This window comes from Antechinus flavipes, chromosome 6 (assembly GCF_016432865.1).
Source record: "Antechinus flavipes isolate AdamAnt ecotype Samford, QLD, Australia chromosome 6, AdamAnt_v2, whole genome shotgun sequence".
NCBI classification, from domain to species: Eukaryota; Metazoa; Chordata; class Mammalia; order Dasyuromorphia; family Dasyuridae; genus Antechinus; species Antechinus flavipes.
Genome location: NC_067403.1, coordinates 69,876,588 through 69,948,676, shown reverse-complemented (window position 1 = coordinate 69,948,676; position 72,089 = coordinate 69,876,588). Strand labels below are relative to the sequence as shown.

Below are 72,089 nucleotides of genomic sequence, written 5' to 3'. Positions count from 1 at the left end.
ATTTGTCAATATGTGGCTTGGAAGCCACCCAAAGGGGAAATCATTGTGGAGATGCTGTTTTCCAGCAATGGCACTACTGCACATTCTGGAGGAGTGAGATAAAAGCCACACTAACTCACAGCCTAAAAAATAGTCATCTTCTTAGTTACTGCAGAACTGAGCCTGGGTGGTGCTGTACTTTGAGAGGATCACCAGTATTTCCCCAGGAAATAAAAACAAACTTAAAGGATAATGTGACTTACTGGATACGATACCCAGTACGATACATAAAATACTTTGCAAATTCCAAAGGTGGTGAGGCAGAATGGAGCAGCAGAAAAGCACATAGGGAATACTGAGCCAAAGGACCTTCAATCAAATCCTCTGGCTCCTCCATTCTATCCCTGTGAGGTGTTGAGCAAATCACCTCATCTTTCTCATTCTCGTGAAAGCATTGAACTATACCTCTTTCAGGACCTTTTCTAGTTCTAAATCTATAATTCTAAACACTATCCATGAGATAGATTTCATACTGTTATGGATGAATGAATATAGCATTTCTTGGGCACTTATTGAACACATTTATTGCTCTTTGAGGACAGGGAGATCTCATTCATGGGAAATAGAAAGGTTTCATGGTGCTTAAGGATACAGTGGGAAAGCAGTTAGGATATCTTGAGTGCCATATCCACTGATGAAATCATAAGAGTTCCTGATGTTGAATCATTTGACAGAGCTAAAGCCTTTGGAGATAAGAACTTTCTTTCCAGGGTCTTCAGTCCGTGGCGGTAGTCCCTGCAGGAGTAGTTGCTCCATCCTCCATGAAAGGTGATGGCTGAAGGCACATAAGGTTCTTGGATTTAAAGTTCTGGTTGTCTCCATCATGGTCTCATATAAATGAGATAGTGGCCAAGATGGTGGGAGTGCTTTGGCTTGCCTGACATATGTCACCTTCTGTCTCTCCCTCAGTGCTCTGCTTGCTTTTTCAGCTGCATTGGCCTGCCTTCTCTATGTGGGGTATTTGGTGGGGATGGCTGATTCCTTCTAAACAGGGTTGGGTTGGAAGGGTGGATAGGTTGGCTGGAGAGTATCATTGGATCATACAGTATACAGATGAGAGTAAGGGGTAAAAGGAAGGGATAGGTGATGAAGAAATTCAAAAGCCAAATAGAGGATTTCTAAAGAGAGCTAACCTATTTCCCACTGAATAGTATAAAATAGAGGGAATTTGCTTCAAAGGTAAATCATCCTGGACATTCACATTAAGTGAACAGTTATATTCTTAATGATTTCAAAGCATTTATATAAGAAAGCAAAATGTACTATGACAATTATTTTCTTCAAATTGACATAGTGTTATTCAGATGGCTTTCCCATTGTCAATAGTCAAAGAGAGTTTTCAGTTATTTTTTCTCAAGAGAAAAAAACCCATTTATTTTCACAGTCAACAACTGTAACTTTCACTATTTATGATAAGCCTTCTCTATCTTGAATTTAGTTTGAATTTACTGGGTTATTTATTGGGATTTCAAAATAATCTGGCAGATTAAAAATTGTTGGATATGTGGGGATTCTTTCCCCACTATTGTAATAGAAAAGGGTAGTTGGTATCTTTATCCTTTTATTATTGATAAAGCTATATGTGGCAAGTTTAGGGAAAACTCACTGGATTTGGGGGTGAGTTTTGTGTTCTTAAAACTGGAAAAGAGGGCTTCTTTTTTTTTACTGTTTTTCAAATACTTTTTTTTTTAATTTAAATTTAAAATTTTTTTATTTTTATTTTTAAATGTATTTTTTATTTTTTAAAACATATGCATAATTGCACCCCTGCAAAACCTTGTGTTTCAAATTTTTTCCCTCTCTTCCCCCCAACCTCTTCACTAGATGGCAAGTAATTCAATACATGTTATATATGTGTAATTTTTCTATATACATGTGCACAATTATCATGCTGCACAAGAAAAATCAGATCAAAAGGGAAAAAATGAGAAAGAAAACAAAATGCAAACAAACAATATCAAAAAAAAAGTGAAATATTAGGTTGTGATCCACACTCAGTCCTCACAGTCTTCTCTCTGGATGGCTCTCCTTATCACAAGACCATTGGAACTGGCCCGAATCATCTCCTTGTTGAAAAGACCCACATTTATCAGAATTGATCATCACATAATCTTGCTGTTGCTGTGTACAATGATCTCCCGGTCCTGCTCACTTCACTTAGCATCAGTTCATGTAAGTCTCTAGGGCTCTCTGAAACCATCCTGTTGATCGTTTCTTATAGAACAATAATATTCTATAATATTCATATATCACAATTTATTCAGCCATTCTCCAATTGATGGGCATCCACTCAGTTTGCAGTTTCTTGCCACTACAAAAAGGGCTGCCACATTTTTCTGTTTCCCTACTTTAAGATCGCTTTGGGATATAAGCCCAGTAGAAACACTGCTGGATCAAAAGGTATACACAGATTGATGGCCCTTTGGGCATAGTAAGGAGGGCTTCTTAATCCACATTAGGAAGTCAGAGGTTTACTCATATATTTGAAATTCTAAATCTGCTATATCCATTCACAAAAAGTTAATTGTGTGGGATGGTAACGTCTAACTCAAAATGACTACTCAGAGATTTCTCAAAGTGAAAAACAGAAGGTTCATTAGAATTTCTGGAGAAGTGGGCAGTCTGCTCAGTGACGTCTCAGAGAGAGGGGAACAGACTCTACAAAGGCCAAGAGATGATTTAAATAGTCAAAAACTACAGGAACCTGTGACCTCCTCGCCTCATCTGGTTAATTTTCACTGCCTGCTTAGATGGAAGTAGCCAAGGTTTGCTAAATTCTAGTCAAGCCAATATTACAGGTGTATTTGCCTAAATTTATGGTGGTCAGTTTTGCAAATGTCTGCAGGTGAGTTTGAGCTGGTATTAAAGTGTCTATTGTAAGGTTTGTACAAACTTCCCAAACTCATCAGACCTTCATAAATTAAAATTTAGATGATAGGTTCAGTCTACCTTACTTAATGATTTTATGAGAAACCATAATCCCTCCCAATAAGGAGATTTAGAGGTAAGTAATTGATTAAGCCAGAGGGGTTAAAGGTTTCTTAAAATAACTAAGGAGACTTAGTTTACCTCAGGCTTTCTCAATGAACAAATAGAGATAGCTAGTTTGAAGGCTTCTTGAATATCTCCAGGCCATTAATTATTAGTTAGGTTCTTCACTAAGCAGTTAAGTAAAAATCCAGGGGGTTATCTCAGGTATTTCTGCTAGAAGAGCAAGTCTTTTGCTCTCTTCCCAGAGCCTTAATGATTAATAGATCCTTAGTGTGAATTATTATTCTTCGAAGTCCTCAGTTTCCCATCTCACAGTCAATAATCATTTATTAAGCATATATAATATACTAAAAATTTAAATACAAAGTAAAAAAATTAAACAAAAAGATACAAAGTAAAAAAATTAAACAAAAAACAAAGAAATCTAATATTTGTGATCAAGGAACTAACATTCTAATGGTTAAAATAACACATAAATAAATAACTACATAAACATAAATCTACACTGAAAATGGAAAGTAATCTCAGAGGGAAAAGACTGAAGGTGGGAAGGGCAGATGACCCAGATTGAAAAGGGTCTTCTGGAGAAAATGGGATCTGAAGGAGGTCAGTGAAAATAGGAGGTGGAGGTGAGGAAGAAAAGTATGCCAGGGGAATGGGGGACCCCCCAGTACAGAAGAGCAGAAGGGAAATACCTTGTTCTGTGGAGGGAACAGCTAGACCAGGGTTATTGGATCACAGACAACATGGAGCAGGGAAGATTTTAGATGACCTTGGATAAAAAGGGGCCAGATTGTGAATGGCTTTAAATGACAAACAAAGGATTTGACATTTAATGCCAGAGGTAACAGGCAGCTGGGGGAATTTATGAGCAGTCCTTTGGGCAACTGGCTTTGACAGCCTAGTCAAATGGATTGAGGAGAGAATTGGGACAAGGAGACCAGTTAGAAAACTTCAGCAATAGTTCAGATGTGAGGTGAATGCCCTGAATCTAGGGAGACAGAAGTGTGGGCAGAGAGAAAGAAATGCATTTTAGAGTTGTAAAGTTGGAAATGACATAATTTGACAATATTCATAGTGGAATCAGGCTAATTGCTCACCAAAAATTTCCAAAAGACTGAGAGGCAGTCTGTTATCTTTGAATAATCACAACCAGATTCTGATGGCAGGAGGGCTTGGATGTGAAATGAATCGAAAACCAGACACTGGCTTGACAGAGTTTGTTATTTATTTATAAGACAGTTGATGGATCCCACAGAATAATGTTTACAATGGCTTGGTTCCAATTTGGGGAGATATGTTCTCATATACTTATTATTTCCTTAAGTTTCAGGTGTCTTTAAATGTTCGCATCCCATATTGTCCGTTTTTCAAAGAAAGCAGTTCCAAGCTTTAGCCTTTGCTGTAAGGTGATGGAGAGGGAAGGGATAAGGGTATATATTTCAGTAGGAAAGTTGGAGAGCTGCCATCACAAACAGACAGAAAACATTCCACTGGAGAAGCTCTGAACAGTATTAAATATAAGAACTTTGTGATTTTATTCAAGGCACCCATTTACAAATATACCATTGAAAAGGATAATAATTGATCCTTTATACACGTTAAGATTTGCATAGCATTTTATATATATACTCTCTTGATCCTCACACCACTGTGAGGTAGGTCCTAGTATAATCATCACCATTTTACAGATAAGGAAATGGAGGCGGAGAAAGATTAAGGATTTTTATTTGTAGTTTTCTACTAAATCATGTTAATCTTCATTAATGTTTTAGATTTTCTTTTTAACTTATTGAAGAATATTCCAAGTGACAGATTTTTTGGTCTGTTCTCCAAGGACTAGGTTGCCTATAACTGAGTCAGAGGGATTCTTCACCAAGTTTGAATGCAGTTTGATGAGTTTGGGGACCACAGAAACACTCAAACTACTACTCAATCTACTGATAGATGGGTTGACAAAATCACAGCAACTTCAAGAAGTGAAGTATTTTTTAGAAAGCTTACCAAGAGATACTCAGAAATCATTGTTAATTTGCATAGAAATCTCAACATTTCTTCAGTGATTTTTCCAAGGCTAGAGTATGAAGTTTTAAGTAAGTTTTGTATGGGTTTAAAAAGACAGGAAGAGGAAGACATTGTTTACATTTAGCATAGCTCTTTTCTCCCCCCCCCCCCAAGTTTCAGTTTTGAGCACATTTGTATTTTTAGTTTTCATTGAGAGCATCTCGCAATACCAGGGCTGATTTTCCCTTTAAAACCCTAGGCAATGAGATCCTTCTCTAACCTTCCACTGAATCCTTTGAAATAAGCTTTCCTCAAATTGAGGCTATATGTCAGATAACCACCCCTTATAATAAAAAAGAAAAAAGAGGGGGGAAAACACTTCGGCAAAATTAACCAATATATTTTTTAAAAGCCTGATGTATTTTCATTGTTCCAAACTTATAGTCCTCCACTTCTGCAAAGAAATGGAGGAAAAAAAGTAAATTATATCATTAACAATTTTAGCAAAATTTTTGGATCTAAAAGAAACCCTCATAAATCATTAGTATTCTCTTATATAAGCAACAAAACTCACCAAGAAGAACTGGAAAGTGAAATTCCATTCAAAATTATTAAAGAAGCTATAAAATATTTGGAACTGTATTTTTCTGAGATTCAACCAAGGAGTATATGAATCTAATTGTAAAATATTCTTTAAGAAATAAAGACTAACTCAAATAACTAGAAAAGCATTAATTTGTTCATGAATAGACTGAAATATAATAGAAAGGCAATCATTTAAATTAATTTATTCAATGCTGCGTCAATCAAGATCCTAAGAAACTATCAAAGAGCTAGAAAAAATATGAAATTCTTATGAAAGAATAAATAAAATCTCAAGTATAATAATTTAAAAGTGGGAAAGGAGATGGGAAGACTATCAATACTGATCTCAAACTGTACTACAAAGCAATAATCATTAAATTGGTACTGGTTAAAAAAAGAAAGAAGTTGTTCAGTGGACCAAATTAGGTATACACAAGTAGAAACAAACACCTTAGCACAGAGTTTGAAAAACCCAATGGCTAGGGGAAGGATTCATTATTTAACAAAGATTGCTGGGAAAACTGGACAGAAGGTTTAGGCTAGTACCTCACATCATGTACCAAGATAAGTTTCAAATATGTGGTTTAGATATAAAAGGTAGTATCATGAACAAATTAAAAGAGGAATAAATGATTTTTCTGAAATATGAGTAGGGGAAGGGAAAATGATAAAAACTCACAGAAGATAAAATGAATAATTTCTATTATATACAGCCTAAAACGTTTTGCACAAATAAATCTAAGGTAGTAAAAATTAGAAGGGAAGTAATTGGGGAAAAATCTTGCAACAAGTTTCTGTATTGAAAGTCTTTTTTCTAAGTTACATGTATTTATTTTACCAGATTATATAGATATGTAATGAAAAAATTTAAAAACTTATCAATGGGGCTAGAAGTGTAGTAGAAGAGATATATTGATTTTAAACTACTTATCTCCCCCTCCCCTCCCGAAAAAAACCTTAAAAATCAAAACTATACAAACCAGAACAAGATTATATATATATAATTTTTTTTTTGCATCCATGAATGATCTTGAAGGTCATTATCATTTTAAAAACATTTTTTAAGAATGATGAAAGTCACTAAAAGAAAATTATTCTAAAAATTAAATTGATTTCTCTGCCTTTTGAGGCAATTGGGTTTAAATGACTTGCCTAGTGTCACATGGCTAGGAAGTATCTGAGATTGGATTTGAACTCAGGTCCTCCTGACTCCAGTGCTGATGCTCTATCTTTTGCACCCATCTAACTGCCCCCAAAATAATTTTTTTAAAATTGAAAGCCAATATTCACATAACATAGCCACAGGATCTGTGACATTCCAACTTCTCTGAAAAGAAGAGATACAAGGAAGGATTCCCATATTGCTAAGTGCCAATTTATTAGTCAGTTTAGTCCAGAGGTTCTTCACTTTTTTTGTGTCATAGATTCCTTTGGAAGCTCAAGGAAGCCAATGGACTCCTTGTCAGAATCATGTTTTTAAATGCATAAAATATAAAGAATTTCAAGGAAAACAATTGTAAATTGAAATACAGTTATCAAAATATTTTTAAAAAGCTAAGTTCATAGACCCCAGGTTAAGGCTCTCTGGTTTGGTCTCTCTAAATCAACAGAATTCTATTCTCTTGCAACAAAGATTCATCCACTTCCCAGCTTCTGCCAGTTTCCTCTAGGAACCGAATAGACCGGATGTATCAAGATTATGATCTGTTTGCAACAGCTGTTTTCCACTTAATTTTTTTCCCTTGCATCTTTTTTTTTTTTTTTTTTTTGCTTTAATTTCCAGGAGCTCCCTCTGCATGAAACTTAGCCTTCCAATTTCAGAAATTTTAATTGTTCCAGGAATGCCACTGAAAGAATGTTTCTCTGCTTCTTTTTTTTCTCTTTCTTCCCCTCTTCTACTTTTCATTTGATCTATAATTTCATTAGTGTTTTTTTTTAACAGCTGAAAGTTTAACTTTAATCATTTTACAACATCTCAGGCATCATCTTCTAGTTTTAGTGGGAGTTTTAGTGGGAGAACATTTTAGAACAAAGATTTCATCCGGGTACCTTTTTTCCATAAGAAAACTGAAGATGGCTTTTATTTTTGTTCCATCAGATATCACAATAATGGTGACATTGATTTAATTTTCTAAAGATACTATGAAGGAAACTTGGTAGATGGTCTTCATGTTGCTTCTTGCAGTAATCTGTCATTATGGCCTGAATGGCTGGTGCACAGAATATTCTAGAGAGCTCTCACTTCTAGAATCATTGTTATCTTGGACTTCAATAATGTGATTGTTGTTGAAAGCCACTGGAAAGGTTTAGTTGATGCACTAATGATCCCCAAGATGAAATCATCTCTTCTTGGTTTCTCTTTTCAGTCTAAATAGATTTTTATCCAAAGTTCAACAATTGATGGCTCTTCCCTCATTTTAGAAATGTGTAAGCTCCTGCCATCTATAAAATAGCTTATTTAGGGCAATTGCATTTGCTTCCTCAGCACTCCAACCCATGGCTTCTCCTTCCATGTTTTAAAAATAGAGATTTTCTTCTCTTTAACTGATATAACTAAATTGCTGTGAAGGGAGGATCATTGGGAGAGGAACTGCCTCTTTCACAAGAATGTTATCACTAAATCATTAGGCCTCCAGATTTGATAAGATGTAAATGTTGTAAAGAAAAGCTTGATAAGTTGCTGTGGAAATTATTTATACCGGGAAAAAGAAACTTTTTTTTCTTTTAAGCAGAAGCTAATTGTATTTTTAAAGCCTAAAAAGGGAGTGGAGGAATGGGAACGGGGAGGACTTTATCCAGGACTTCCCTTCACAATACCTTTAACATCCCCTTTGCCATGTTAATATTATTTTACTCATGCATTTCTTCTGCATTTCCTATATATTTCTTTTTAATAGCTATCTGGGCATGCAAATCCAGGCCAAATAAAAAACCAATTAATGATGATAGTTCCTTTTTGCAAAAACATATATTGGACTACTTGCAGTCTAGAGTCAGGGGTGGGAGGAAGGGAAGGAAAAAATCTGGAATGCAAGATTTTGCAAGGGTGAATGTTTAAAATTATCTGTGCCTATATTTTGAAAATAAAATGCTTTAGTAAAAAATAATTTAACATAAGATTCTTTCAAATTGCAAGGTCCTTTAGGCAGTGGACTATTAAGTTTGCATTTGGATTATTTTCAGGAACTTAAACCTAAACTAAATCTAGAACTAAAACTTTGTTTATATAGCCAAACACTGAAGCTCAATCTTAGGACAGGTATTAAATTTCAGTGGCACCCATCCCAAGGAATTAAAAACTTGGAAAAGATGGAAATAGAAAAAAAAAAGATTTATTTATGTTGATTCCCCCCACCCCACCCCCACCACACACAAATCAGGGGGAAAATTTTTTAACTAACCAAGTAAATTGTTTCATCCCAAGATCAAATTCAAATAATGTTCAGAGATGCAGTTGATCAATACAAACGGAGCTAGTTTCAAAGCTGGAATAATCAAGATGCCTGGATTATTGCTATAGCTGATTCATTCTCCACTCAGCTGGCAAAAGGATTTTCCTAACATGCAAAGTCTGACCATTTGATTGACTATTAACTCCAGTGGTTCCTTATCACCTCCAAGATCAAATATAAAATCCTGTTTGGCTTGAAAAATTGTGAGTCACTAGTTGGGTGCTTTAAGACTACCCTCAAAAAAAATAAAAAATAAAAAGGCTGGACTGTCACAAGCTTCACTTATAAGTTGCTTGCTTTCCCACAATCCCTCTAACATTTGCAATTGTCCTTGTCTCCATTGCTGCTGACAGGTGTGAGGTAGAACACTGAGCTACTTTTCTAAATGGTTTGAAGCATTTTTTTTTTTCAAATGGGTATTGATAGCTTGGATTTCTTAGAGATTCGCTTGCTCATATCCATTGGGCCTTTATTCTGAGTTGCCTTAACAAACCCAATTAAAGAAATGCCTACTCCCCTCCCCCTGCCCCAGCCAGAGCTGCTCAGGATGTGACTAGGTGGTGGGTTTCTCCCCCTCTCCATCCTAGCTTGTACCTTTTCAATGACAAATACTGAGATGTGAGAGGGGCTTTTCTGTTCTCTCCTAAGAACATCAGCTTGAAGGCTCTAAAACAAGGTCCTGATGGCCTGCAGACTACCCAAGGGAGGCAGCAAGAGACAGTGATAGAGGTAGACTAGGGAAAATCCAAGTTCAAATTTGGCCTCAAACACTTACTAGCTGTGGGTAAGTCTGCCTGCTCTTCTAGTGTAAAATGGGGCTGACAACAGGTAATACAGGGCAGGGCATGTAGCAGGTATTATAAAAGTTATTCCCTTCCTTCCCCAAATGATGCTCAGAGACATTAGAACTCATTGAGCTTCAAGAACAGTAGAAGGTGTCTAAGGGCACTGTCCAAGTGATTCCTCACTTTGTGACCACAATCCCTGAATCCCTCTTTCTGGCTAGATGGATGAGGAGCTCAAGATTGGCTGTGGGGTAGCAAGAGGGGGATTCCTCCCAAGGGTCCTGGCAAGCAACCTTTGAGGCAGTTTGGTCATTTATTATTGTGCTCAAATTCTGTTAAGGCATTTTCTTCATTCACCTTTACCTCACAACCCAAGAGGGACAGATTTTTGAGAATAGAATTTATTTCCCCCCCCTCCAGGTGACAATCAAATTCAGAAGGCTGGGACTGGTTGTTTTGCATCATTAATGGTCAGACTAGGCTTTTCTAAATGTCTTTGTGCATTTCCATTTATAACTAAAAAAAACTTTTAAAGTTGATGATGGGGCTTGATCCTCCAAATAGTTGTTCTACTTTACTGGGGGATTGGTGTGGAGAGGGAAAAGAACAGATTTTTGAGAATGAAAATCCAGGAAAAATTTCCCATTCCTGTTCTATGGAAATAAAAGTATATTATCAACTTTATTCTTTTCTTGCTGGAAGAATATGGGCAGTGTTCACTACCTGGAAGACTGGTTTTTCAATATCATTTTCCTCTCAGTTTCATATTTCGTTTTTAACATTTGCTCATATTAGTGTGCTAAATCAGCTCCTACTCCTGATCTCCCTTCCCCCCACTCCCCGATTGCCAGCAAGGATTTTACAGGAGGAAGGAAAAGAGGAAAAGGGGAGGAATATTTGAATACTAACCTGCTCTCTGGTATATCAGCAAGGAGCAACAGACACTGGATAAGCAACCCCCATGAAGAATATAGCAGGTAGACTTTTAGGATTGGACCCTATTTTACCTACCCTTTGAAAAGGAGCAAACCAGCTTTAATTATAAACAGGATCATAATTATTTATTACCTAGGCTCTAAGAGAAGACCCTGATCATAAACAGACTTCAACTGAGAATGCTGTTGAGAGACTACAAATGAAAACATGTACACATTCAGCGGCAGGTAAGCAGTTTTAGTGACTTTGCTTTTTCCAAGAAAGATATTGGGATGGAGGGAGGAGAGAAACTAAAAAATCCAATTCAATCCTGTCTCTTTTCATGTTTTACAAACTCTTAAGTGTATTAAGTCTCAGGTATCATACTTTTATGACTTACAATTAATTTAAACCTAACCAGCTCTGTTGCTCAAGAGTTGTCCAGTAGCTGCATACAGCCAGCCAGTTCACAGGTGTGTACGGACACAGGTGTCTGTTCTTTTTATCCAGCACACTATTCCTTAGACCCACTTAAATACCAGACCTTTTTCACTGTACTCTTCCTGTCCCAATGAGTGGTTCCTTCTTCTGGCCCCGAGCAGCAGCCACCCCTTCTCCATAAAATACCCATACTGCAGATGACTGAAGAGATCCCTGAACCTTGATGCCTTGAAACACCAACCAAAAAGTTGTAGAAAACCATCCTAGGCGCCTTCCTGCAACTGAGAATCTCTTCTTAACCTAATGATTCTTCATCTCTACTCCACATGGTTTACCTTGAAAAAGCCCTAACAATTTAGTCCTAGTGAGGTTTCCAGTAATGGGCAACTTTCACTTAATCCCAAGATGCTTTTTCCTCTCACTCCTTTTGAGTCCTCTTAAAAATTTCACATAAAAGAGGCTATTGCTTTCAAAACTGACTGGCTTTAATTTTCTTAATTCTACCACAGGGTCAAAAGATTGCTACAAAGCCATTTGGTGAATTCCAAACGTCTAGATACCAGATTCAAATGAGACTCCTGCATTACATCTCCGGTATATTTTGGCTCTAAAATTACAATTCAGAAGGGCTAGAGTAGGGTTAGGCCATGCTCACAAGGATTCCAAGGAGACCCGAAGTTTAGTGGCTGATTTCCTCTGGAAAGCCTTTTGAAAAAAACAGACTAATTAAGGCAGGGTGCCCAATTCCACCAAAATTAGCTTGTTCGGTGGTTGAACTCTTCCCAAGTGTCTTGTTTAACTTTCCTCATTGACTCAAAGTCATTTGAACAGCATTTTTTCCAAGGGCTTTAAAACCCCATCATTTTTTTGAGTGCCGAAGGAGAAATGTGACCAATAGGGAGGCAGGGAGAGCGAGGACTACAAGGTGACAAGGCCTCCGGGAACGTCAAGGCTGTAGGCACTGTACGGTCATCAGTGTGGTCGGGCTGGGAGAGAAAAGGAAATCCGAGACGCAGATCAAAAGCCACCCCCGCCTACTACACCCCAAAAAAGTACGGTCTGAATTGGGCGGGGAGGGGGGCTCCTCGGGCGTGCTCGTTCCGACTTCCGGGGTGTCCCGGCAGGCTCGGTCAGGGGCGCCGTTACGACCCGGCCCCGCAGGAGCCATTCCTAGGGCTACCAGGCCATCTCCCCCTTGGTATCCTCTTCCCTACTCCAACCCATGCACCACGTGGTGGTCCAAGTCATTTTCTTAAGGGCAAACCTCACCAAGGAGACTCCAGTTAACTTCCCCGACTTCCGGTTTCTGCCGGGCTGTGGGCCTGAGACCCGGGAGGCTTCCGGGGTCCCTGCAAGGTCAGGTTAGCTCCTGACCAAACTAGGGTGCACTTAACTAAGAGCTCGCCTCCTCCACTGGAAGCCCAACGTTCCGCAGGGAGCTCCACTTGGGCTACCTCCGCGTTAGCACAGGAGAGGCCCATAAACACATGATAGAATAAATGGCTTTTACTTTGGATGTAATAGTAAGGCAGACTCGATAGATCTACAAATGGCTTGCCGTACCATCTGATCCTTACAACAACCCAGCGAGATACTCACTGGACTGGAGAATCTAATTCAACTCTATCATTTTATAAATGACCAAACTGAGGTTCTGTAAGGAGTCCCGAGTTTTGCAGACAGCACTGAGTGGCAGATTTCCCCCCAGAGATCCGTTCCCCGGCGTGGCACCTTCCCCTCTCCCCAGCTGTATAAAGTGATTTATCGATATGAAAAATACTGCTCACCTCAAACATCTTGTATTTTAAAATCTTTCTGTATTGTGCTTTAAAGTTAGCAATCAAAGTCACAGAAAGGTAAGACATTAATAAAAAAACAATTAAAATTATAGTTTGCAGAAAGATTCATAGGTGTCCACTCCAATAAATAAGTCTTGAGTTGTTTTAATCTTTTTTTCTTTTTAAAGAAATATCATGGGGTGGCTTGGCTGCTAGGTAATGAATGTTTAAAACAGGGTTAAGAACGTCTTTATTGGAGTGGAGGGAGCACCCTTACTGTGGAATACAGAGATTCTTTAATTGTAAAAGTAAAAACCTGCAAAAAGCATTCGATTGAATTTCAACTTATCACAGTACACATTCACTTCTATTTTGGCTTAACGAATATTATGCCAGTCAGAAAAATGACAAGAATAAAAATACAGAAAAAAAAGAGGATATGATATGAAAATCATTTCATGATCAAAACAGATTTAGTTCTTCAATGTTTGTGACAGTTGTAAGCCTAGAAAAAACACAAGATATCTCACTAAGTCGCTTTAACCAAGTTGTGATTGGGGCCCACACTCATGTGGTGTGAGCCTCAGTAACTTAAAGTAATGAGAGCTATTAACTTCATACACTGGAATTTATGGGGATTCCAAGGCCTTTTTTGGAAAGGGAGGGAGAAGGGAAGACTAGGGGTATCAAATGCAGGTCCAGATTGTAGCTCTAACAATTGGGTGTAGGGGAAACAGAGGGGAGTTTGGAAGGTGGGGTGGGGTCTGGGTTTAAAGCCTAGGCAGGAACATGCTAAAATACCGTCCTCTCACAAAGGATTTACAAGTCGAATAGCAAGGACAATTTAGGGACCAAACTCCAGCCCTTACACCTTATGTCAAATAATCTTTTCTTCCTTCTCAGAGAAGGAACAAATGAAGCTTTGCTTTTATTATTTTCTGTCAGCTGCTTTTGAAAAAGACAAAGCCTAAATTTCTATCTCTTGGTAAGTAAGCACTGACAACAAAAATTTCCATATGGGAGAAATCGGCCTCATTTGTTCAAAAAAAATATCTTTGGGCTAAACTAAAGAGAAATGTTAACTTGCTATCTTTATCAAGTCAACTCTACATGAGGATTCCTATTAGGAAGAAAGCCTGTGGAATAAGGGAAGGAAAGTACAATGGTTAGGAGAAATGACACTGTGTTCTCTTGTTTATAAACTTATATGGAAATCATTGAAGGGGGCAGTAAATTAGCCAGCATGCATGTCTTTTATCCTCTGCTAACCAATGCCTCATTTATGAACTATGCGTCCAATAATTCTGGATCCAATTCTTGCCCTAGACAAAGATTTGTAGTAACTGATGTTAATTTCTGTAAAATTTCAAAGTTAAGTTTATGCTGTATTATTTATTCTAAATGGTTTTAGTAACATAGGACCCAAAGTTTATATCAGAGCTGACAACCAAACTAATGCATTTACAATTTTTGTAAACTTTAAAGTAAATTTCTTTACCAACAAGATTAATGATGAGGAAATGCTTCTTAAAGTTCACTTCAAGTCTTTGATATAATAACTGACATTTATATAATGCTTTAAGGTTTATATACATTATATCTCACTAGTAATACATTTTTATTTCCATGTCAAAAATTACTTGTAAAAACAGGATTCAAAGTTGGCTGCAACAGAATTATAAACAAAATAAAAATTAAAAAAAAAAAAAAAAAAAGGAAAAAAAAAAAGCCTGACTTTAAATTACCTTCCCAACCCTCTCCAAAATCAACCAACCACCCCACCACAATAACAATCTTCACCTAATTAGAAACATCCTGTAGACAGTGCCATCTTGTCACCTGCAGACAATATATAAAGTGTAGGAAATCTCCAGAGTAAAGTTCATACTCTTCTATTCAAATGTTATGCTTTTCTATCATACCTGGTCTATGAAATAATTCTCTTTGAAGAAGGCTCTATTCACAATTCATTCTCTTACTGCCACAAATCACAAATATGAATACATGTACAATATTGCTGTAGTTGTCTTTATAGGCCCAAACCTACAGCAAAGGTGAATAATAAAACCTTAGGAAACTCATTCAACCTTAAAATAAAAAGTAATGCAAAATTTTGACAGAACTGCTGTTTGACAGAACTGTTTTGTGGGGGAAAATTCCCAGGGAAAGTCTCCCTTTTAATCCATAGCAACACATGCTGTGTAACTTAAAGTCTTAAGAGTTGTTTGGGAGCCCTGAGAAATTACATGACTTAGCTAGGGTCATACAATCAAGTATGTTTCAGAGGATGGACCTGAACCCAGACTCCTTCATTCAGAAGCCAATCTCAATCTACTACATGTCATGCTGTCTCAACACTGGTTCCACCAAAAAAATATTTTCAGCTTTTAACTCAAACCAATTTTCTTGGGCACCTTTCCTTTCTCTGGAAACTTGGACTTTTTACTTATTGTCATAAAACATTGAGGAAAAAAAGACAAAGCCAAATTCTCTAACTCCAATTCTTGCTTAAACTGTTTTTAAAGCAAATGTAGGTGAAACAATCAAATCCTAAGAACACAGTAGGAGGATTAATTTAAAAAATAATTATTTTTGAATTCTGTGTAGAGTAAGAAAGCACAAGTACTGATTGGAGTTCAGTCATTTAAAAGAAGTACAAATATAAAATACAGAGATGATATCTGAACCAAAAAATAAAACAAATTTACAGCTACAAAAATTTGGGATCAATGTTTAATGCTTAGGATTTTGTTTGGTTAATAATGCAATCCAAAAAAATTATGCTTTCCTAGAATAATTTCTTCTGAATTCTTTCAGGAGTTTAAAGTCAACTACCAAACATTTTTTTTCTTTTTTTCTTTTTTTTTTTTTTTTTTTTTTTTTAGAACCACCAGATTTTATTTCTGGAAAATCTAATACCTTTCAAAAAGTTATAATTCTAATACCATCAACACAAAAGAAGTTAATTTCTAAGGTTTCATGTTCTTTAAATTTTCTGCAGCCAAAAACTCACATTTTAAATTACAGTACTGCAAGGCACATACAGAACCCACCTCCTTCAAAACACGAAGCAGATATACTCCCTGAAATAGAATTTAAAAATCCTTAAACAATTAGAAATACTACAAAGTTAGCAATTTCTAGTTAAAAATTTTGCTCCTAGAGGACCATGCACCTTTTTTTTCTGAAATCAATTTAGCAAATATCTATAAATGTTTTTCCTTAAACATTTGTACTTGAAATGTAAATAAAATGTCTCTGAAGAGCACTAACCTGGAAAGTACTGTAGCAAGACAAAGGTTAAGTTATTGCCTTCATTATAGATTGCATCACCTCTGATATTTTCAAGGACATACAAATTTAATGATGGGATAACTATGGATAATACATTGAATGTTTCGAATCTCTTCCCACCCTCCTCATTTCTTGGTTCAATGCAGATTTCTTTTCAAAAAGACAATAAACTGCCCTTTTGCTCAGTATGAATAGGAGCAGGACAATTTAATTGCCTCTACTAAATTTAATGCAGCTTAATTAGGGACCATGTATATATTTTCTTTGAAAGTTTTATGTTTTGTTTTGGTCAAGCATGTCTAACCATAAAAGTAAATGGACTTTTAAGAGGTAGATTTTTTTCCATGATGCACTTTGTTAATAAATAAATGTATTGTCAAGAAAATAAAAACAAGTAATGGGTAGGTTCTTAGTATAGGGATCAAATGCAGAAGAAAATAAAACTAGATATGTTTGATACAATCTGACATTTTAACAGTCATAAGTATTGGATGCCGTTTTATAATCAGTGCATTCAGGATTGGACTATTCCTTTTTAGGATCAAAAAACTAGCCTGCCAACTGTACTGAATCCTCCCCCACCCCCTCCACCCGTTGGTCCACAGCTTCCTGGAGGGTCATTGTCATCAAATCCATTGGGTCTAAAGGAACAGGAAGCAGAAGCAGCCTGTAGTGCACGTGTTCGAGCATTCAGCTCTTGTTCCTGAAATCAAAACAAATAGAATATATAATGGAAGTTATATAAAAAGTTACTATTTTAACAGAATATCTCAAAACTCCACAGTCAAGAACAAATGGACTTAATTTTAAATAACTAATTTTTAAAATATCTTTGTAAATAATCTTAATTTAACTGCTGGAAAAACTAGGTATTTGTATTATTAAAATTCACAGGCTCGGTGGCCCAGGAAGGGGACAATGGCTCCAACCTTCTTTGTCACTCACATTTATATACTCTACGATCCAACTAAATTTTTTTTTTCCTAATCTCCCACCTCTCCATGTCTTTGACCAGCTGTTCCCAATATCTAAGAAAGTGCTCCTCTACCTTTAAAATATAATTTCCTTAAAACTCTGCTCAATCAATACCTAACTCTCTAGTTATGTTTCTTTTCTGCTCTCCACTTTATTTTTTTAAATTCTTATTTACATATACATTGTCACCAGAAGAATATAAACTTGCTGATGGTAGTTTTGTCTTTATGTTCCCAGGGCCTAACCCATAATAGGTGTATAATAATGAATCTTAAACCTTTTAAGATTAGAGTTCCAATACTAGCTCAACTGTTTAAACTCCTGTTACTTTAGACAAAATCATTTCATCTTGACTTCAGTTTTCTTCATCTGTAAAATGGAGTAGGGGGTGTATGAATTAATGACCTTTAAAGGTCTTTTTCTGGCTAAAAATCCCATGATCCTACATCAGAAGGACAGGCTGTTAAGTTGTCTCAAAGAAAATATAGTTAATATTCTTCAACATTTAGGAAAAGATTTCTCTCTTTGAATACTCAGGGTACGTATCACAGACATACACTTGTGAACACATAAAAGCTAGCTTGCAAGCACAAAGCATTATTCCAGATCCATGGGCATTTTGAAAACTGTTGGATCAAGGTAATAAATTGAATTAATGGAAAAAAAAAAGTATTATCTAAGTGGAAAGCCAAGTTTCCTCCATATTTCCCCAATTCTACAATGGTATTGGGAGATATCAGTCTCTGAGTAACACACACGTTTGAAACAACCATGAAAAATCCAGATAGCAAAGCTAAACTCTTGTATATTAAGTTTAACGGTATGTGCCTTCACTTACTAGGCATGGACACTTGTAAGCTATTTGAAAAACAGCTGGATATTATATTCAATCACAGAATTTTTAAGTTGGACAGGATCTTAAAGATTACCTAGCTCAACTGTTATTTTATAGATGAGGAAAACTGAAGTCCAGACACATAAAATGACCCAAGGCAACACAGCTAATTAAATGTTGGAGCCAGAATTAAAATGCAACTTCAACAGAAACTGCTCATGGGATTCATTTTCAAACTCGAGAGTTCAAGGTGTCATGAACAATCAAGCCCACAACATGCTATTTTTAAAGAGGAGCATCCCAATTTCAGGACTGTCTTCAACCTATAGTTTAGTGTCTGATTCTTTCTATTACATTAATAAAAAGAATGGCAGGATGTTTGAGACCCTTTCTCCTTACCCAATTTTTTGAGCTAGGAACAGAACTTATGTTAACCAATCCAGTATCCTTTAGTTTGGATAAATTTTGTTCCTAAGAAATAAAGTTGTTCTTTACATCATCTCCTGTGCCCTCACAACTTGTGAAATATGCTAAATTAAAAAATATACGTATATGTGCAATTTATTCTCTGCTACCAGCTAAAAAACAATGAATTTTGTTAAAATTAGTATATGATTGAGAATTTGTTCCAATTAAAATTTCAAAGACAATTTAGAGTCAAAACACACAATGACTACTAGCAACAATTTAGGTGGTAACCCAAATTTTTTTTACCATGTAAAAAAACTGTCAAGGTAGGGAAGAGGTGATAATGATCAATAAAAACCTATTGCTTAGTCGGACTGACAGAGAAACCATTTTTATCTCCTTTCCACCTATCATTGCTGCAGAAATCTTAGCAGTACACTAAAGAAAAAGAAAAATACTATTTGCTATGACTGACTTACGCATGGAAAATGAAACCCACTGTTTTCAACAAAGGAAGCTTAGATTTGGATGTGATAGACTATTGGTAAACCATCAGTTTTACTCCTTTAATGAATGGGTTTTCAAACTATTATGGACTATTTTAACTCATTTAAGAAACAGCTAAAAATAAATGCCCATTTTAAAAAGGATGTCTTGCAACAGGTTACTTTATTCGATTACTATTACCTACTATACTAGTGACAAGTCTAGGTTTATCAACCTGTCAACCTTGGTCTGGCCAGTAGATTTTCAAGAGCATATCTTTTTTATTATTATTATTATTGTTATTATTATTATTATTAATCAAACTTAAAATTTCAGTTTAATCCCCTTGGTCCAAGCAGATTCAAGACTCAATTTTCCATTATACAATAATAATAATAAAAATAAATCTAGTGCATTGATGATCCCTTTAGGAGCAGCTTTAGCTTGCTTCAGGTTGCTCTGTGACTGACGTGGGACTGTCAAAATGAAATGCTGCTAATGACATGGTAATGCATAATGGTTTAATGCAATTAGTAGACTAGCCTTCGATTCTCTAACAGGCTAAAGGAGACTTTTATACTAGCTGTGAATTTGAGGAACATTTTTGGATAAGCCTCTTGTATTTTACTGAGTAGCTTGTTCTCTCTCCCAAGAGCATAGAAATACTTTTTTTTTTCTCCAAATGCCAATCACAACCCCTCCACTGGAATAGAAAACCTTTTTAGGTGTATTCAATATTAATACTGAATTCAACTAAGTAAATCTTTTATTTCTTCATTTGAAAAATGAGTTAAACAGGTGTAAAAGGCATGCCACATGTGTTAATTTATATTGTTCTAATCCTATAACTAATTTAATGATAACAGTTGGCATTCATATGCACACTTCAAGGTTTGTAAAATGCTTTAAATATACTAACTCACAATAACCCTATGAAGCATGTCTTTCTCTCTCTCTCTCTCTCTCTCTCTCTCTCTCTCTCTCTCTCTCTCACACACACACACACACACACACACACACACACACACACACTTCTCATTTACAGATGAAGAAACTGAGGTATCAGACTGTTAATCTTACCCATAGTTCACAACTAGCTTCTGGAATGGGCTTGAAGGTGTCTGTTATTCTTTATATTGCTTTTATTAAATTACTCTCTCAAATAGAAGATGTGATGAGATACGAGAATAATTAATTCTAACTGTACTCATAACGTGCGTGTTGGGAAATCTAATAGAGAATTTTATCTGAATTTCAAGCAACTTTCTGACAGTTAAGCCATGTCATTTCCCAAGGCTTGATGAAAGATACAGAATAAGCAATTAAGCTAATTGTCCCACTGCTTTTGGGATCATAAAAACTGTACCTTAATTCATGAGGCTTCCAAATAAAGTAGCAGAATGAAACTGACATTTTATCAGTTGTCATTCGATTGTACAGATATTAGGGCTGACAAAGTTCTAGAGGCAATTAGTTTTTGTGGAAAGATTCCCAAATGAGCAAATTAAAGAGGGAAAAACCACTTTTTCATTTGGTTTTTCCTCAATAAGGGAAAAGAATAACTTTGGGATATAATTTTAAAGAGTCAAATCTTGGTTCCCATAGCAACCAATTTACATTTACAAATTTATGTCAGGGTGTTTGTTAATCCGAAGATTAATAGAACTGTTGGTGTGGGGGCTAAGAATTTTAGATTTCTTGCTCTAAGAAAAATGATAAAAATCAAACTCCATCAAAGACTCAGCACAGATCGACCTTCAGAATCATGTGCCTAACACTAATATTGACTTTCTGACATTTAACTGTGTGACTATGGGCAAGTGAGTTTACTGAACCTCAGTATACTCTTAAGTACTCTGTGCTCTATAAATGCCATCTAACCCACACCCGTATATATGTGTGTGTTAGATGGCACACAGCTAAGGTCTGGGGCCACACAGCTAAAAAGTGTTAAGTGTCTGAGGCTGCATTTGAACTCAGGACCTTCTGACTATGGCTGGTGCTATCTAGCTGCCCCATATCTATTATTCCTAACTTATTCTTGGATCTCCACTGTAGGAATAATTCACTATGATAAACACTATCAGAATCTCCTGGACTCTTCCTCTGAATAATATGTCCTTGTCTCCCATTTCTCCGCTCTGAAAAAGATGAAGAGCTCTGAAAGTTTTACTTGGGTATGCAGAGTTTAAATCTGTAGAAGTTGAGTGAATTTCATGTTTATGTACCAGGCTACAGTTATGAAAAGATTGGATAAGGACTGTTCTCTTGAAGAACATTTGCCTAGGCAATGAAAACTTCATCTTATCGCTTAATTTATCTAACAACATATTTCTCTTGTTGCTACTCAGGAATTGAAAATCAGATCACAACCTATCACTAATAAACTGAGTTTGTATTAAGTAAAATTTAAAATTCATTAAATGCCAACTTATGAAGACATTTCTTTTAATAAAAAAATCTAGTTAAGTATAGTACACATATAAGTAACCTTAAAATGGTTTCTCCAATCTTTCTTTTTTTACTAAATTAATTTTAGAATAATCTTTTTGGCAAACAATACACTATGTTAAAGTAAAAAATATTCTACATAAAGTAATCTATTACAAAACTATAAAATGAATAAGGCACAAAACTACTATTAAATAAAAATCTAAGGATTTTAAGGATACAGCTATTTTTAAAAACCTCCCAATTATCAACATTAAAAAAAAAAAAAAACTAAATATAACAGCTGAAAATAAGTTCCATCACAACATTTTCCAGTTGCTTGGCAATTATTAAAACATGCTTAATTTTTTAAGAGAAGAACCAAAACAGTTTCTTGGCATAAAATTAAAAGGATCAAAATGGCTTGGTATGATAAAGCAAGCAATTTAGGTTTTAGATTCTAATTGCTATAACTGCTTTGCTAGTTATTTAGAGAGATGGTACAGTAGATGGAGTAGCGCCAGCAAGTTGTGCCGCAGATATTTACTAGTTGTTTGACCTTTGGGCAAATAACTTAGCTGTTTACCCTCAATGTCTTCATCTGTAAAATGAAGATAATAGAATGTACCTTCAAGGGTTAATTTAAGTAAGATTAAAAATTGTGAAGCATTTAGTAAACACTTTAAAAATGCAAGCTGCCATTATTGTTTTTTTAATACATAAGGCTGACGACAATAGAAAATCCTGAAATCAGACATATTATCAGACCTAGAGATTAAAAAAAAAAAAAAGCACCACTTTGGATTTGCTACATTAACCAGATAAGACGATTCCCAATTTCATAATGAGTTGTTCCAAATATTTACTTTTAAGTCAGTTACTTGAAAGTAGAGAAACACCTTTCCATTAAATAATGTCTAGAGTAATCCACACAATTGTATTTAATCCATAACTTCCCTAGTATGTAATTTAAAAAAAAAATTTTTTTGGGGGGAAATAGAGAGAATTAACTTCATAATTTCTTAACATGACTTGCATCAAATCTCTTGAGGGCACACTCCCTCCCTCCCCACAACCGTCTGTGATCTTCGGGAACTTTGCCAGCTGCAGTTAATTAGTTGGGTAATCTGAATGCCACTAAAGCACTATCCCAGCTCTAGAGGTACACAATATGAATTCCGTCCCCTACATCGCACAGGCACAGTGCTGTGGAAGTCATCCCTATAATAAATGAGACAAACAAGATAGCCAGGTAGGGAGCAGTAAAGTCAATTGTCCTTGCTTGTTCAAGGACAAGTGACCCATGTGTGGCATGGTAGAACACAACAGAATAGATTTGTCTTGGTTGTATCACAGATCATTTAACTAGTGATTAATAACAAGATTATAACAATTGGCTTGACATGTTAGATTTCTAATAATGGATAGGTAGAGAGCTTCTTGAACTGGGAATAGAAAGATCTGGGTTCAAATTTATAATGGAGACTGCCTAGTTATGTGGTAGCAAGTCATCTAATTCTTCCAGGTCTCAGTTTTTTCATCTCTGAAATAGGAACACAATACTTGCAAGACCTTCCTATTATGTAACTTTTTTTTATAAACCTTAAAACAATAAATGTTAATTATTAAAAAAAATTTGTTTTAAAGCCAGGTCACTCTTCATTGGTGCTATGGATCTGGTATAAGGAAAAGAGTGCTAGATTTGGAGTCAGGAGAACCTAGATTCAAATCCTAGCACTGCTACTCACTATCTGTGGGATCTTAGGCCCCCTCTTTCTTTCATAATGAAGGGCTCGATTTTACAATTTAAGAGTCTATTCCATCTTTAAATCTCTAATTTTCCTTATAGTGTAGAGTATAATACATACAGTAAAATTTAGCTCAAGATTTCTTATTTCAAGAAACTAGCAAAGGGAATAGGAATATCTTCAGTGGAATATGGCAGCTCCTTTAAGGAAGGACTAATTTTTTGTTAACTTCAGTGTCTCCTAATGAAATCACCTATTAGTAGGATAATAAAGACTGTGGAATAGGCCAAGTCCCTCCTTTTTACAGACAGAGCTCAATAGGTTCAGTGATTTGCCTAAAGTCACAAGGGTAATGTCAGAAACAGAATTTGAACAAAAGTTTTCCTCTGGCTTCTAAAATCTTTGTACTCCCTGCTGCCTCTCAATACAGATAAGACATGGCAGACTTCTTAAATTTGTATATCTGTACATTTTTTGCTAAATTACCTCCACACAAATTTTGACATAAAATTGAATCAAATCATATAACTACTGTACTGTGAATGCAAAATGCACTCAAATAGTTACATAGGAAACTGCAAAATTTACTCAGTAATGTACAGGTAACAAAGAAAAAAAAGTATTTATCACAGTAAGTTACTTGGATAAAAGAAGTGAAACTAAGTATGTTTTAGAAGGAAACAATCTTGTATGGTCAAATTACCAATATATGTCAATACAAATGTTACTTTTCTAAAAATTACATTTTTTTTTGTTATCCATTATTTTTTTTTCAGATCTGCTTTTAGAAGGTAAGAGAAAATTAGTCAGTCTTGCCCTCAAAAAGCCCAATGACTACTACAAATCATAATTTTTTTCTTGTTTTTCTAAAATTACTTATTTTGTGGCAAAGGGTAAGTGTGCTCAGAAACTCAATTCAGGTATGACTTCTGCTATTTTTCAGAAAATAATCTTACAAAGCAGTCATTAAAAGAATGATTTAAAAAAATGTTTATATAGTGCTTTAATTAATTTAAACTCTATTTCCTTATTAATCAGGCCAACCCTTTCGGAAATTTGTTGGGAGATGTGTGCATGTGAAGACTTGTATGGGACTGCATTCAATTATTTAGCTTAGTTTTGTACCATATATTTTCCCAGGGACAAATCCATGGCATTTATACTACTCTATCCTCCCTTCTCCTAAATATTTCTAAACAAACATTACAGATAGTCTTCTGATCACATGGATACATTTCACTTGCATTATTAAACCAGAGACTTGGTTGTCATGACATCAGACGAAACCCAGTGGCACAGTCAGAAGAATTCTTTCTACCACGTTAAGGAAGGACTGCTAATTTTTTGTTAACTCCAGTGTCTCCTAATGAAATTATCTATTAATAGGATAACAGAGACTGTCCCTCTTTTACAGACAAGAGCTCAATAGGTTCGGTGATTTGATTCTGGATTTTCCATTCACAATACTGGCTTGGCTTGGGACCATGGGCCATCCTTACTCCTCACCTCATTGTCCAAGCTAAGCCAGGATGAAGTTAGAGAAGAAAAAAAAAGATAAATACTCATACTTTCTAGGATTCTCAGTAGTGCTATTTTAGTGGTATTCCCATCTTAACTGAGAACCAGCTTCTTATTCCTTCCCCCCACCCCCCACCCCCCGCCCCGTCTGATTATTTTCTTGAAATACTCAAGAGACAATCAAAGTCTGGGATTCCTCTAAAATGTAAAAAAGGTTATACCTAAAGACCCCACTGTTTCCCAAAGGTTCTGATAAAGGCGCCTCATTTCCAAAATATATAGAGAATTGATTCCTAATTTATAAGAAATCAAGCCATTCCCTAATTGATAAATGGTCAAGGGATATGAACTATTTTTGAAGAAATGGAAACTACTTATAACCATATAAAAATATGCTCCAAATCATTATTAATCAGAGAAATGCAAATTAAGACAATTCTGAGATACCACTACACACCTGTCAGATTGACTAAGATGACAGGAAAAGATAATGCTGAATGGTGGAGAGGATGTGGAGAAAATTGGGACACTGATGCATTGTTGGTGGATTTGTGAACAAAATCCAACCATTCTGGAGAGCAATTTGGAACTATGCTCAAAAAGTTACCAAACTGGGCATACCCTTTGATCCAGCTGTGTTTCTACCGGGGCTTATATCCCAAAGAGATTTTAAATAAGGGAAAGGGACCCACATGTGCAAAAAATGTTTGTGGCAGCCCTTTTTTGTAGTGTCTAGAAACTGGAAATTGAAGGGATGCCCATCAATTGGATAATGGCTGAATATGTTGTGGAATATGAATGTTATGGAATATTATTGTTCTGTAAGAAATGATCAGCAGGATGATTTCAGAGAGACCTGGAGAAGACTTATATGAATTGATGCTGAGTGAAATGAGAAGACCAGGAGATCTTTATATATTTCAACAACAATACTATATGAGAATCTATTCTGATGGAACATGGCTCTCTTCGACAATGAGATGAACCAAATCAGTTCCATTTGTTCAACGAAAAGAATCAGCTACACCCAGTGAAAGAACTATGGGAAATGAACATGAACCACAACATAGCATTTCCACTCCCTATTTTTGTCCGCTTGCATTTTTGATTTCCTTCTAAGGTTATTTTTACCTTATGTCTAAGTTCAATTTTTCTTATGCAGCAAAATAACTGTATGGATATATACACATATGTTGTATTTAACATATACTTTGGCATATTTAACATGTATTGGTCTACCTGCCATCTAGGGGAGGGGATGGGGAGGAGAGGAAAAGCTGAAAAAGAGGGTTTTGCAAGGGTCAATGATGAAATATTACCCATGCATATATCTTGTAAATAAAAAGCTATTAAAAAAAAAAAAAAGACCCACTGTTTCTTACTGGTAGTGAGATTAAAGAGTTGAAATATTTATTAAGAGAAAAATCAGCTAATAAGCATTCAAAATCTATTCTATGGCCAGTCACACTGAGATAAATCTTGGGAATCTCAAATAGTACCAGCTCTCAAGGATCTTATATTTTATTGGAGACAATATGTAACCATAAATATATATAGAATAAACTCTAATTGTTGGGAAAATCAAGAAAGGCTTTGTTGCGGGTAAAGGTTGAGGATGGAAAACATTTCATACATGTGATGAGATACAAAGACATGAGGTTAGATCATCAAAAAGTCATCAAAGGATGTTAAGGCATATTAGTGTGCCTTGAATTTTGCTAGGCAAATCACAAAGTTCTGGACATTTTGTTACTGTAGATAAAAGAAAAATTCATAATAATTTTATGTACTTTAAGCTTTACTTACTCAGCATACATAGCATTTGCAAAAGAAAGCAGACTTGCCACCACTACCTCCACATAGCAGGGAGGCGTGAGGACCAGAGCTGGGTGGGAGCTGCTTCAGTACTAGAAGAGACTGGGGGCGAGAAACAAAGCCAGGAGAGATTCAGATCTATCAATGCTTAGATATGAGGGGTAGAAAGCAAGGAGTCAAACATGAGAATGTCTAATCCTGAGACTAGTAGGGCAGTGACGCTCTCCACAGAAATAGGGAAATTTAGAAGAGTGAGCTTGAGGAGGGAAATGAGGTCTGATCCACGTTGAATTTGAAATGTTTTTCAGGAATTGCATATATTTAACTGCTTGGATTACATGCTGTCTAAGGGAAGGAGTGCAGGGGGGAAGGAATGGAGAAAAATTTGGAACAACAAGTATGAATGTTGAAAACTATCTTTGCATGTAGTTCAAAAATTTAAAAAAAGCTATTAAATAAAACCAAAGGTTTTTCAGAGCATCATTTTAAAATGTCTAAAGCAGGAAGCTGGAGATATGATGCTAAAGCTCAGAGCAAAGACTAATGCTGGATATGTAGATTTGGGAGCTAGGTGCCTAGAGATGATAATTAAATCCACAAGAGCCACCGAGATCACCAAGGGACAGAAAACAGAGAAGAGGGTACAAGACACAAGTCTTGGGGCATAGCTAAGGAGAACTAGAGAGATCTTTATGAAAACACAGGAGAGAGAATTTAAGGATAGTTAAGAAAGTTGAATATTCAGCAGCAGAGAAAGTGAGAAAGATAAAAAAAGAGAAATGCCCATTAGATTTGGTAAAGAGATTTTTGTTCACTAAGGAGAAGTTTCAGTTGAAATCAAAAGTCTAAATGACAAGAGCTAAGAAGTGACAGAAGAGGAATAGAAGTAGTGTGTGTAGAAAATAGTTTTTTCTAGGAATTTAACCAAATATAATTATATTCAGAAGACAGCTCAAGGAGATGGTGAGAATTACAACTATTATAATGTAATTTACAGGTTTAACCAATGAAGCATATGTTCTCTTTAGACATAATTTAGATGAAAAGTTAATTTCTACTTTGGTTGCCACATCGGTATACTGTATTTTTATGTACAGTGAATGTCAGTCAATCTAGCAAAAAAGAAATCTCAGAGCACAGTCACACAACTTATTAAATCCCAATATGGGGATTTTCCTATTATGACAACTATCAAGTAGGATGTTTCTAAGTCCTCATCTTTACTATGTATATTTTCTGCACTACTCAGCCCATTCTTTTGCCAAACTGTAAATCTGATGCCAAACATTCCTGGGATTTCTTCTCTCAAAGATTAGCACCTGTAGCTCTTTTCCTCTTCCATCCTCTACCAGTCTCTTCAAAAGTTCTTTAGGTGACTGTCAGAAACAAAGCTCCAAAGCAGGCCAATTCTGTAAGGCTAGAAAGTCCCCTGTACTACATGTAGGGTTGAACCACTTCAACAGCCATTTGGTGGAGAACTGCTGTTGAGACATTTTCCAAACAAGGATTCTGGCGAGAACCTCATGTCTTTCTCAAAAAACAAAGCACTTTTGAAGGCTGATTTAACAAATTTACTCACCTCAATTGTGTGAGACAACTTTCAAATAACTGAAATAACATAACTATAAGCTATGAATTTCATAATGAACTGTTGATATTATATACTAGTACTAATTACTCGTTACATGGCATATAATGGTTTACAAAGAGAAGTCTTAAATGCAATTTATATTCACAACCCCAAACTCCCATTTTTAAAACAAATCTTAAGAATTTAAGAGATTAGATTTTAAAATTAACCAAGATTTGCAAAACACTGAGGACATGTGACAATTACTTTTAGAGTGTGCTACAAATAGGAAAAGTTGTATAAGTCACAAACTAGATCATTTCCAACTTACCTGCAAGTATAGTTTGTTATCTTTTGTTATAGCATCCATGAGTTCCTTTTGCAGAGGCGGGTCTCCATTCACCCAGAGTCCATTAGTTGCATTATTAGCGCTGAAACCACTAGTACTATTCTGTTTTTTGTACAATAGAACATAAGCAGTATCCTTTGGAAACCTACTGGTAATTTTCTGGACTGATTGAAATGAGGTAAACGTCACTCTGCTGTCATTAAATAAAAACCACTCCTTTGACATTTCATTATTTTCCAGATCCTGCTCAATAACTGCGGAAGGAATTTCTCCCCCCAACAAATGACCCTGAGGGGAAGCTAGAGCCAGAGTTTCAGACTGATGGCACAGCTGAAAGGAAGAGTCAGAACCTGTGATATTTCTGGCATATGAATAGTAATGTCCACTTTCAGAGGAGATGCCTGAATGAACAACAACAGAGCTTAACAGATAGGGCACCCGTTTTGGGCAGCATGCTTCATCAGTCCCCGAGGACTTGAGCTTTTTAGCCAGGTTTTCACCAGTATCAGTGAAATCAACATCTACCGACCAACTTTCTGATAATGAAGTTAGAGAGGAATTAGTTCTTTTGACTGGTAACTCTAAAACCAATGGCAGTGACACATTGTCTAGGATTTTGCGTCGTATGTGACACTTCTGATCATATGAAAATCTCAGGAGAGTGAGAATAAGGTATTCAGGTTCCTCCATGATTTGCATAGTTTTCTCTGCATTCTGAAGAGAGGCACAGTTTTCACAATAATAGCGATTATCGCCATTAAGGATCTCTGGTGCCAGAAAATAATTTAGTAAGTCTGTAACTGAAGGTGTGTTTTCACCTCCTGGTTTCTGAGATACTCCTCTGTTAATCTGAATCTTGCATGGTTCATTAGAAACCAAAGTGTTTTCTGTACAGGGAAGCTCAGAAGGAAGATTGTCTAAAGCTGCTTCATCCATGACTGTTTCTGAGCCAAAGCCAGGGGGGACAGGATGACAAAATGCTGACTCTTCAGGAGAGCCAGCTGTTACCAAGCTAGCCTGTACCACAAAGTCATCCTGCACCTTAGGAGAACATGATGGACCTTGGAAAGATAGGTTTTCCATAGAAGAGGAAGGACAAAATGCAAGTGAAAGATCTGTAAAGGCTTCCTCTTTCTGTGAGGTACTCCTGCAGTTCAAACAGTGTATATTAGTTTGAAGTTTTCCCCCAAACATTTTTTCTATTAAGGTTTTCTCACTATCATTTGTGTAAGGGATCTCTGTATATGGTGCTGCCTTGTTGGTTACTTCCTGTAATGAGGCTTCATCGGATCCCATACTTTCAGAAGGCTTCAGTGAAGACAGGGCTTTCAGAGTTCTTTCTTCTTCATGGAGTCTACAAAGAAAACAATCACATTTATCTTTTCTTAACCAGTTTTAGAATTACAAGTGACCAAGCTTTCAGAAAAATCAATAATATAGAAGGTCATTTTTTTGCCTCAAATTTAAGAAATGTTATGAGGTTAATATCTGTTGTTTACATCATTTTGGTTTTTGCAAGAAAACCAACTGACTCTGTGAAGCAGAAGTGGTACTCCCCAAAGTCTGAAAAGAGTTCTTGTTTTCATGTTACTTGACTATGAGATCAAAGTACTTAAACACAGAAAAGAAAGGCTAGGTGAAGAAACAAACTGAAACCAGGCTTGTCTCAATGTCTTATGTGACAAGCAGCTGGCTGCATGAGCCCAGACTTAGAAATCTGAAAACTCTTAGGCTCTTCAAACTAAGAGAAAGGAAGGCAAAGGATGAACTGGACCTAGAATCTACCTACTTTATTAAAATTTTTAGAATTTTTCACTGGGATCAAAGGATAGAACTTTCTTAGTTAAACTTAGCATCTTTAATAAAGGGAATTTTAGATTACAAAAGAACAGGTTTAAAAAAAGTTTTAGAGGAAAAATGACAGTAAAATATACTCAAATGCACAGAATTTAAAAATTAACTTTCCTCATGGAAAATAAATAGAGGAAAAATGACAGTAAAATATACTCAAATGCACAGAATTTAAAAATTAACTTTCCTCATGGAAAATAAATACCTTATTACAAATAGTGTAATATATTTAAAATAATATCAAATATAAAGTATCAAAATAAAATCCCATTCTATCTTCAATTTGTAAAGTTTAAAAATACTTTACCTGTCTAGCAGAAACCTGAGGTATTCAGAGCAGTCTTGTTGTGATCTAGGAGTAAACCAGGGAGGTCTGGATGCCTCAAAAAAAATTCGTGGTGCATATGCTTCCCTCTATTGACAAAAGATAGATGACAACGCAAGTAAACAATATATCCAAAGTGAACAAAACAGCCTTTTGACCAAGTCAGCATCCTCTGAATTTATGAATTATTGTAAAAATTTGACCCCATAGGCCATATTACTATAAAACCCAAACAAAAATTAACAAAAATAACGTTCCCTTTGCCTTCTACAGATTAAGTTATTAAGTGGCATGATTTTGAGTTGTTTTACCATTCTGTTTATTATTCTCTGGATTTTTTTTACTTTGTGAATTTTCTTCCTAGAGACTAAACACAGTACTCTAGATATAGGGTCAGATTAAGAGTATACAAAGAGATACTCATTTTTTTTGTCCTAGATATATGGCCTAGAGACAGTTAATATGGTAGCTGAATAGTATCTGGGTTGCTATTCTACATTAATGACTCACTGAGATCCTCCTCAGTTTTCAGAATCATTTCTGAAAATTACTCATTTTCGGAGCTGGTTACCCTAAAGGATCCTATCTACTTTTTTCCCGGAAGCCTTTGAAAACTGCTTTCTCTGAATTTATATTGTATAGACTGTAACTAGTCATTCTTTCCTTCTTCAACATTAATATACAATCAGTTCTTTCTAAGGCTCCAATTACTTCCACTGTAGAAATCAGTTTTCTTGTTGATAAGATAATTTTTTGGGAGGTAAGTGCTAATTGAGGAACCAGGCAATCAGAGGTGAAGGGGCTGGCTGTGTATTTATTAAGTGTCTGAGGTCACATCTGGACTCAGGTCTTCTATCTAACCTCAGGGCCTAGGCTCTAGCCACTGCGCCACCTAGAGGTGAAGTAGCATAGTACATCCTCACTCATGTGATATGAAACATGTAGAAATAGATGAATTTGGGGAATTGATCAATTGATCAAACATGTATCACAAAACTGACAGAGATCATGTGGGAGTCACTGGAATATTCTCCAAAAGATGCAAATTCTTGGCTCATCTTTATCACACTTTCATACTAGAAGCACTAAGTAAAACCAACAAAGGAGAACTGCTTTTTGGTCCAAGGTTCTTATTCACAAGAACTATCAGGAAAAGCCAGTTAGCAAAGTTATGGTTATATGATGAGTTAACAAAACAAAACAAACCATCCCTATTTACAGGGGGTAACAGTATTAGATATTGCCATCTGAATTGGTAGGAATCCACAGGGCCAAAATATAGAATAGTGAATATCAATGGCCCATCTTCATCAATTAGGGTCTATTTTTAAAATACAGGGTAAAAAAATCATTAAATTATCAAGTCTTTTATTTTGAAATCAAGGATCTTTTTTCACTGTTTTATTCCCTTACTGTTACCATGTCTGCAATGTTGGCAAAATTAAAACCCAGTGAAAAAAATGGTATTTTCATCTATATGCTGAATAATAAGAAAGAAATTTAAATGTCATAATTTACCATACTCAAAAGTAGCTGGCAAAGAATTCTTTATTACCTGTATGAGAAAGCAAGATACCTATCCCTAATTAGGTGTCTTCCAGGAAATGTATAAAAGGTCATTTAAACTATGCTGATGAATTATTTTCACATGATATCTTGTTTTCCAATATAAATCAGGACTGACACAATGTATATATTGTTAAAATTAACACAGGCAAATTTAAACTTACTTGTGTATGAGCCAAAAAGGCAAAAAGATGCTGTAATTTTTTCATTAATGAATTGCACCCATTTAGATTCAAAGATAATACATGCCTCCTGAAACTGAAAGAGAACAAAAGAGAATTATTAGTATTATTTCACAAGGAGGATTTCTTTAAATTTAAGTAAACATGGATCTCCAGAGGAGTTACTATATTGTATGATCTTTAAAATCATAAGACCATTACTAATTCACACACAATACACCACAGTTTATAAGAGGGAGAACCCCTCTAAGATCGCAAAAATAGCCATTTATCTTTAGCCCCAAATAAGATTTATCTCAAGCACCTAAAAGGTATGAATGTTAAAACTATATACATAATGATTTTAAATCACAACAAAAAGGTAAAAGTATACATTATATCCTCTGGTTAAGTAAATTACACAATTATTTTAATTTTTTAAAAAAGATTAAAATGTTTTCTATTCCTAAAGAGATAAACTTGGAATTATATAGAAACTGAAGTTATGAAAACCTCATTATATGATCCTGAATAAGTGTCACTCACTATGTGTTTATTTCAAATGTCTGGAAAGGAAAACTATTAAAATGTTTTGAGATAATATAGTTTAAATAGACAATAATCAGCCATAGAAGTTCCAAGTGCCATGATACTCAGAATGTTTCTTTCCCAACTACAATTTTGTAGAATGCAAAAAGGACCAGAATTGTTGCAAGCCTCAAGGAGCAAGGGCACAGCCACACAATGTACTCAACCCATCTTTGAATTCTGGCTTTGCCATTTACTAGATGTCGGAAGTTGACTATATCACAGTTACAATTCTCATTTTTAAATGAGGCAACTAAAATTCAAAAGATATTTGTAGCCTTCCCATCTTAAGATTAGCAGGATCAAATGAAAGAAGAGGTGTGAAAGTACTTGTAAGTCATAAAAACCAGTAAGAGCCATGAGCTTTCATGGAGTGACACCTGATGATAGATGCAATTGCCTAGTTTCTTCTACTAACATTTTTGAAAAGTGAAATGAATATTTAAAGAGGGGCTAAAAAGAAGCTACTTGCTTTGCCCAAATCATTGGAAGTTTTTCTGGAAAAATGCTCTTCAATCATTATCAATCATGAACATTAATCTACATTTTTCTCCACTCAAGCTTTTCCCCCTCATTTCCAATTGTAGAAGTAAAACAACTGTTTTAAAAGGACTAGAGATAGAGAATTGGTAATCTTAACACCTCAAGATCCATGGTACTCTGAAGTTTTTTAATGGATTTTTCTGCTCATTTCATATTATACTCATGGAATGTAAATTCGTTGTGAGTAGGAACTTCTTATATCCCAATCACTTAACAGATAACAATTTTAAAAAACCCTTAACAGCTGTTGGTAAGTACTGGTTCTTCACTAGGTTCTAAGCTCCTTAAGGAGTCCCAAAACTTCCTTTGACTTTGTGTATTTTCCCTAAGACATGACAGTAATTTTCACACCAGAAGAGCTTAACAAATATTTGCTCAACATATAAGACATTCTTCAGTTTAAACTTACTCTGTGGCCATGAACAGTGCTTGTATCACACTATTCATATAGCAAGTATTTCCTAGGTTAATGAGACCAGTTTTCCCAGTTTCAGATTTTCCAGAAAGTCTAGACAAACAAGATGCCAAGGAATTAGACTGAGAAGTCCAGGCACTTTGATTGAGGATCAATTTGATCTTCTCTTCACTGGGTTTAGGAAAATCCTGTAGATAATTAGAAGAAAAAAGACAAGGGAAAAAAGTTTAATATACTATGTTTTGCTTTTGAAATAACCACTACTGCAGCAGCAACATGTTTCTGGATTATTGAGTTTGCTTTACTTGTCAGGCTACAATTTTCCACTTTCACAATACAGAGTTATATCTTAGATGGCTTTGAAATCAGATAGAAAAACTGTCTGGTTAGTCAAAGACTCAAACTACAATTCAAGAGCCAAAATAAATCTTTCTAGAGTCAGATTATCAAATTTAATAAGGATCACAAAATAAATACTAGCATGGTCACTTCTGAACTGTCAAAATTGGCTACGAATATAAAATTTTGATGTCAGAAAATATGCTGTAAAGGATGAACTAAATCAAAATATGATCCAAATAAATTAAGCAAAAAACCCTCCAAATTAATATATAGCCCCCCTTTAATGCAATATGTCTATCACTCAACATTGTTTTTTCAATATTCATGCCAAAATTACATGTGTGCAAAATTATTTGGGGCAATGGGTTTAAAACATTTAAACACATAGCTGTATGTATATTTAACAAATCAAACTTTTTATTTTACTTAAAACAACTCCATTTGATTTTTTTGTTGTTGTTCTGTAGAAATGTCACTGTTATTTGAAGTTAATTCCCATCCAGATTCTAAGATGTAATTGAAAAAAATTTCAAGTAAAGACCTGAAATGAACTGATGAGAAGTATGGAAAGTAATCAAAGGGAAAATGAATGAGGAAAGTAGGTTGTTAACAGAAGACTTTCCAAAACGCAATTTGATTTCATGAAAGCCTTTCTCAGGTTATCATTTACAACTAATTTCCATAGAAACTATTTTACTCCGAAGCATACTAACCACATGAGGTTTCTAAGAAAGTTTTAAACTGGATTTAAGAAAAGCAGCAAAATTTCTTGTAAATGATAATCTGCTCTAAATTAATAGCCTAACATTTATTATTAAGAGCAAAGTCCCAATTTTAGAATAGAGACTGCTATCAGAGATCAAAGAAAACGGTCTTCAAGAAGCCAAGTTATATATTTCTATAAATTTCCATTTATGAATTTTTTTAATCCATAAGATATAGATATTTAAACAAAGTAGTGATAGTTATTCTTTTAATTTCCATAATTCTGGATGAAATTTTTTGTGTACTTAATATAGTTCTACTTAGTTCTTTGTATTGCTTTGTGTAGATTTTTCAGAAAAAATTTATAAAAACTGCATAGGTCCTATGTCTTATAAACAATAGGAAATACAGTACCTTGTACTTAATGTAACTATGATATCATTGGTTTAAGAGAACTTCTGGTGAGAATTCCTTCTTGCCAGTGCAGATTTGTAATTGATTCTCTAAATTATATTCTTAAAGAGTTATGGTATTTGGTTCAGAGGTAGGATTTTAATCCTTTTATATTTGCTGAATCAATGATAAAACTTCTGCTGAAAAATAGAAACCTAAAAGAGTCACCAAGAGGTTTTAAAGATCATATCAACTTAAAGCACAACATAGTTGGCTTTGGAAAATACCTACCCAGATCTACAACTACCCCGTTTAATTAGCTTAACTTATTTTCTGATGGTTTTGTTTTTGTCAATGCTGCCAAACCTGATTCATTCTACTTCACTAAAGGGGTTTATTCTATCTTGAGAAACCATAGTTGAATGTGGGGGAGAAAAAAGGAAAAGAAAAATAGAAGCTGTTAGCAAGTTTTCCAGCCCTTTGGATATTTCTCAACTTGACTGGTTAAAAACATTTAAAAAACAGATTCACAGGAATTTCTATCTTCTTAAGTAGGTAAAAGGCAATCGTGTAATTTATAAACAAATACAATACATGAAGAGCTACTCTGCTGAATAAGTGCTACATACTGAAAATAATATGGAATATAATTACTGCACACAAGATAAAATTTTATTGGTCAATCAGAACTGAAAATTGCTAATGAATTTACTACGTGAAAACTAATCAAAAAAAATTTAAGGATGGCATAAAGGCCAGATAATCAGGTGTGGTCCCATGATGACAAAGTCTACCCCAAGTTAAATGTTTACTGAGGAATAATTATATTACTCAAGCTCCTATATGGGTCTACATGATAATTATGTGGCACAGATGCCCAGGCTAGGAGAATTCAAGTGATTTTCTTGACAGCATTTTTCATTTTCAAAATGATTAAAAAAAAAAAAAAAAAAGAACTTTAAATTACCTCATTGGAGCTTAAGAAATCACCCTGGGAAGGAGACAATTCAACTATTGTCCACCTTCATTTTTAACAAATGAGCCTCAGAGAAGTTTAATGTCTCAGTTTAAAGTTTAGCATTTCAAATGACGTGTTCTTTACATGATACCATACTACCTTTTCCCTTTAGGAAATCAGTGTATTGACTGGAATTGCCATGTGCTATAAACTCATTGAGTCATATATTTTAAAGTTTGGTAGCTAACTGAATTACCTTCTAGGACAGAACCCACTGTCCATACTAATTTTTAATACTTCTATAACCAGTTCAGATAATGTATAAGGAACAAATATATAAAATAATTCCTAACATGGTGGGTATAAAAAAAGAGAGCTAACTCACCACTCTCATTTCATTAACACTGCAGATTACTACTCTTAACTTATTTATAATTAACATATCCATAGTTATGAAGTCCATAAAAAATGTATTAATGATCATGTAGAATGCTAACCTTTACTATTTCCTTTCAAGACATACTTCATAGTTGTCACCATGTCAGTTGTTTACATGTCAATGTTAGTGCACATTCATGTCACACTGTACCTTGATGGCTTCCAAAATAGGTTCATAAAGATCTGGAAATCCTGAATAATGATACATCATACAGTGTATCAGCTCTGTTAACTGAACTAGGAAGGCTGTACTGGAAGGCAGGCCATCAGTTCTAAAAGAGTGAACCAAGTTAACCACATGTGGAACAATCTAAAAGGAAAAAAAAAAAAATCATTTGAAATGTACTTATATGATACATCTAATAATAGCCTAGCTAATAAACCGCATTTTAATGCTCCATAACAAGATATTTTTCTGAATATTTTATATCACAAAAATTTAAAAGCCTGGTATTCTCTAAATTTGGACAATATTTTTGATTTTAAGAATTACTCAGAATTTCATTCAGAAATAAATTAAAAATTAAGAAATTTAAGTTCTAAAATAGCTAGGTCAAGATTACAATTCTGAAAATATTGTAAGAGGAATATTAATCAGCTATCTCAATGAGAATTAGATTATCTTAAAAAAAAAAAAAAACATCAAATTTAGTTTGGAGCTCCATCTAGTGTGGATTTAAGTTTTCCATTTGTGGAAATTTATTATGTAGTAAACCACAAAACTATTCAAAATGTTGGAGAAAAAAAAGGGCACATAGGATACACACAATTATGGCATAGGTGACAAATGTACTTGGGCAAAACACCACAAGGGTACTGATACATAGGGCTTGGGGCAACTAGCTCTATACAAGACAGAGATGATTCAATAGCTACTCTAAAATTAGAGAATTTTCTTTATTAATTTAGTAATTAATCAGAGCAATAAAATCAAATAATTGGTTTTCTTCTTTTCCCCCTCCAGTGAATTTCCCCCCATTTTAATGTTTCTATTAATTTTGGGTTAGAATATGTTGATAATACTAATCATTTGCAATATTAGCTGTTAAAATTTTAGAAATTTAAATATGACACTTATTTTTAAAAATCAGCACAGGGACTGGAGGGCAAGATTAAAACAATTGAGAATTATTGAGCCTGAGAAATGAAGTATGAAATAAGTCTCAAGTGCATGAAGAAAGAGTACTCTGAATATGAGAATGGATTGTGTAACCAAAGGAGCCAGAGTTTTAGTAGGGAGGAGAGTTAAAAGATTTTTTTATGTATAAGGAACAAATATATAAAATAATTCCTAACTTGGTGGGTATAAAAAAAGAGAGCTAACTCACCACTCTCATTTCATTAACACTGAAGATTACTGTTCTTAACTTATTTATAAGTAACATATCCATAGTTATGAAGTCCATATTTTTTTCTTTGTAACCTGTTATACACTCACTTTAGTAAGGGAATGGACTAGAATTTTGCCGTTTAAAATAACAATTGCATACTTCAAGAAGAATATATATAAAGAAAAACTGTTGGTACTTATATAACTGATGAGAGTATAGTGTACAGAGAGGATCCACTAAAGTCAACACAGACTAAAGATTTAAGTAGCACAATCCCAATGATAACTATTATGAGAACTTTTGTATAATGAAACAATTTCTATTTTGTAGCAAGTGGTTTGTTGCATTCAGCAGGTACAGATAATATTTTGTTGAGTGGGATAAAACTAATTATTTACAAAAATCCAACATAATTGTTTTCTCAATTGTTGCATAGTTACTATGGGAAGTCAGGCACCTTCTGCTTGTAGTTTTTTTCCCCTGCAATTAAAGCTCTTCAATTATTATGCACCCTTCTTGCCCTCCCCTAAAAAAATCTAACCTTTACAAAACACTTCATACTAACAGATATGATATAGGTGGTTCAAGTATCATAATATTTATTTTTTAAAAATTCCAGACTTTCAATTCCACAAGTGCTGGAAATTTCTGGGTAGAAACTCCTCTACCAAACACAGAAGGATAATTTATCTCTACTTTTTAAGTTCCAGAGAGAGTTGTCTTAGGGGACACCAAGAGAAGGTCATGAGAGGCTCTTCTGTATTAGAGGTAGAACTACAACTTAAACTACCTAGACTATTTGAGCTTAATATGGTGCAAAGATCTCATTAAAAAATATAAAATGACATACTATTAAATTTTTTTAAAGCAACTTAGCATAAATAAAATGGATAAGTAACTTACCAAATGGAAAGCCTCTGGAGAATGCTGAAAACTAAGTAACATGTGAGAAAGAACTGCAAGAGCACCAGGTCTCACAAGAGGAAACCAAAGTCGATTAAAAACCTTAAAAAAAAAAAAAAAAAGAAAAAGAAAAAGAAAAAAGAATATCATTTTTTATTTTTTCAAAAATTCATGAACATATATGTTAGTTAAAAACTGCCTAGCCTAAGATATTTTAAATTATCAAAATTTCTCCTCAAAGTTCTGAAATAACCTTTTTGATTTTTGCATTTGGCAATTTAGAAAAATTAGATATAGGCTAATCTATTTAGAAAAATGCTCCCCTAACTTGGCAATGGTCCAAGTGCCCCAAATAGCACTGCCTGATATCTAAAAATAAGTTAAGGCAACTTTGCAAGTAAGATACATACTACATAATTTTATTAAGAGAATTTTTTTTTACATTTATATATATATAATATATATATATGTGTGTGTGTATAATATGTAAGTACATGTATGTTATGTATATATGTAAAGCATTTTTCAAAACCTTCAAGAGCTATAAGGAAGGTAACCTATTACTACATAAGACATACAAAAAGACTTCATGTTTTAAAATGGCCTTTAATTTTATTTTAATTATATACAAATAATTTTTTTTAAAGTACATCTTTAAAACTAAAACTGGTTTACATACCTTGGTGAGGACTCCCTCTCCTGGCTTCCAAAAGATCAAAAGCATTTATTTGTTCATTACATCCCCAAATTTAAAGATTTTCATCCCACTTACCAATTCAATCTTGAGCAAAGTAACATCTATCAAAATAGTAAACTTCTGGACTGCTGCCAGTCCTTTCAGCAGTGCAATCACCCACGTCTCCACATGCTGTGCCAAAGGCCAAGACAGCCAATCAATCATTCTAAAAGACAAAAGAAAATGAGAAAAAACCTATAAGCAGATTTTCAGAATATTTTCCTCAGGAGCAGCAAGGGTTTCAGCACAGGGCACTAATAACAAAAAGGTAGATTCTTAAATGAATAACAGCTAATCCCCTCTGCACCCAGATGCACATTCAAAATCTGAATTATGGACTTGGACTTTTCCACCAAGCCTCCAGGAAACTCATCATTTTATAAGATCCAATCAGCCTCGTCACGCACAAGGCATGCCCCTCCAATTACAGGAGAGAGTCAAACTCTTATATTTAAGGAGAAGGGTTAGCATTGAATGGAAGAATCAAACAAGCTAAAAATGAATTGTGAAAACACAAGATTATAGAAAACATAGCAAGAAAAATTTAAGGAAAAGGGATAGGGTTACAAATAGTGTTAAAAGTTAAAAAAGTTAAAATTTCCAGAAATGACAAGAAAAATTAGGGCAGGGAAAAGTAATCAAAAATATAATTTTGGTAGAGTATTCATTCAGTCAATAAGTCAGGCATTATATATATATATATATATAAAAATAAAAGGTATTGGGCATTAAAAGCCAAGAACGAAATAAGCCCTGACTCCAAGAAGCTTATGTTGTACTGATGGGAAGAAGGATGGGAGGGGAAGTATAATGATGAAAGCTATAAAAGGCAGAATCAGATAAGTCTTATAAACAAAGACCAAAATGTTTGGGGACCAAAAAGTTTGGCGTAATTTAGACTCTGGAGAGGGAATGATTAGCTTTCGGAGTCAAGTTTGGGAGAGAAGGGAGGGTCTGTGGAGTAGAGGGAAAGATTAGGTTAGATAAGAATTCTTGGTATACAGCACTTTTCATTACCATGACCATAATCAATATTGTACTGTTATCACAATTTTAAAGTACAAAAAACAAAACAAAACAAAACACATTCTTGGTGAAAAAAAATTTAAGTGGATTTGGTAGTGAAATCTACTCTAGTTATCAATTATGAGACTATTCACTGAAGTGATTTCTGTAATTTTTGTATTTTAATCAAAAATGTCTCTTGCTTTCAAATCTACAATTATTGTCAAGAAATCGATATGAAATACCTGCACAAAGCTTGTGTCATACTTGCATCTTTTACATTTGGATCCGTGGTAAGGCTCCTGATGAGAACTGTAATCATCTGTAATGGAATATGCTGCACAAGACTTGCCAAGGCAACAGAGGGTTCAAATGAAGCATCTATTTTAAAAAACCAATATAAAACAAAAAAGTCTGAATAAAGCATTGAAGAATATAGCACATTAATAGAAACACATAATTAAGAGAATATAAATTACAACATAAAACGTTATATCTACAAAATACCCTTTTTAACAGTAAAAGTGGTGGCTTCTAATATGTTCTTATGTTCATCTATGCACTTTGAAAGCATTAAAAATAACATGGTTACCTTTTTGTTTATCATTACATTTTATATAGTTATTTTTGTTAGTTATTTTTTTATTTTGTTATATAGTTATTTTTTGATACTATAATATCTACTTAATCATCATAAACAGCTGGCAATACAATGGATAGAGGGCTTATAGTCAAGAAGATGATTCCTCACTTGTGTTACTCTAGCTTAGGTTTGGCACAGTTTTTTCAATGTAAAATCTGGATTTTACCATTGAACAATTAGTACCTACTTCCCATGGTTGTTGTGAAGATCAAACAAGATAGCTTTTTTTTTTTTTTTAAAAAAAAACAATCCCTTCTCAGTCCAGTGCCTGACAGTCGGAATTTACAATGCTTATTTCCCAGGAGTTTGTGTATGTGGCTTATAATAGAAAAACGATATGCAGCTACATCACCTGACATTTTATTTCAAAGTAACTTACAAGTATTAAACAAACCCACTAAATACTGCCAACGAGTTCCGACTGCCACTCAGTACTCAGGAGGAGTCATTCTCTCAGTGTGAGTTTTCTTATTATAAAGATTAAAGAAATACTACTTGAGATAATTTCCACAGGATACTTGTGAGGATCATATGAAAACTTCATAAACTATAAATGCCAGGTAGCAAATTGATATTAATTACATTAAGTGGTGAAAAATCACTTTCATCACATACATTTAAGGGAAGTTAAAAGAAAAGATGTAAACATTAATGTAGTGAATTGTTCAGTTTATAAAATAATACTAATAGTTGCACAGATTAAAATAATTTAAAAAGACTGAAAAAAACTTGATAATCAATAATATTCATGCTATATGTGAAAAAGAGAGAGAGAGCACGCCCTGGACTGGAAGTCCAGGAAGATCTGAGTTCAAATTTGCCCTCGACATGTAGTAAGTAGCCTGGACAAATCAACTACATTTGCAGTTTCCACCACTACTGTAAAAATGAGTTGGAGGAGGAAAGGACAAAACCATTCCCCTATCTTTTCCAAGAAAACCCAAATGAGAAAAAGGAGAGTCTGACATGACTAACGATGATTGAACAAGAAAACCTGCAGCAGATTACAGTTCTCATCAAGCACTATGATTTGAGGGAAGTCAAGCCTAAAAGCAGTCCCCATTTTTAGAAGTCAATGAAAGCTGATTTAGGATTAAGGTTAAACCAGAGTCAATTCTTCTCACCAATTTCATTCCACAACCACCCAAGAAATTTATAAATAAATTTATTGATTTGTTCAAACCACTATGTTTAGGATACAAAAATGAATAAAATAGTTTTTTGCTTTCAAGGAACTAACAACTTAACAGGAAGATAAAAAGTATAGGAATAGTCACTTTATTGGAAGAAGTAATTAATTTACCAAAAGCAAAAATATTTAGGGCTAGAAAGAGGCAATGAATGACAGGTTTTGGAAGGTCTGTGTCAAGAGATCTGCAAGATAAATCAGCAAAGGAAAGTTAAGAATGGCAAGGTGGGAAGGAATGCCGAAATTTCACAAAATGCCTTTTTTTTTCATGTCAGTCATATCTGGAAACACTCAAAATTGATTCCTTCTTTAACACAATGAAAAAATACTGAAGAAGGGGTAAGATTTCATTGGAAGGCACTCCAGAGGACTGAAGAGCACAAATCAAATAAAGTCATTGTTAGAAAATTTCGGAATAATCTGGGAATGAGTTTAGTTGAAGGCTAGGGGACCCAAAGAATGAGGTCACAGAAAGCATAGCCTTAAACACCAGGTTACAAATTATATAATTACAATTAAGTGACATCAAATGGGAGGCAGAGACTGGGTGTGGAAGACAGGTAATTTAGTGCTGGCACTAACCTCCAGATCAGGAAATACCAGATCAGAATAAAAATGAAGAGTCATAGGTATGATTTCCTGATGACATAAATCTAGGATTCCAATAAAGCCTACGTTCTCTTGCAAAGTACCTGTGAATGGTGTTCTTAAATATTCACCTCAAAGAACATTTCTATTTCTAAATAGCCACCATTACACAATACTAATCTTATCCACTCCTGTATATCAAAGAACAAATTGCAACAGACAGGAACAAAATATTAGTAATGGGTTGGGTTAAGGACATACATACTTTCTGGAAAGTCTAGGACACTCAAAGAAACAGAAGACGTACCGCACTAAGGTAATAGAGTTAACTATAAATATAATGTTTACCCTGTGATTATAATGAGTCAATAATGATCTGGTAAAAGCTTCATCTTCAAAGCAGTCTACAAATGAGTTGAGCAATGGCAAAGTAGTAAAGCTCGATCTCTTGTTACTGGTTTTCTTGAATGAGGGGAGAGTGCAGGCGGACCATCATGGGATTTGGGTTGAGAACCCAAACACGACTTGTATGGTATAGGATGTTATCTATCTATTTGAGGGGCTGTGCGCTGACTCAGGCATCAGCTTATTTTATAACCGGGGAGTTTAAATTCATCTTCTGCTAACCAGCTTCAGCTTCCGATTACCCTATTTTTATTCACACCACCCAGCACTCTGCCTTAAGATTTAAAAATTGTTCCCAGAAGGTTAACAAGAATTCGCTAAGTGCTTACTATGTGCCAAACACTGTGCTAAGTACCGGTCGTACAACAGAAAAGCAAAAGCCGGCCCTCGCCCTGGAGAAGGAACGGGTACAGACAGGATAACTACAAAGTGGTCCTGAGAGGGACCCCCGCGGCGCCGGCCCGCCCGCCCCACCTCCGGGTGCCCGCGGCTCACCGGTGGAGGAGATGCTGGCAAAGACTTCCTGCAGCGAGGGCAGCAGCGTGGAGGGCTCGGCTTTCCAGATGTTCTGCAGCAGGTGGCTCACTTTGGTGACCCGGGCCACATACTCGCGCAGCTCCTTCTCCTGTCCGGAGGCGCACTGGAAGTGGCCGATGGTGCGCACCAGCTGCTGGCAAAAGGCCACCGCCAGCTTGCCCTTGGGCACGCACTGCACGAAGTCTCCCAGCAGGTCGCAGAGGCGCGCGCACAGAGCCGGCTCGGGCCGCTCGCACACTATGCGCAGCGCCTCCACCTGCAGCACGCTGAACAGATCGAGGACGGATGGGCAGCTCATGATGAGGCGCAGCCCGTTGTGGATGTAATCGAGGATGGCCACGTCCTTTCTGTCCAGCGAGTGGTAGCCGCGCTGCAGGAGGCCCAGCACAAACGTCTTGTTGAAGAAGCTCTCGAACTCGGGGCGGTGGTAGCGGGCGTACGCCTCCAGCACCTGGTGCCCCACCTGCCTCTGGAAGGGGTCCTGGCCCTCCAGGATGAGCCGCGTCGTCAGGCCGAACATGGCCTCGCACTGCGCCCCGTCCAGCCACTTCTCGGCAGACTCCACCACCTTGCGCACTATCACCCGCTTGAGCGGCAGCGGGTGCGATGAGCTTACCAGGCCCTCCAGGATCTTGTCCATGGCGGCGGGGGGGGCGCGGCGGGGGCGGCAGCAGCAGGGACAACGACGACAGCAGCGGCGCACAGGCCAGGGGGGGCAGCAGCTGGACCGGCCACCGCCGCCGCCGCCTCAGCAGCCACATCTAGGGGGCGGGCGGGCCCATGCGAGGGGAGCGCGTGCGGGGGGCCGCCCAGGCCGGGACGGGCCGCTCCTCCGGCTCTGCCGCCGCGGGGCCGCCCCAGGGCCGAGGTCCGGCGCACAAGCTCGCCGCGGTCCCGGGCCGGCGGCCGCTCTCACCATGGGCGCCGGCCGCGGAGCAGCGGCGGGGAGTCCCGGGGCCCAGGAGGAGCAAGGGGCTTCAGTCTCTTAGCCCTCCTCACTCCCCCCCACCGCCCCTGGCGAGTTCCGGGAGGATGGGAAAAGAAAAGTGGACCGGGAACTAGAGAGCAAAGAGTCCGAACCTCGATGACCCCGGATGCAGAAGTAGTTTCAAACAGGAAGTGAGGGAAATCTGGGTCAGTTGGAAGTGGAAGAGGAGGGCCCCGCCCCTTCCTTGGACCGCCCCCCTTCCCCTCCCACCCCCCCCTTCCCCACCCCACCCCTCCCCTCCCCTCCCCTCCCCCACCTCTGACAATGCGCAGGCGCGCCCACCTCCCCCACTTAATTTCTCCTTCTTGTCCCCTCCCCTCTAGCTCAGTTACGCGGTGACGTAGCTGACGCCCGCGGCTCCGTCGTCACTGGGGAGGTTCTGTCCAGTCACAGGCGACCGTGGTGAGGAAGAAAAGGCCAGACCGGGAAGCCGCCTGCGTGAACGGTCGCGAGGGGACGCACCTCAGCGCCTCCACTTCCGGCCGCCTCGAGGCCGTCTGCTCTCACGCATCCTCCCCTCCCCCGCTACCCATTCCTTCGTTCTGCGCGTGTGCAGCCGTTGCTACATACACTTCCAGACCTCTCCCTACCCTCCTTGCTTCCCCGCCGCCAGAGGTGCGAGTTAAACATCCGCTTCGACCCTTCCCTCTTTTTCTTCTTTGGGACTCCCGCCCCTCCCGGCCTGGGCTTTTCTTCTTTCACATCAGCCCCAGATCGTTCATGATTAACCCCGGTCTTAATTTTGTCTTCTGTAAAGCGGGGATCGTAGAGTCTCTGATAAAACTTGGCCCGAAGAGCTTGGTTAGCCTCTTAAAATGCCGCCGAAACGTCTGCTTTCCCGTTCAGGTCCCCACAGCTTTATGCTGCAGCTTCGTTCTTGGCCCGGGTGTGGGTGGGCTACCAACTCCCCGCCGTTCCCCCAGCTCCGAAACGCTTTGCAAACCCCCAGTGTGCTTCACGTCAAACTTGGGCCGGGTTTCGGGGTCCGCGCTTTACGCTGGGGGGAAGGAGAGGGTTGGGGTAGAAGCCCCTTCCCCTTTCTGTCCAGTCCAAGCTCATCTACGTGCTTGGATGTGGAGCTGCTCACGAAGCCCCCACCCACTTACCCTAAACGATAGATTACGACATTGTTCCTCAAGATCAATGCAGGGGTGTGGGGGATCCCTGTTGCCTGTGCGGCGAAGCGTTTGGAGCGCTTGTCAGGGTGATATTCATAAAAGCAGAAAAATGAAGTACAAAATTATGTAGAGCTTTCAAGAAATATTTTTTAAATTTTCCAACAACACGTTAAGAGCCTCCCAATCTTGTAATTACATAATGGAAGCTGTTTTTGAGTTACCCGATGCAATCATACCGTCCCCAGACCCAGCCACCGAAATGATGGGATGTAGGTGATACTCCAAAATTAAGTTGAGATTACCGTCTGTGTTGCGAGGTGTCTCCAAAGAATTTGTAAGCATAGACCCCAAAATTCAGGGGTGAAGATTTTATATTGACTAGCCCTGGAAAGGATTGAGCTATTGTGACCCCAAGAAAGAGTTAGAAAGGATCTACAGAATGAGCAAATCTTTCTTAGGGGAAATATGAGGGAGAGAGGGTTTGACATCGCAACTTGGCTTTCTGATTGGATACAGCAAACTATGGGATTATGATGATTTTGTCAGTGCAAGGAACAAAGAGCCTGCTTAAATTAAGGCTGAAATGATCCTGTCAGTGCTCCTCCCGGCTTGGGTTTCTCTTCGTTATCATTGTACTAACTAATGGGATACCACCCCTTTTAGCTAATTTTGCTTCTTTTCTCACCCCTACCTCCAGCATATTCATAGTTTATCCCCGCCAGACTTTCAGTGTCACTTTAAAGCTTTACAAAAAAAAAAAAAAAATTCCTCACACTTACCTTGTGAAGTAGGTAAACATGTATATTTTTACAAGATGAGAAAATTTGAAGTTTGGAAAAGTAATATTTGCCTTAATGAAGGTCACACAATTAGTAAATGTCAAAGCAGCAAGAAAATTTCACTTCTCTCCTACTCCAGAGTTTTTACTATATCAGAATGCCCCCGGTATAGCTAAGTATTGGATGTGTAATAAAATGCAAAAACATTGTATCAGATCTCTTACAACTATTGTATCCTTTCACCAGGCTAATAGGTTTAAAAAAAAAATTATTTCATTTTTCCAATTATATGAAACATTTTTAACATTTAAAAAACAATTTTGAATGCCAAATTACTTCCTTTCTTCTCCTCTGTTAAGCAAGCAAGCAATTTCATATAGGTTACATATATGCAGTCCTCTAAAACCTATATTTCTCTATTAGCCATGTTGTACAAGAAAACAAACCAAAAAACCCCCAACCAAAAATCTCAAGAAAAGTATTTCAATCTGTATTTAGACTCTGTTCTTTCTTTGGATGACATTTTTCATCATAAATTCTTAAGAATGTCTTGGATCATTGTATGGCTGAGAATAGCTTCCGTCATTTACAATTGATTATCAGTACAATATTTCTGGTACTCTGTATAGTGTACCTGTACAATGGATCTGCTCACTTCACTTAGTATAGCTTCACATAGGTCTTTTCAGGATTTTCTGAAACTGTTCTGCTCATTATTTTTATAGCATGATAATATTCCATTATAGTCCTATACCATAATTTTTCAGGCTTTTCCCAAATGATGGACATGCCCTCCATTTCTAATTCATATTATTATATGAATTAGAATATATATATATATATGCTACAAATATGTTTGTACAACATAGGTTCTTTTTCTTTTCTTTTTTTAAAATCTTTTTGGGATACAGATTCAGTAATGGTATTGTTGGATCAAAGGGCATACAGAGTTTTATAGCTCTTTGGATATAGTTCCAAATTGGTCTCAGTTGATAATTCCACCAACAGTGAGTTAGTGTTCCAATTCTTACACATCTATTCCAACGTGTGTCACTTTCCCTTTTCTGATAGGTTTGAGGTGATATCTCAGTTGTTTTAATTAGCATTTCTCTAATGGTGATTTTTTTTTTATATGACTATATAGAGCTTTGATTTCTTCTGAAAACTGACTTTATATTCTTTGACCATCTATCAATTGGTATCCTGATACTTTTGATACATTTCTCCATATATTTTTGAGAAAGGAGGCCCTTATCAGAGAAATTTGCTCGAAAAACTTTCCTCCTAGTTTTCTGCCTTCTAATTTTGGCTTCATTGGATTTGTTTTTGCAAAAATATTTTAATTTACTATCAAAATTATCTTTTGCTTCCTGTATACTGTCTCTTATTTTGTCATAAATTCTTCCTTTACTCGTAGATCTGGCAGATATTCCCTGCTCCCCTGATTTGCTTATATCACCCTTTATGTTTAAATCATGTATCCATTTTGACTTTATCTTGGCCTATGGTATGAGATATCTGAATATACCTAGTTTCTGTCAAATTACTTTCCAGTTTTCCCAGAAATTTTTGTCAAATAGTAAGTTCTTTTCCCAAAAGTTTGGATATTTATATTTATCAAGAACTAGATTATTATAGTCATTTACTACTATGTATTGTGCATCTAATTGATTCCACTGGTCCATCACTATTTCTTAGCCAGTACTGGCTAAGATTGTTTTACTGATTACTACTTTGTAATACGGTTTGAAATCTGGTATTGCTAGGCCACTTTCTTTCACCTTTTTTTTTCCCCTATTGATTTCCTTGATTTTCTTGATTTTTTTTGTTCCTCCAGATGAATTTGATTTTTTCCTAGCTACATAAAATAATTTTTTGGTACTTTGGTATGGCACTGAATAAGTAAATTAATTTAGGTAGAAATGTAATTTTTATTATATTGGCTTGGCCTACCCATTAGCAATTAATATTTCTACAGTTGTTTAGAACTGACTTTTATTTTGTGAAAACTGTTTTGTAATTGTATTATTAGAGTTCCTGGGTTTATCTTTACAGGTAGGCTCCCAAGTACTTTATTTTGCCAACAACTATTTTAAGTGGAATTTCTCTATTTCTTGCTGCTGGACTTTGTTGGTAATATATAGAAATGTAGTAGTTTTATATGGTTTTATTCTACATGTTGCAACTTTGCTGAATTTATAAGTTACTTAAATTAGTTTTTTAGATAATTTTATAGAATTCTCAAAGAATTCTGTTATATCATCTGCAAAGAGTGATAGTTTTGTTTCCTTACTGCCTATCCTAATTTAATTTCTTTAATTTCTTTTTCTTTTCTATCGCGATAGCTAGCATTTCTAATATGATATTTTAAAAGTAGTGGTAATAATGGACATCTTTACCCCGATCTAACTGAGATGGTAGCTTATTCTTGTTATAGATAGTGCTTGTAATTTCTTAGAACTTACCTAATAGTGAAATTTTTAAAAATGGAATTTTATTTTTTAAGTTAATAAACATTTTTCTCCTTCCAAACCTTCTCACTCAAATACACAGAATAAAAGAAAAAAAAAACATGTAACAAATATGAATAGTCAAGCAAAATTCCCATATTTACTCTATCCAAAATTATATATGTAGACTATCAGTTCTCTTCCATACAATGGGTAGCATTCAACATGGTTCCTCTAGAGTCATGTCTGAACATGTCTGAACATTTTATTGATCAGAGTTAAGTCTTTCAAATTTGTTAAGTTTTGTAATGTAGTACAAATTGTTCTCTTGGTTTTGCTCTCCTCTCATCTTTTTAAGTTTCTCTGAAACCATCCCCTTTATAATTTCTTAATATATAATTAGTGAAAATTGATCAATTAGTAAAAGATAAATTGTAAAAAAGACAAATAGATACTAAGAAAAACATGTCAATGTATACAGTACTAACTAAAAGTCTTTGAAAACGGATTAAATAAGAGCTTTCCAATAAAACAAATATTATAAAATATTATAATTAGGGATATAGACATTATACTACTAGGAAAAAGCTTTTGAGTTCATTTTACATATGTTGTATTTAGATCACAAAATTAAGTCTAGACTTTTTTTTTTTTTAAACCTTCATCTTCAGAATTTGTGTGGATGTGATGCTCAGGGAAGATACCTATTGTATAGATTTGGAGCTGGATAGGAATTTTAGAAATGGACCTTGAACTCACTTTACAACTGAAAAAACAGGTTCAGAGAAGATCATACAGGTAAGAAGCATTTGGGATTTCAAAGGACTTTAAAGTTGTATTCTTTTGATGCTCATACTCAGTAATGAGCATACAAGGTGATGAGACTTTGTGATTGTACTTTTCTGTGAAGATTGTAGACATGCTTTTGGACAACTCATTTTCTTCTAGGACATGCCCGCTAATGACATTTCCATAGAAATAAGTGATTGAGTTTTAGTGGGTTTTTTTAGAAAATTCGTTAGGAACTACCTCTTGCTAGGCCTATTAGGTATTTACAGAGGTGTGCAGGAGCTAATTCTAATGAACTGCTATTGTTCAATTGATAGTGTGAGCACTCAGGTCTCAGAAATTAGTAAATGCTGAAAATCAGGGCTGAATTTATTGTCTTGTTGAAAGTCTAGACTTTAGAAAATGATGGGAAAATGTCAATAATTCATATTAAGCATGTTGTGTATATATTTCTACTTCCCCATCTCCTCAATCTGAAACCAGCTCCTGCCTCCTTAGGCCCCCATCATTCAGAAAACTATTAAATAATTACCAACATACCACTGGGTACAGTATTTGCATCACCAGCATTTAATAATTCCTAGTACTTCTAAATGCTTAATAAATAAATAATAAATGCTTGAAAATTGATTCACTCAATTTTAGGTCAATATGACCTAAAACATAAAAGAAAAACCATTTAAGAAAAGCTTAGGGTTCTCAGGCATTTTAAGGTGCTGGAGATGGATAAAAAGATCCCTGGCTTCAAAGAGCTTACATTCTTGTGGGTAGAATATATAAATAAGAAGAATATGTAATTTCAAGAAAAAGGGATAATAAGGGAAGGAGATGAAGATGGGGCAAAGAGTTAGAAAAGTAGAAGAAAGATTCTATTATTACATGTGGCTGATGAGAGAGTGTATTCTAGACGTGAGAGAACTGCTTTATGCAAAGGTACAGAAATGGGAAATGGAATGTTGTTTTTGTGAAAAAAAAATTGAAGTTAGTTTGACTGGAACAGAAAACACATGATTGATAGCCACTAAAAAAAAAACAAAAACCTGGATAGGTGGTTGAAGATTTTATATGGTATTGGGGACAATAGGAAGCCAGTGAAGATTTTAAAGTAGAAGGCAACAAACTTATATCTGTGTTTTAGCTATATCAATCTGCCACTTTGAGTGAATATCAGTTGTGACAATTTTTTAAGTAAAAGAGGATAGCTAAAGAAATCCGTAATTTGCTATAGTGGGATACCACCTACCATGGAAGTATACATTTACTAACCCCAAATTTCTTTTCTAGAAGACTCCAAACCACAGTGTAATATCATAAATCAACTGAAAAAATTTCTGATTTATTATATAAGGTGTTTAATAGAACAAAAACTAGCTCTGAAATCAGAGAAACTTGGTTCAAATCCTATTTCTTAAGATCTATATAAACTTAGCAAATCACTTAAACTTTTTAAGCCTTAATTTCCACATTTATACAATGAGTAGGCTGAATTAAAATTTGTCTCTAAGGTTCCTTCCATCTTTAAATTCTGTGGAATAGGAAGCAAATCTTCTGTGATCAAAACAACAACAACAAAATAAGGTAAAAGAGTTGTTTTTAGTATTTTTTTCCTTGTTTTCTTTTTATCATTTCCCATTATTCATACTAAGTTCACTGAGTCTTTTGAATATTATTTCTTTACTTTTCTCATGACCTTCACAATGACCTAAAATATAAAAGAAAAATCTCATCTTTTTTATGGGTCAATATTTCTATAAAACTTAGATTGCTCTGTAGTTCTGTTCATAAAATGTTATTGTCAATTCTAAAGCCCTAGCGTAAACCTAGAAAGAGGCCTGAGAAATGAATTTGCAATAAATGGCAATAGGAATATGAGACATTCCTGTATGGAGCTAAAATAGCAGAGTAGAAGAAGCACTAAGCCAAGGTCTCTCAATATTCCCCTCCAGACAATTTAAAAATGATGCCTTAAAAAGAATTCTAGGACAAGAGAGGCAACAGTAAGTCAGAAAGAAACATTATTCCAGCTCAAGACAACTTAGGAAGTCAGAAAAAGAGATTTGTAACAAGGGGATAGAGGTTGGTTTGTAGCATGGAAGAAACATTGATGAAATTCCCAAAGTGAGATTAGGAGGTGTTAACAGCAGCAAGAGCAGAAGGTGAGGATATTTGATAAGTGGTCAGAGAGACATTACAGTGGACTTCTTTGCTAGATGGACTAGATGCTAATTGGCAAATTCATAAAATGGCTGATACCCAGTTCTGGGTATAGTTGAAGGGTAGAGAGGAGCATTTTTGGTCAAAATGGAGCAGGAGCCTTGAAGAATAGTATTGTTTTTGGTCACATGGGATCAGGAATCTGAGAAATAGTACTACTTGAAGTTCAAGGAATCAGAGGTTTTTCTTGGGTAGAGATTAAAATGCAAACCAGGAGAGCAATGACCACACTTTCCTCCAGTTCAAACTACCTTGGAAGCACTGAAAACTCCCAATCCCCCAAAACTAGCTCTGAAAACAGTTTGGAAAAAGCCTGAAACTTGACACAGTACCCCTTCCCATCTTCATATATTTCTTCCCCACCTCCACCCCACACATCAGGAACAGAGCCCAACTGTAACATAAAGTTCAAAATCAAGAAATAGCATGGTAAAAAATGAGCAAACAACCACCACAAAAAGCTACTATGGTGATAAAGAAGATCAAAACACAAACTTAAAGGAAACAAGTCAAAAGAGCTAGAAGCAAAGCCTAAAATGAATGAAAAAGTATTTATTAAGCAGTTATGTGCTTAATACTAGACATTGGCTTGATTATGAAGGTACAAATACCAAAGGGAGATAGTCCTAGTCTTCAAAAAACTTAGGTTTTTAATCCCCTCCTTTCCCCAGCAAATTGCTAACCTTTATATTTGATCCTTCCTAGAAAAAACAAACCCTTGCAACAAATATTCATGGTCAATCACAACAAATTTTTTCATTAGCTATATCCAAAAATCTATGTCTCATTTCCCATCTCTTCATTCTGAAACTAATTATAGTGTCTATCACTTCTCTTTTGGGTAGATATGCTTCCTTATTGGTCCTCTGGAATGTTGGTAAGTCATTTATCACCTTTTTCAAATGAATCTTTCCTTTTCCATCCCAAGAGCTATATCTTATAACAAAATAGTTTTTCAAAAGAGAAAATTATTAGTCTGATAAAACTAACCAATATATTAAAAAGATTAAATATTACATTCAGGTCTTTTTTTTTCTTTATGACAAAGTTTATTTATTATTTTTCAGCATTCCATTTTAATTATTTTGTTATTTGTGTAGTGCAATTTAATTTCAACAATAATTGCATGACAGGCACAAGCAACTTCAAGGAATAAAATTTTAAAATACTGTATGTATATGCTTCAGTTACAATGGACTTGCAAATAATAACTTTTCCTTACACCAAAATTTATTGCTCAAAATAAGTGGTCTGTTTTTAGGTAATATACAAGTATTTATATGTATATCAGAGCTGAAATGAGAGGCTGGAAATATAGGAAATCACCTATACAACATGCAATAATGCATGCAGTAGAAATGAAAGAAAGAATAATTCTTTTTTTTTTTAATTATAGCTTTTTATTGACAGAACAGATGCATGAGTAATTTTTCAACATTGACCCTTGCAATCACTTCTGAAGAAGTAATAATTCTTAACATTACCTTTTATAAATGCACATTTTTAGTGACATGTCCTCTATGCTACATATTTGTTTTATGATATTTTATGATAGGTTACGATGAAGGCTCAATGTTTCCAATGAACAGTAACATGGAAAAAATGCAATATTCAAACCTTATTCTGACTATTAAGCACCCACTATTCTCTATTAATATATAAGTTATTTGAGGGCAAGGGTTCTGAATTTTTTTCTGGCATAGACTTTTTTTTTTGTCAGTCTGTGCATGCCTTTTCAGAATGATGTTTTCAAATGCATAAAATAAAATATATGAGATTGAAAGATAGTGCTATGTGACCACATTATAAATAGATTTCATGTGATAAAACAAAGAAAAAATTGATTCTTTTAAGAAATTATAGTCTGTATAATTGGAGAAGACAAAATGTAATTATGCCCTATTTTTAAAAATTATTTTGAAATAGTTATCAAAATATTAAAAAACCCTCAAAATCACAGATTTCAAGGTAAGAAGTCCTGCTTCAAGGAATTAAAAAAAATTAAGTTTTGTAATATAGCTAACAAATACACTGAATGTTCAGAAAAAAAGAGGAATGTAATGGCAGTTAGTGATAGGAGAAAGTGCAGATTTTTGAGAGCAGGAACTTTTTTTTCATTTTAAGCTCCTATTTTCAATTTCCAGAATAGTTCTTTGAATATACTGAGTAAACAGATGAATAGGTTCATAAATCTCATTATTTAAGTTTCATTTGTGTGATATTGATGTGGGTGTGTCCCTTTAAGAATTGACTTATTCCTTTCTTTCTGATTCCCAACCCTTCCTAGTTAATGTAATTATCAATCAAGTCCTTGATTGAGCTTTTGATTCACAAATCCTGGTCCCTTTGAATTCCAATTGAAGATCCGGGGCCTGTCCCAGCCCCACCCGGATCTGAGCCAACTTGGGACTACACCCATAGTCCCCTCTAGCTAAATTTCCCATTATAACAGGGGCCAAGCTGGGACTTTGCAGAGGTCCCAAACATTCTAGCCTTACGCCTGGCATGCCAGGACCCTCTGTCAACTGGAACCCTGTTTTTGTTGACTTTATCTCCACCTTCACCTATTTCCTTAACTATACTTTAATCTTACTTCCAAATTCCACAATAAACCTCTTATCAATCTAGCTCTTTGGGCCAAAAAATTCCTATTTGGGGATCCTTGCGCCGCTACTAGGCTTCATTTAACTCAGTATCCTTGCGCTGAATCCAAAGGGGTTGCAGGGGAACTCTATTTGACTCCCTGTACCCCAAACCTGCCACTAGACCTCAATTAAACCCTAATTTCATTTAGGTACCCCATATTTAGACCTCATCAATATAAAATATTATATATTGTACAGTGTCCTAACATTTTGAATTCTGTTTCATTTAGACTTAGAAAGTTTTTGCATTTTCTAATGACAGGTCCTTAAAGGTAAAAGTAGACAGAAGGGAATCAATCAACAAGCCTTATTTGTCAGGAAATGTATTCAGTGCTACAGATACAATGACCAAAAAAAAAAAAAGGTGAAACGATCTTCATACACACATTAAAAAAAAGTATACATATTTTTCCTCTTGTACACACACACACACACACACACACACATACCTGTATGTATACACAGATATACATATGTGTGTATATGTGTGTGGCCTGGAAGGAAAGAGATAGAGGGGTAGTATACAAGTGAAAGAGTATGGAGCACATATGGATCCTTAGGCACAAATTTAATATCACATCTGGGCCATTGTAAGAATGCTTTATAGCAGATTTTCTACAGGATAGAAAGAGAATTCATTCTATGCCTCTTAACAGAAAAATCAATCAAAATTGTATATTGTTTGCATGGCAGTTTAGTTTAACAAAACTAAACCCTTTTGTTGGTATAGCAGTATTTTAAGTTCTTAAATTCTTTACACTAATTTCTCAAAATTCCTGCCAAAAAAGCACCCAAATCCTGAAACAACCCCCAAAAATTTCAGTCATGATTTGACTTCCAAACTTTTTACTGAAATTCAAACAACTAACCAAAAAATTCCTTTAACAAAAAGATCATGGATCTTGGAAGAATAAAATAAACATCAGTAATACTAAATCATATATATAATATTCTCTGCTGTTACACTGTCTTGCTCATTCTTCATGCGAAAGCTGCTATTTCATCTCTTGAATAGCTTAGTTTCTAGCACTTTAATCATTCTAACAAAATATTTGAAATTTGAATAAATATACATTTTTTTTTGGAGAGCCTTAAGGAATATAGTATAATGGGCTTTATTTTTTAAAAATTGTAGCAGTTTTCATATGGAAACTCTGCTTGCTAGGGGTGGAGGGTAGAAATAGCAGTGAAAAGGGATGCATAGAGTACTTTTTACTTTTGTTTTAATTTTCAATAAAAGATACATGATAGATATTTGTAGTTTGAAGCATATTATAAACAGAAACATCACTTTTGGGGAGTATAGAATGTATAAAAAGTATCATTAATCTGTTAAAGTGTAATCATGAATTGTCAAGTGGCCACACAGCCACAGATCCACATTCTGGAACAAAAGAAAATTTGATCCTTTTAAGAAATTATAATCTGCATAATTGGAGAAGCCAGTAGGTAATTACATCCTTAACAGGATGTCTGTGAGTCAGCATTTCATTAAAGTGAATACTATCAAAGGTCATACTTAAAAGAATCTTACTTAATCAAAGTGCTACAAATCATAGTGCCTTTGGGGGATATGATGTAAAAGGAGACTCACCTCAAGGGGGCACTGGATGATAATCGCTGTGGCATCTGCTGCCAATTCTCTTGTTCTAAGGAGTTTTCTAGCAAGCTATCTTAAACCCCAAGGGGTCTCTTACAAAAGTCAAGGGAGACCACATTGAGAAGACTAAAGGGACTCTAATTTGAAATAAGTCTCATATTTTCTACCTCCTTAGTTTGTTTAATGTAGTATAGTATAGTATAGAGACATTAAAGACTTAACTTTTATCAAGATTTTATTTCTATTTGAAGGAAGATTTAATATAAAAGCTATATGATGATATGAGCAAATCAACTTTTCCTTGATGTTGTACATGGTCTGCATTATCTCCCACCCTTTTTCTTTTCTAGAATAAGATTTTTATTGCTTATATACACTGAAGAATAAAACTCTCAAATGTCAAAAGAAAATATTTCAGTGATGAGAAAACAAGGTAAGTTATTCCAGGTTCTAGAAAAAGTTAGACAACTTCTATAGGAAACCGCCCCCCTCTCCCCTCCTCCAAAGAAATTGACCAAAAAACTCTAGGACAATATCTAAACAGGTGAGCACTTTAATCAAAATGACACTTCCACTAATGGTTTTTACTTAGTTCTTAACACTTTTTTTGGCTATAGGAAATAAAAACAATAGCTCCTTCCTGCTAAGTTTCTGCTAAAACAGTGATTAAGGTGCCCAAATTTACTTAGGGTTGGCAGGATTGGGGTTGTTTTTGTTTTTAAATCTTAGAATTCCAAATTTAGAAGAGACCTCTATAGCTACTTAGCTCAACTCATACCAGAAAATAATTCTCTTTACAGCCTTGGTTTTCAAACTTTGGTTTTGGGATTCTTTTACATCCTTAAACATTATTGAGGATCTCAAAGAGCTTTTTGTTTATGTGTCATATCTATGATACTATATTAGGAATCAGAGGAGATAAAATGTTAAATGATTCATTAAAAATAATAATCATCATCATATTATATATTAGCATAAATAACATTTTCCATGAAAAACAATCATTTTCCAAAACAAAATTTAGGAAGAGTAGCATTGTTTTACATATCTTTGTAGATATCTTTGATGTGTTTTGAAAGAAGACAGCTGGAATCTCATATATGCTTGTGTATTCAATCTATTGTGTTTTAGTTGAAGTATAAGATTAAAAACTGGTCTCACACAAATATGTAGTTGGAAAAGGGAAGGATATTTTATTTATTTATTTAATATATGTCCAAACACTTATTTTGTTGTACAAAAAGAATCGGACTTTGAAATAGTGTACAATTAGCTTGTGAAGGAAATAAAAAATGCAGGTGGACAAAAAGAGAGGGATTGGGAATTCTATGTAGTGGTTCATAGTTATCTCCCAGAGTTCTTTCGCTGGGTGTAGCTGGTTCAATTAATTACTGCTCTATTGGAACTGATTTGGTTCATCTCATTGTTGAAAATGGCCAGGTCCATTAGAATTGATCATTATATAGTATTGTTGTTGAAGTATATAATGATCTCTTGGTCCTGCTCATTTCACTCAGCATCAATTCATGTAAGTCTCTCCAGGCCTTTCTGGCCATTTCTTATAGAATAATAATATTCCATAATATTCATATACCACAATTTATTCAGCCATTCTCCGATTGGTGAGCATCCACTCAGGAGGGAAGGCTATTTTAATAGGCAAATGGCATCTTAGTATTATTGTGAAAATAATTTTGATTTTGTGTACCCCCTTGAAAGAATTTCAGGAATCCTCAAGGGTCTGAGGACCACACTTTGAAAACTATTGCTCTATGAAAAAGGTCCCTAATCTTTTTTTTGTATCACAAACTCCTGTGACAGATTGATGAAGACCCTGGACCCTGTCTCTGAGTAATATATGTAAGTGCATAAGATCAAATAAAATAGGAATATAAAGGTTATGATTTGTTTTCAAATTCATGTAGATTTTTAGTTAAAAACTCTGTCTGACAAATGGTCATCCATACAGTCTCAGAAGAGCTTCATTGAGAGGGGAGTCCATTATCTCTTCATGTATCCCATTTCATTCTGGACAGAGAAGCTTTGAGTTGCTAACTCCTGCCAGAACCATAATTGGGAATTCTGGCATTTGGGAAAAAATTTGGGGTAGTGGTACAGAGGACAAGTAATGCTGAACACCTGCTGTGAAAAGTTTTAAGGGCAAAGTTGGAGACCACATAGGAAAGTTTGCTGTTCTTCATCCTGGGATGAAGATCTGTGATTATAAATCTAGAGCTTGTAGGAGCTTCAAAGATCAGCTAGTCTTCAATTTACAGATTAAGGAAAAATGGAACCCAGAGAAGCTAAGAGACTTGCCTGTGATCACCAAGCTAATAAGTGTCTGAAATGGCATTTGAATCCCTGTCCTCTGAAGGCAACAGTTATCTTCTCCTAGGGGAGATTCTCCTACTCTTCAACCATTGGTTGAAACTTATAAAAACTTGGAAACTAATAAGGTTCTGCTGGGGCCCCAGATTCTGAAACATTTAGCACAACCCAAATTTCCTGCATCTGGCTGAATGGGCAAGGGGAGGATTGGGTGGCAACCACATTTTGTCTTTGTTTCCTGTAGTCCACTGCCCATGCAGTAACTGAGAAAGACCCTGCTGGGGCCTACCACAACTATATTTTTTCAGGAGGCTTGGGAATAGACATTGATTGCCCCACACTAGTTACTTCTTAGCTTCAGAGGGGAAAAAAAAAAACCAAAAAAAACTTTAAAAAACGGGGAAAAGCTGTGAAATTTCTAGGTGTAATTACTTAGAAGACCAGGATTAATTTTTTAAAACTATAGTGTTAAATTCTCCCTTTTGCTTGTTCTTTTAAAACTCTGAATATTTCCTTACAGACACTAATAGTGTTTTTCCAGAGATAGCAGGATAGTAAAGAAATTGGAAACCTGTATAATTTTTCTGCAAGAAAGCTGGGTGTGAGCAGTACTAGAGCAGGAGTGCTAACAGTGAAAATAAAAGAATGGGTTTGAGGTGACAAATTAAGTGGGTGCACAGAGAACTGGCCAGAGACTGGAATAGCAAGACACCTCCTCAGGTTGTGCCACTACAGACAGTAGTATTATTATTTTTTTTTATAATAGTATTTTATTTTTCAAAATATATGCAAAGATTTTATCATTCACCCTTGCGAAACCTTATGTTCCAAAATTTTCCCCCTCCCCTACATGGCAAGTATTTCAATATAGGTTAAACTTGTGCAATTCTTCTATACATATTTCCACAAATATGCTGCACAAGAAAAATCAAACCAAAAAGAAAAAAAATGAGGAAAAAAAAAAACAAGCATATGGCAACAACAAAAAAGTGAAAATACTATGTTGTGATCCACACTGAGTGCCCATAGTTCTCTCTCTGGGTGCAGATGGCTCTCACCATCACAAAACAATTGGAGTTGGCCTGGATCACCTCATTGTTTTAAAGAGCTAAGTCTGTTATGACATTAGTATTAATTATTAGGAACCATTCATGCCTAGCAAATTTATTCATGGTTATAATTCTCTTTCCTAAAGTTGTACTCTTATAGTTTGGAATCTGAGAATCAGGCTTCTGAAATTGGATTGAATAACTACCCAAAGGTTTGCACCTCTAACCCCAATAGTTTTCCTGGCTAGCAACTGTTATTCTTTTTTTCTTTAGTTTCTATCTTGTCTCTTACCTTTTTCTTCATTGTTCATTAGTCATTGGTGACCTAAAAGGTGGTTCTAGAAAGCTTCTTGACCCTGATACTTTGCTGTTTCCAATGACCCCCTATATTTTCTATTATGCCTCCTTTAGGGTACAATGATACCTGAAATCTCGTCAACATGCTAACTGGCTCAGTTTTTGCCTCTCTCCTCTGAATGGAAGGCTGAAGGGCAGAGCAATGAGAGCCTCTCAGAGACTTTCTGTATAGAGGGCTCTGAACCTGGCAGGTGATTTTCCATTTTTCATCAGGATTTCTGCTTGGTTTCCACTCTATGTATCATCATGACCCATGTCAGGAACCTCCAGGGAGCCCTTTCCCACCACTTTTCAGCTTCATTTTGTGTGTTGCCCTCATCCAATAGATCTTGTAAGTCTTCTGACAGCAAGGATTGTCTTTTTTTTTTTTTTTTTTAAACTTTCATCCCTAGTACTTAGCACAGAGCTTGGCACACATTAGATAAAAATATCTAATAAATAAATGCTTATTGATTTTGAATATTGATCCTATTTTCTGCTTCCAATGGCAGGTCAGTATATGGTCTTTCACATCCATGATCGGCAATGGAGTCACTCTATCAATATTTCTTCTACAGAGTAGTAGTTCATTGAAATATTCCTTCTGAGACTCCCAGAATTGACTACCATAGTACATAGGGTCCTATGAAGGAATACTTTTTTTTAAATATATATTTTATTTTATTTTATAATAACTTTATATTGACATAATCCATGCCAGGGTAATTTTTTTACAACATTATCCCTTGCACTCACTTCTATTCCGATTTTTCCTCTCCCTCCTTCCATCCCCTCCCCTAGATGGCAAGCAATCCTATATATGTTAGATATGTTGCCGTATATCCTAGATACAATATATGTTTGCAGAACCGAACAGTTCTTCTGTTGCACAGGGAGAATTGGGTTCAGAAGGTAAAAATAACCCAGGAAGAAAAACAAAAATGCAAATAGTTCACATTCATTTCCCAGTGTTCTTTCTTTGGATGTAGCTGCTTCTGTCCATCATTTATCAATTGAAACTCAGGTCTCTTTGTCAAAGAAATCCACTTCCATCAGAATACATCCTCATACAATATCGTTGTCGAATTGTATAATGATCTCCTGGTTCTGCTCATCTCACTTAGCATCAGTCCATGTAGGTCTCTCCAAGCCTCTCTGTATTCATCCTGCTGGTCATTTCTTACAGAACAATAATATTCCATAACATTCATATACCACAATTTACCCAGCCATTCTCCAATTGATGGGCATCCATTCATTTTCTAGTTTCTAGCCACTACAAACAGGGCTGCCACAAACATTTTGGCACATACAGGTCCCTTTCCCTTCTTTAGTATCTCTTTGGGATATAAGCCCAGAAGTAACACTGCTGGATCAAAGGGTATGCATAGTTTGATAACTTTTTGGGCATAATTCCAGATTGCTCTCCAGAATGGTTGGATTCGTTCACAACTCCACCAACAATACATCAGTGTCCCAGTTTTCCTGCATCCCCTCCAACATTCATCATTATTTTTTCCTGTCATCTTAGCCAATCTGACAGGTGTGTTAGTGATATCTCAGAGTTGTTTTAATTTGCATTTCTCTTTCATATGAGTGGTAATAGTTTCAATTTCGTCATATGAAAATTGTCTATTCATATCCTTTGACCATTTATCAATTGGAGAATGGCTTGATTTCTTATAAATTTGAGTCAGTTCTCTATTTTGGAAATGAGACCTTTATTAGAACCTCTAACTGTGAAGATGTTTTCCCAGTTTGTTGCCTCCCTTCTAATCTTGTTTGCATTAGTTTTGTTTGTACAAAGGCTTTTTAATTTGATATAATCAAAATTTTCTATTTTGTGATCAGTAATGGTCTCTAGTTCATCTTTGGTCACAAATTTCTTTCTCCTCCACAAGTCTGAGAGATAAACTATCCTATATTCCTCTAATTTATTTATAATCTCATTCTTTATGCCTAGGTCATGGACCCATTTTGATCTTATCTTGGTATATGGTGTTAAGTGTGGGTCCATGCCTAATTTCTGCCATACTAATTTCCAGTTATCCCAGCAGTTTTTATCAAATAATGAATTCTTATCCCAAAGTTAGGATCTTTGGGTTTGTCAAACACTAGATTGCTATAGTTGACTATTCTGTCTTGTGAACCTAACCTTTTTCACTGATCAACTAATCTATTTCTTAGCCAATACCAAATGGTTTTGGTGACTGCTGCTTTATAATATAATTTTAGATCAGGTACAACTAGGCCACCTTCATTTGATTTTTTTTTCATTAATTGAAGGAATACTTTTTTGAAAAAAAATTTAGAATCACAGTGTAAACAGGGCTTAGATTGACTGTCCCAAAGATTAGGGTCAGAGTGCAGGTCCTATAAGCATTTTGTAATCCAATATTCTGAGGATTTGCTTATATCTATAATATGACGGGACTTTTTTTTTTTTTAACGCATTGTGGGGGATGCCAGAGCTAAGGAATACATTGCTGTAAAGCTTCAGCAGGGACCCAGGGCAGCAACACAGCGGGGACATCTTGCAGTATGTAGTCCAGGATGAGATACTGAGCTTGACAGGCTAAAACATGATGATCAGTAGTAAAATTTATTAGAAAAAAAAGCAGGCATAATAATCACTTATCTCAGACAGAGTTAAAGCTAAAATTGATTTAATTAAAAGAATAATATAGAACCTGTTATGTCAGTCATATTAATATTGTTATAGACTATTTAAAATAACTAGCTAGTATAAGATTGGAATATTGCCATGGTGTAGGAATTGAGTTGGTGGATTTAGAAAAACATGAAAAGACTTGAACTTATGAAAGATAATGTTATTCATCTTCTGAAAAAGAGGACAAACAAATTAGTATAGTCATACATAGATGTATATAAATGTATAATTATATATGCATATGATTATAGATATTTATAATTATAGATATCTATATTTATGTATGTGCATGGATATGTATATATGCATATAAAAATATATTCATGCTTAATTGTAGCCTTCTTGGGTGAGGTAGGGAAAGGAAAGCAGAAAAAGAATAAAGTATAAAGTATACAGTAGAGAACAAAAGAAAACCTATAGAGAAGCAAAGAAAAGATGGACAACTCTGAACACAATGTGTAGTATTTATTACATAGGCTTTTCTTGAAATGGAAATTTATTTTGTATTTTGAATTCTGTCTTATGTTCTATTGTGCACATGATGATTTTTTTTTAATCTAAGTTTTAAATAAATAAAGAATCAACGATTTCAGGCTATTTGACTACTGACCAACCTCTTCAGAACTCTGGCAAATACTGCTGAAGTTCTTTCTCCCTCTCTGCTTCTTTGCTTCACTTCCTTTATTGCACCTATTTCTCATTTGTTTCCTTGCTTTTTCTTGTTTTGTAGTTGATTGTGGCTTACTTATCATTAGTATTGAGGTTTACTCTGACCACTGTGCACTATATGTTTGCATTTTGCTGATGTAGGACAAGAGTAAAGGAGAAACAGAATAACTAACTGAGATTTATACAGAATATATACTAGAGCTGGTCAGTCGTCAAAAGAATCTTCTCCTAATTGGGGACTCTAAGCTTTTTTTTTTTTTTAATTATTATACTTGATTAGTAGCTGGTATTAAGAATTTATATGTTTTTAAGCTCTCTAGTCCAGCTGTGGAAAAGTTTTTTTGTGGATTTGGTGTATCTCTCAGAGTGATCTGAAGCTGATCTCTCTCTTTAAAAATGCAGTCTGGGTTGCACTCTGGGGAGGAAGAATAGCAGGAAGGACTACTCCCTCCAAGCTAGTCCTGTGGGTAAAAATAGGTAGGACCTAGGAAGAATTGGTCTCTCCTCTTTTTTTATGGTAGCAATAATTGTTGTTATTTGCCCCTCATTCTTGAAGAGGACCATTGCCTCAGATGATGCCATGACATATAGGTGAATTGGATTTAGGTGAGGGAGGGCCATGCAAGGTCACCTGTCTCACTTTCCCTTCCAGAACTTTCTGGGTCCAGTGCCAGATAAAGATGGCTATGGATGCAATGGGAGACTTGGGTCTTTTTAAAGCTAAGATCTTTAGCTGGTCTCAGTTTGACAAGGGGTTAGGGATGTATCTTTAAGTATTTGAAGGACTGTGATGTTGGAGAAGGATTAGACTTGCTTTGCGTAGATGTAGAGGTCAAAATGAGGAGCAATGATAAGTTTCAGAGAAGCAAATTTGAGTTTGATATAAGGAGGAAGAACACTTCTTGACAATTAGAGTTATCCCAAAATGAACTAGGTTTCCTCAGGAGGTTTTCAAGTTAGATGACCACTTGGTAAATATATTGTAAAGATAATCTTGTTCCGATATGAATTGGACTAGATGGCCTCTGAGATCCTTTCCATTTCTGAAATTTTGTGATTCTGAGGCAAGGTAAGCTAGAGTAAATACAGTGGGAATAGAAAGAGAAGGATAGATGTACTTCCTGTGAACAACCAGTCAGTGACTCAATTAGCCCATAGAAAAGACATCTGCTACGGAGGCAGAGCAAGGACAATAGTTATATAGCATTTCTCTCAAGAACTTGGGGCACACTCTCCCACAAAAACATACAAAATTGGAAGTATGTGTGGGCAGTACAAACTTAACATGCAATGGCAGTGAGATACACATATCAAGAACTTATGAGGCCAAATCATTGCATAGTTCTGGAATAGAACTATATACTGAAATATAGTTTCTTTTTTTTGGTGAGTCATCAAAATTCAGTGTAATATGAGTCCCACTGTTGCTAAGCTGGAGAGCTCTCCATAAGATAAAATGTCTCAGTTGAATGAGATATGTTCTTCTGGGCTGAGTTAGGCTGAGTTATCACTTGGCTTCTGGACTAGTTCTCCCTAGACTGGACAGGCTGTTTGGTGAAACTTTTTACTCTTTCTCTTTGATGGACAACTACTTCTAGCCTGAGACTAGGCTGAGTGTTACAATTCCCTTTTCAGTTGGATGTAGAGAACTCTCAGGAAGCTAGGAACTTCAGTAACTGGGATATTCTCCTTCTCCTAAGATTAATCAAGAGTGCATTTAAGCTTGAAATTATGAGATCACATGAGGTCCTGGCACAATTACTGGGGTATTGTGAGCTTTATATAAGATTAAATCCCTAAAAACTAACAAATGCTTCAGAGAGATCATAGAAAACAGAAACCAGGGTTGGTTACAGAACAATGTTTTTCATAGTAATATACTGTTTTAAGATATATAAGCAACATGATTTCTCTCAATAAACAGCTCTGTTGAATTATCAGCAATACTGTCTCCTTATTTTCAACTGCCACTAGCCCATTTGTTGTGTTGGCTGCAACATAGTATTAGGCAAAATGTTTTTGCCTTTTTTTCAGAAAGGGCAAAGTTTCTTAGCCTAGGATTTGTAGAATTCCAATTCAGCTTCCTCGGGGACTTGATTCTGAAGTTTGTAAGGGTTGGTGAGGTATAATCTCTTGTGTTTGGACAATTTTTCCTGGCTTCTAGAATTGGGTCCTCTCTGTGAGGAATCTCATCCTTATGGTAATCATCCAATTATATTTCCGTATTTTTGTTGGATCTTATGTAAAAGGAGTGTCCAGGGACTAGAGTACTGAGGTAAATTGTCTCTACTGGCCTTATTGTCAGTTGAAATATTTAAAGTCTTGGGATTTCTTCCTAGATATGGAATGCTTAATTCACATCTTAAAAAGTCTCATTTTTACATTTTATTGCTTTCAGTTTTATTCCTAAAGCCCAAGTGAGTCATATTATTGCATTTGCAAATTTGAACTCTGATTTTCCCAACTCAGTCTAGCACCCTATCCATTGCACCACCTCGTTGCCCACTGCACTCCTAAGTGAAACCTGTTGCTGTAATCCACAGCTACTTTTTGCTCAGATTAAGGTGCCTGGCTCAGCAAAGGCAGCATTTTTATCTCTCCTGAATCTGCTTCTCACTTCAATTTCTACTCTGTAATTATTGGACTTTCTCATCAACAGATTCTGCTAAGCCCCCAAACTACTAAATAACCTTTTGCAAAGTCTATACTTCTTTAAAAATAGGTCACATCATATTCAAATACAGTTACACTTCAAATTAGAAAACAACAATATCTTTATAATGGAATTTAGAATTAAAAAGGACCTTAGAAGTCTAATTTAAGCTTTTCATTTTTAAAAGAAATTGATATTCAGAGAGGTGAAGGGACACCTCCGGGGTCACCGGCAAGTGACAGAAGCAGTTTTTCAATCCAAATTTTCTGAAGTCATATCTAACATTGTTGCTATTACTACATTACTTATAAAGGACATTTGCATATTATAAACTGTCAGGTTACAGCAGCAGTAGTTACAGTCTCTTGATCTGATCAATTCACAGTAAATTTATATGCTTATTTCTTTGAATCTTCCATAAGAGTATCCTGTGATCTTCTTTTTTCCCTCAAGAATAGGGATAAAGAGATTGAGAGAGATCAGATTTTCCAGATTATTATTTTTCCCTATATATTTTATATGCTGAAGATATTATCTAATCTACAAAGTACTCTTACTAGAGGGCAATTTGCTGGAATGTAACACATTATTCTATAGAAGCAATCATTAAAGAATTGTGGTATATGATTGTGATATTATTGTGGTGTAAGAAATGATGAGCAGGATGGAAAAATTTGTGGTGTTAGAAATGATAAGCAGAATGGAAAAACTTATGTGAACTGAGGCAAAGTAGAGTGAGCAGAACCAGGAGAACATTGTACAAAACAACAACTATATTGTAATGATAATCAACATTGACTTAGTGAAAAAGACTTAGTTTTTCTGATCAGTACAATGATCCAAGATACTTCCAAAAGACTCATGAAAAATGTTAATTACCTGATGGCCTCTGTGTGCAGACTGAAGCATATAATTTTTCACTTTATTCTTTTTGCTTTTTAAAAAAATTAATTAAAAATAAAATAAATTTATTTAAAATGAATTTAAAAAATGGAAGCATCAGTTAAAATGCTTTGCATGTTCATAAAATTTTTTTCTTTTTGTATATGTAACGATACTCACACAAAGTATGTGCTCACATGGTGGTCATGATACAAGGATCTTCTTAAGATCTTTCTAAAGAATTTTGGACTTAATTGTGTGATATGGGAAGTGCTGGCAAAGGACTCCCTAGCATGGCATGTGCTCTATGGGCAAAGCAGAATTGAAACAGCTGAAAAGAAATATGAAATATGCAGATTTTGAGAATCCACTTCAAATATTCACGTGGACTATTTGTGCTAGATCTGTGATAGTGCATTCTGAACTTTTATTTACTGATAATCCATAATCAGACACATTGTAATTTGACTTCAACATAGTTAAGTTATTTTGATTGTCTTGGAGAATGAAGGACAACAACTAACCAACTTTTCCACATTGTGTGGGAGAAACAAATGCATGCAGGATACACAGTGACAAAGTTGGATACTTTTAAAAGTAAATGTTAGAATTTTCAATATGACTATTGGCCAAATAGTGTTGGGCCAAATGTTTTTTTTTTTTTTTTTTTTTTTTTCAGCAGAGATAGATATCTTAAAGGCATTTAATGTATGAAGTGTGTTAAATCTACATTGTTATTTCCTTCGTAATCTGCTGCTGAATGAATGGCCATGGTGAATTCTCAGTTGCAACTGGCAATCTAGGCTGGGGATAGTCCAAAATATAATTTAACATAAAATGATCAAGTACTTGATGATAATTATTTACATTTAAGTTGTGTTTTAGATTCTGCAAAATGCTTTCCTTGTGACATATGTATATATACATATGCCAGGTAGGTAATATAAGAATTATTATTCCTATATTATAGCTGAAGCATTTATGTAATAAAATGGAAAGAAAGATAGCCCTGAATTATAGAGAGTCTTAAGTGAAGCTTATGGAATATGTTTTTGTCTTAAGTTCATGAATTAATTGCAGTGTCCAGTTTTCTTGTCCATTCCCCAAAATTTATTTGCATGTATTCTAGTAGGTTTTATTTAAGGATATATTACAGTAGGTTGCAATTTGGATAGATCATTAGTATAAGAAACATGAAAGTTGTCAGGGTCACGCCTCTGGAGAGTCTAGGTGAGAAGCATACTTCTCAAAACCTGTAGAGTTCCTGGTTGCCTGCTATACATTTTAATGCCAAAATAAATGATTCTTAGGCAGCAATGCTATTTGACACTGGATTTTTCTTATGTTAAAGAGAAAAAAATTCACTTCTGATATAGTTTAAGAATTTACCTTAGGAAAAAAGTATATGGTCAAAACTGAACTCATGTGAATGAACTCATGGACAATCTTGTCAGGCATCCAAGCTCTTCATTAGTCTTGGGGGAAAGGTGGTTATTTGGGAAAAGACTATGATAGACAGATTTGTATAATTACTTTAAGGAGGGCAATCTATCCAGTTCTGATACTAACTGTTATTCTGAGAATGATTTTTTTGGGGAAAAAACTACCATTATCTTACAGTGAAGATTTTTGTAAAAGTTATAATGAAGGAAAATAATTGTTAAACTATTATTGTATAAATGGTGAAGTTACAAGTAGTTATGCTTCAAAGAAAAATTTTAATTCTTAATATATAAACAAAAAGTATTAAACAACAAAATGTACTTCATACAGGTGTTTTCTTATTTATTTATTTTTTAATTAATAGCTTTTTATTTACAAGGTATATGCATGGGTAATTTTTCAGCATTGACAATTGCAAAATCTTTTGTTCCAAATTTTCCCTTTCTTCTCCCCACCCCTTCCCCCACATGGCAGGTAGATTAATACATGTTAAATATGTTAAAGTATATCTTTTTTTAAATTTTATAATAACTTTTTATTGACAGAACCCATGCTAGGGTAATTTTTTTACATTATCCCTTGCACTCACTTCTGTTCCGATTTTTCCCCTTCCTCCCTCCACCCCCTCCCCTAGATGGCAAGCAGTCCTATATATGTTAAATATGTTGCAGTATATCCTAGATAGAATATATGTTTGCAGAACCGAACAGTTCTCTTGTTGCATAGGGAGAATTGGATTCAGAAGGTAAAAATAACCAGGGAAGAAAAACAAAAATGCAAATAGTTTACATTCATTTCCCAGTGTTCTTTCTTTGGGTGTAGCTGCTTCTGTCCATCATTTTTCATTTGAAACTGAGTTAGGTCTCTTTGTCAAAGAAATCCACTTCCATCAGAATACATCCTCATACAGTATCGTTGTTGAAGTGTATAATGATCTCCTGGTTCTGTTCATTTCACTTATCATCAGTTCATGTAAGTCTCTCCAAGCCTCTCTGTATTCATCCTGCTGGTCATTTGTTAAAGTATATGTTAAATGCAATATATATATACATGTCCATACAGTTGTTTTGCTGTATAAGAAGAATCAGACTTTGAAATAATGTACAATTAGCCTGTGAAGGAAATCAAAAATGCAGGCAGACAAAAATAGAGGGATTGGGAATTCTATGTAGTGATTCACATTCATTTCCTAGAGTAGCTGGTTCTACTCATTACTGCACTATTGGAACTGATTTGGTTCATCTCATTGTTGAAGAGGGCCACGTCCAATCAGAATTGATCATTATATAATATTGTTGTTGAAGTTTATAATGATCTCTTGGTCCTGCTCCATACAGATGTTTTCTTAAGGAAAGTAGCCTCCCAAATCAAGAGTTGTATTTTCAGTTTCAATAATAATAATAATAATAATAGACAGATTCATTACTTACCTTCATTTTTTTATAGGTAGAAATCCATACATACTTTTCATAAACTGGGTTACAAAAGGCAAAATCAGATATTGGTTAATCAAAAAGACTGATTAGACCATCTTTTACTCTACAGATAAAAAGGGGGTCACATGATTCATATGTCCCAATGCCACTCCATTGCCTAACATATACGTGTATTGTATTATCACATTCAATATAGCCTACTTTCCCATTCTAATCTTTTATTAGCACTTGTAGCTGCTAGCTAACAAACAGATTTTTGTCTTTTCCTTTTAATCATTGTATCAAAGATGCTAATAAGTAGAGAGTTATGAGGAGGGAAAAAAAGAGTTTTGAATGACTTTTAACAGAAGATTTGGAGAGGCCTGAAAAAAAAGACTTTGATGCAAATTATATAGACTTAACAAAAATTTAAATAGTCCTTTAAAAGACTTTTATGTAATGTCATACTTTCCTAGTTTTTCTCTTTTCAGGCAAAAAGGCTGAGACCAAGATATCCTTCTGAAAATAGAGGAGGAAAAGCCTCACTGCAATGCTTTGAAATTTTTGGAAAGCAGGAAGGCTTTATTTTCCTGCTTCAGAATTAACAGAACAAAATTCTCGATCCTAACTGTGCTAGCTGCTTTTCAGAGTAGCAGAGCTGGGATGTTCATTCAGGGATAGCTTTTGTCTTCCTCCCCTCAGTTTACCATGGGACATCAAGAACTCACTAAATTTCAAAAGACAGAATGCAATTATTGAAGAAAAATGGCCAGAGCTATAGTCAGAAAGCCCTTTTCTCTTTTACTTCTTCCTTCATCCCTTCTCTTTCTCCCTCTGCTTCTTCCTTCCCTTCTTTTTTTCTCTCTTCTCTTTCTTTTCTGTTTCTCTCTCTCTTCCTCATCTTCCTTTCCTTCCCCTCCCCCTTTTTCTTTCTTTCTACCTTTTTCTTCTCTTCCCATTTCCCTTCCATTTCTCTTTCTTCTTCCCCTTTCCCTCCTTCCAATATTTACTTCTTTTTAAAAGAGGAAAGCAGAGGAAATTATAGGAAGATGAAAGTAAAATGAAATTATGAAATTATCTGGCTCTCCAAAAATGTCCCTTTCCTCTCACCTAATAATTTAAAATAACTTTTCTTTTCTTTTCTTTTTTTTTAAATAACTTTTTATTGACAGAACCCATGCCAGGGTAATTTTTTACAGCATTATCCCTTGTACTCACTTCTGTTCCGATTTGTCCCCTCCCTCCTCCTACCCCCTTCCTCAGATGACAAGCAGTCCTATATATGTTAAATATGTCGCAGTATATCCTAGATATAATATATGTGTGCAGAACCAAACAGTTCTCTTGCTGCACAGGGAGAATTGGATTCAGAAGGTATAAATAACCTGAGAAGAAAAACAGAAATGCCAGCAGTTTATATTCATTTCCCAGTGTTCTTTCTTTGAGTGTAGCTGCTTCTGTCCATCCTTGATCAATTGAAACTGAATTAGTTCTCTTTATCGAAGAGATCCACTTCCATCAGAATACATCCTCAAACAGTATCGTTGTTGAGGTATATAATGATCTCCTGGTTCTGCTCATTTCACTTAGCATTAGTTCATATAAGTCTCGCCAATCCTCTCTGTATTCATCCTGCTGGTCATTTCTTACAGAACAATAATATTCCATAACGTTCATATACCACAATTTACTCAACCATTCTCCAATTGATGGGCATCCATTCATTTTCCAGCTTCTAGCCACTACAAACAGGGCTGCCACAAACATTTTGTCACGTACAGGTCCCTTTCCCTTCTTTAGTATCTCTTTGGGGTATAAGCCCAGTAGAAACACTGCTGGATTAAAGGGGTATGCACAGTTTGATAACTTTTTGAGCATAGTTCCAAATTGCTCTCCAGAATGGCTGGATGTGTTCACAATTCCACCAACAATGTGTCAGTGGACTGTTTTCCCACATCCCCTCCAACATTCCGCATTATCTTTCCCTGTCATTCTAGTCAATCTGACAGGTGTGTAGTGG

The 72,089-nt window shown here is 35.5% G+C and overlaps 1 protein-coding gene and 1 long non-coding RNA gene across 2 annotated transcripts; one reads left to right on the top strand and one right to left on the bottom strand.

Moving 5' to 3' along the window:
• Window positions 1–13,009: 13,009 nt before the first annotated feature.
• On the bottom strand, window positions 13,010–44,763 carry USP38 (ubiquitin specific peptidase 38). The gene is made up of 10 exons (XM_051967191.1): window positions 43,999–44,763; window positions 40,924–41,059; window positions 39,710–39,839; window positions 38,938–39,039; window positions 36,855–37,013; window positions 33,862–34,055; window positions 32,325–32,418; window positions 30,577–30,683; window positions 28,401–29,772; window positions 13,010–16,987 (listed from the first exon to the last, which is right to left on the bottom strand). The coding sequence occupies exons 1-10, from the start codon at window positions 44,678–44,680 to the stop codon at window positions 16,826–16,828; spliced, it is 3,138 nt and encodes a 1,045-aa protein (XP_051823151.1). The 5' UTR covers window positions 44,681–44,763; the 3' UTR covers window positions 13,010–16,825.
• Window positions 44,764–50,057: 5,294 nt separating this feature from the next.
• Window positions 50,058–57,105, top strand: LOC127540520 (uncharacterized). Its single transcript, XR_007948214.1, has 4 exons — window positions 50,058–50,173; window positions 51,670–51,742; window positions 53,224–53,255; window positions 56,974–57,105. It is a non-coding gene; the product is annotated as an uncharacterized LOC127540520 (long non-coding RNA).
• The last annotated feature ends 14,984 nt before the right edge of the window (window positions 57,106–72,089 follow it).

What these genes read in the sequence shown, in the direction of transcription:
- USP38 (XM_051967191.1), bottom strand. Translation starts at nt 44,680, where the DNA reads ATGGACAAGATCCTGGAGGGCCTGGTAAGCTCATCGCACCCGCTGCCG. An exon ending in CTCCAGAGGCTTTCCATTTG is followed by an intron (nt 37,014 to 38,937) that starts GTAAGTTACTTA and finishes TTTTCCTTTTAG; the next exon opens with ATTGTTCCACATGTGGTTAA. An exon ending in CTATTTTGGAAGCCATCAAG is followed by an intron (nt 34,056 to 36,854) that starts GTACAGTGTGAC and finishes AATTATCTACAG; the next exon opens with GATTTTCCTAAACCCAGTGA.